General features: G+C 45.1%; 1 protein-coding gene across 1 annotated transcript; it reads left to right on the top strand.

Moving 5' to 3' along the window:
* The first annotated feature begins 12,606 nt into the window (after window positions 1-12,606).
* LOC142257553 (coiled-coil domain-containing protein 170-like) lies at window positions 12,607-51,385 on the top strand. Its single transcript, XM_075329701.1, has 10 exons — window positions 12,607-12,612; window positions 16,332-16,576; window positions 16,946-17,090; window positions 21,246-21,431; window positions 30,752-31,069; window positions 31,743-31,943; window positions 39,137-39,310; window positions 40,839-41,078; window positions 48,634-48,870; window positions 49,312-51,385. The coding sequence occupies exons 1-10, from the start codon at window positions 12,607-12,609 to the stop codon at window positions 49,525-49,527; spliced, it is 1,968 nt and encodes a 655-aa protein (XP_075185816.1). The 3' UTR covers window positions 49,528-51,385.
* Window positions 51,386-72,089: the final 20,704 nt, after the last annotated feature.

Here is a 72,089-nt window from a genome sequence, read left to right as displayed (position 1 = left end):
ACAGACAGAGACAGAGAGATAGAGACAGATGGAAAGAGACAGACAGAGACAGACGGTGAGAAAGACAGACAGACAGATGGGGAAAGAGACAGACAGACATGCAGAGAAGGACAGAGAATGGCAGACAGGGAAGGAGGAAACAGCCAGAGAGACAGACAAAGATAGATGGAGAAAGATACAGACCTTGCTAGAGACAGACAGGCAAATAGACAGAGAAATAGAGACTAACAAAGACCAGCAGACAGGGAAAGAGACAGACAGGAAAAGACACAGACAAAGAGACGGGGAAAGAGACATCTGGAAAGAGACAGATGGGGAAAGAAACAGAGAGATAGAGACAGACAAAGAAAAAGACAGACAGATATAGGCAGACGGGGAAAGAGACAGGCGGGGAAAGAAACAGATGGGGAAAGAGACAGACGGGGAAAGAGACAGTCGGGGAAAGAGACAGGCGGGGAAAGAGACAGGCGGGGAAAGAGACAGGCGGGGAAAGAGACAGGCGGGGAAAGAGACAGACGGAGCACATTACTTGGCCAATTTAGTTAAATCTGTGTGGAATATCTGTGGTGTTGAAATATATGTTGTGAAATGCTTCTATTAGCTTAGTTTTTGCCTTTTAATAATTACATTTCTATCTATTTGTTTTGTGGTTTTTGTGTGCAGAATACATTTTTGTTAATACATTCTATTTTGTTAACAGCAGTTATTAACCCGGGTGAAGCCGGGTAGTACAGCTAGTAAGTTATAAAAAATGAACATTTTTACAAGCACTATGTATCAATATTAGTGTTGAGCGGACCCGGATCTGAAAAATCCGGATCCGCACAGTTCGAGGTTCCGATCCGAGTCCGACCAGCACTTTTTTTTTTTTTCTCTCTCTCTCTCTCTCCCTCTCTCTCCCTCCCTCTCTCCCTCTTTCTCCCTCCCTCTATCCCTCCCTCTCTCCCTCCCTCCCTCCCGATCCGTCGGACCCGGATTATAGCCGATCCGCTCAACTCTAGTCAATATCCATCTTTGAAAGTGAGAATAACCCTTTGACAAAAAGGGACATGCATAAAAGTGTTGTGATACATTTATGCAACTTTTACTCACTTTCTAAAAAAAATAAAAATACATGTATGAGAAGAAAAAGGAATGATCACATATGTCAGCCATGATTCTTCTTTGTGCATATGCGACTTATTTCCCTGCATTTTCAGAATATGGTCACTAGAGGGAGACCTTGTCATACGTAAATGAGGAAAAGCAATCAGAAGTGAAATATGGAGTGTTCAGCAGTTCAAGGTTAAACTACGACCACTATGTCCAATAGTTAAGCACAGTGGATTAATACAGAATTAAAAAAGGAACATTTTCTACCCATTTAATCATACAGAGTACAAATTAAATTTAACATCATCATCATTTTTCTTTTTATATTCTTTAGCTCATCTGGGGAAAACACCAGACAGACCGTTTCCAGTTTTTTGTCGTTTCATTAGGTGGTAAAAGACTGCATAAAATGATTACTCCCATCATCATAGATGGATATTGTCAGCGCTCGTACAAACAAGCACTATTGCAATTTACTGCTTGCAAAAAAATTGCAGCTGTTTGCTCTTTCCTTATGTTTGCAGCTCATTGCCAAGGAGACTGACCACCGCTGCTGTCTTGCTTGTAAGGACAGTGCTAGCAGGTGACATTGTACTCTAGCTTTAAAAAAAAAAGTGCTGGAAAAGAGCTTGTAAGCGCTGCACATCTTCAGTCAAGCAACGGTGGTCGGTCTCTTTGGAAACAAACTGTAAACAAAAGAAAAGTTAAAATATCTTAAGAACGGCTGAAAATTTTAATAAGCAGTAAATTGCAAAATTGCTTCTATTTACAAGCATTATCCAACCATACCCATTTATCAAGATGGGAATAACCATTTTAAAAACAGATATATTTATTAAAACCTATTATATGATATTATGTAATTTCCCTCGTTGTAGTCTGTAAAAAAACGGTAGTCCACCTACCCATATAATACTCAAGTTACCAAAATCACCCCATCTTATATCCTAATACAGGCTCCATTATAATCTGATCTCTGAAACGCAGCTTCAAAGGTAAATGATATTTCCATTATTCTCATTTCTTATATGTTCGCCATTGTCAGGCTCTTTACAGTAATTCCGGGCTAAGAGACCAGCTACTTACCTACAAGACTGCGGCTGAGTCTGCGCAGAGTGAACATGCGGCTGTGTTGGTGAAGAATACCGCTTTACAAGCCGAGGGGAGCTCCATTTATTAATTAGTAAAGGCACGGTTTGACTGCTTGAACCTCCACTGATCACCGGCACAAGAAAAATATATCAACAAAACTGCGGCCAGGACAAGAGACTTTCAGTGCAGTGGCAGAGAACATGCGCAACCTGCTACTCCACTTATCTCTTCTCAAGACTGTGGCCAAAAGATACACAAGTCGGTGGGACAAACCAGTTTATTGGGGTTCACCTTAAGGCTATGTGCACACACTGCAGATTTGTTTCACCAGCAAAAAACGCACCTTCTCGCAGAAAAACACACCTCCGGCCGGAAAAACGCACCCAAAAAACGCATGCGTTTTTACCGCGTTTTTGGTGCATTTTTGGTGCGTTTTTGCCCCTGCATTTTTTAAACATATCAATGGCAAAGCACAGGGAAAAACGCAGGAACCTACAGAAAAGAAGTGACATGCTGCTTCTTTTTGCTGCTGAAAAACTATAGCAAAACCTGTAAGGAAAAAAGAAGCAACGTGCGCACAGCATTTCGGATTTCTCATAGACTTTGCTAGTGATGGACTACATGACTTTATGAACACAAACTGCACCAATTCTCTACCAAAAACGCAGCACAAATGCAGCAAAAAAACGCAGTGTGCGCACAGGGCCTTAAAGGGGTTATTTTTTAAAGTTGATTTTGGAATAATAAAAATTAATAATAGGTTCCACAATTGGATGTGTTAAAAAAAAAAAGTGTCATGTGGTGTTTGGCTCCACACTCACGGGGTGTCAGAACAGCATCAGACTCTGTAGATTGTAGAGTCTAAAGGCCGCTTTACACACTGCGATATCGGTACCCACCCCCATCTGTTGTGCGACACGGGCAAATCGCTGCCCGTGTCGCACAACATCGCCCGGACCCGTCACACTACTTACCTTCCCTGCGACGTCGCTGTGACCGGCGAACCGCCTCCTTTCTAAGGGGGCAGTTCGTTCAGCGTCACAGCAACGTCACAGCAGCGTCACTGAACCGCCGCCCAATAGCAGCGGAGGGGCGGAGATGAGCGGGACGAACATCCCGCCCACCTCCTTCCTTCCGTATTGTGGCCGGGAGACAGGTAAGGAGAGCTTCTTCGTTCCTGCGGTGTCACACGGAGCGATGTGTGCTGCCGCAGGAACGAGGAACAACTTCGTTACTGATGCAGTAACGATATTTGAGAATGGATCCCCATGTCGTCGATGAGCGATTTTGCACGTTTTTGCGACGATGCAAAATCGCTCATAAGTGTCACACGCAACAGCATCGCTACAGCCGCCGGATGTGTGTCACAAAATCCGTGACCCCGACGAGATCGCTGTAGCGATGTCGTATTGTGTAAAGCCCGCTTAAAGCCTGCTTTACACGCTGCAATGTATCTTACAATGTGTCGGCGGGGTCACGTCGTAAGTGATGCACATCCGGCATTGTAAGTACATTGCAGTGTGTGACAGGTACGTGCGATTGAACGTTAAAACGTTCATCGCATACACATCGTACCTTTCTCTAGAATTGCACGTCAGATTGTTCATCGTACCCGGGGTAGCACACATCGCAGTGTGTGACACCCCAGGAACGATGAACAGATCTTACCTGCGTCCTGCGGCTCCCGGCCCACAATGCGGAAGGAAGGAGGTGGGCGGGATGTTTACGTCCCGCTCATCTCAGCCACTCCGCTTCTATTGGCCGGCTGCCGCGTGACGTCTATGTGACGCTGAACGTCCCTCCCACTCTAAGTGGACGTTCGCCGCCCACATCGAGGTCGTATGGAAGGTAAGTATGTGTGATGGGGGTTAATCATTTGTGCGGCACGTTCAACAAATTGAACGTGCCACACATACGATGGGGGCGTTGCAAATCGCATACGATATCGTATGCGAAATTGCAACGTGTAAAGCAGGCTTAACAGGTAACCGGATGTCACCTAGTTGCTCAGCTAGAAGCCGGGCTTCAGCTGATTCTTTTTCATCTTCTCCCTAGTCCTGCATGAGTTAATTCCTGTGGATTGGTGTGCGGCTCCTGGGAGCTCTGGTTGTTAATTACTACCTTCAGCCGTCTCCTTCCTATTTAAGGGATGGGAGTCTGCTTCTCAGAGCCCATTATAGCTTCAGCATAGCTCCAGCGATTCCGGTCTTTATGGTGATGCGGTTCTGGATGACTTGTAGTTTGCTATTTTGAGTGGTGTTGAAGTCCCCCTGTTTTGCGCTTACTTACTTCCTTCATTTTTTATTACCTCTGTACACATATAGTTTCTCTTTCCTGTTTTAGTGTGTTTGTATGAGTTTTGGTTCTCCCTTGTTTGTGTCGTTTTTGTTACTGTGTTTTCCAGGCTTCCCCAAGGGTGGGGGAGAAGGGGAGCAAGATCAGGGCTCGGACAGGAGTCAGGGTCATGCTGAGGGTGTAGACCTCGCTACCATCAAGTGTACCTCTGAGATAAGATACAACGCAGGGTCTCTAGTCTGAGGGTCAGTCTAGGAGCCCCTGTGTAGTCATTTCATACCCCGTGATAAAATGTTCCTGTGCTGAGATAATCTTATACATGTGCTCCTGCTATGTACTGTGTAACGGACGTGTCTCACCTTACAGGGACATACAAAAAGAAAAAAATCCGTAGCAACAGCCAAGTCATTTAAAAAATACAATTCTTTATTAAAAAATTGTTAAAAGTAACAAATACTGATGTTATAAACAGTGGTCAGCAGGTGGCGCCTGACCAAACAGACCAAAACACGAGAACTGCAACATAGGATAATGGTTGGTGTAGGGATTCTCATCAATCTAAAAGGACCTCTGACAGTGACAATGTAGAAATATGAAAACCAAAATGGTCTAACAGTCAGAGCAGTACAAAGCCTGCCGTCACTGTCAGAGCGGAGTAAGGAGGATCCCAACAAAAATTATAAATTTGAAATAAACACAAAATAAACAGCAGTGAATACCTCGTGTTAGTGAGAGCGCCGGCATGGTCCCTACATGCACGTTTCGGTATACGCCTTCTTCCGGTGATTTTATAACTGTTTATAACATTGTTTATAACATCTGTATCTGTTATTTTTAACAATTTTCTAATAAAGAATTGTATTTTTTAAATGACTTGGCTGTTGCTGTATGGAATTTTTTCTCTTTGAATCTTGATTTCTGTATTAGCCATTATCCATGAAACTAAGTATAGACACAAGGCACTCCCAAAATTCTTGATGCTGTGATTTTATTTATCAGTGGATGTGCATAAATAACGTTTTCGGTCACAGAAGACCTTCATCAGTTGCACATGGGGAAACTGGATGGTGCTCGTTGTACAGCGCGGAATCCACAGCTGCATGAGGGCAGCCCCCATGCAGCGGTGGATTCCGCGCTGTGACACGAGCACCATCCAGTTTCCCCATGTGCAACTGATGAAGGTCTTCTGTGACCGAAAACGTTATTTATGCACATCCACTGATAAATAAAATCACAGCATCAAGAATTTTGGGAGTGCCTTGTGTCTATACTTAGTTTCTTGGCTTTGGAACCTACTAAGTGCACCCCTTTCCATCTACACAATATTCTCCATTTCAAGGAAGTGCCATTTGTTATATTTTAGCCATTATCCATGACTTTGGGCACACATTTACATTCCTTTTATTTGAGATGTGCTTTTTGTTTGCTCTCTGCTCCGTACAGGGACATAGTCTGATCATACCACAGCTCCTGGGCCGGGGAAGACGGAAAAGAGTATACAGATAGCACAGCATGGGATCATGGCTGGTTCTTTTTGTGAGGTAAAACATTTCCCTGCCTGTTTTTAAAACATGTTTTACCACAAAAAAAGAATTCTTTCCAATCCCGTGCTATCATGTCTTTATACTCTTTATACACCCACTTACTTAAAGGACTTGACGCAATTGAATGGTTAATGGCTGAGTTGTATTGTGTCAGTAGACTTCTGACCAATAGTAGAGAACTATGCAATTAGTAAACAAATAATCACAGGCAGTAATGATGAAGAGGCAAACTACTTGCATGCAAAAAAGATTACATACTGTTGCAGCAGAGTAATAGTGTGAACGGCAACACTATTAGCAAAGAACAGTTCGTTATGCTTACAGCAGACAAATGATTAACTGCAGATCTCATCTAGGAGGTAAATAAATAATATATAAACACAAAAGAGTTTGCTGAAGAAATGACTACCCACCTGAGAGAAATGGAAAATTAAGAACTTTTGGTAAGTCTTATGAACCAGAATTAAAAGGCTTTGTGTGGTGAGGTCAAAGCAGCTCGCTTGGTTACTTTAGAAACCCGTGGTGGACTACAGCAAAGGGAGACAGGTATAGAAGAATGCATCAGAGCCCGGCACTGGAGCTCAAAAATGTAACAGTAGTGCAGTGTGCAATGACGTAACTTAAAACTCATGTGGTCAGTGGCGTAACTAGAATTTGATGAGCCCCAGTGCAGAGTTTGGACCTGGGCCACCCCCCAACCGTACCCAGACACTCGGGGTACAGGATAATGATGCTGACACTTGGGGTACGGGATAATTATGCTGATACTCGGGGTATGGGATAGTGTCCCTGATACTTGGCTTTTTCCCCCTCAGCATCTATGTTTCCTATGATCTCAAATCCCTCTTTCTACCAGCACCCAGCTTTCCTATGTTCTGATATCCATCTTGTCCTCAGCATGCACCTTAACCCATACTGTGTTATACATACTTCCCAGAGCACGCAGCTTTCCCATGCTCTGACATACATATTTCCCGCAGCACCCAGCTTTCCCTTGATATCAGGTCATAGGAAAGCTGGGTGCTGAGGAAAATATGTATAGCAGATCATTGGAAAGCTGGGTGCTGAGGGAAAGAGCCTCTTTCCCTCAGCACAAAACTTTCGCATCCAATGCTTGTATCTTTGTCCCCCTTTGTGTACAGCTCTCCAAATACTATAATGGCCCCTACATAGCCTTCCATACAGTATAATGGGCCCACATAACCCTTCATATACTAGAATGCACCTCCATAGTCCTCCATTTATTGTAATACACCTCCCATAGTCCTCCATGTATAAGGTAGCCTTCCAATTATTATAACGCACTCCCATAGTCCTCCATATATGTATTTTAATTTACCCCATAGTCCTCCATATATTATACTGCACTCATAGTCCTCCATATGTTATAATGCACGCCATAGTCCTCCATGTATAAGATAGCCCTCCAATGATTATAATGCACCTCCCATAGTCCTCCATGTATAATTCACCCCATAGTGCTCCATATATTATACTGCATCCCTCATAGTCCTCCATATATTATAATGCAACCACCATAGTCCTCCATATTTTATAATGCACACCATAGTCCATCATATTGTATTATGCGGTCCACATAATGTTTAATGCACAGCCATAAGCCTCCATATATTATAATGCAGCTGCATACTCCTGCATGTATTATAATGCACCCCCATAGTTCTCCATGTTTTATAATGCACCCCATAGTCCTTTATATTATATTATGCAGCCTCAATACCATTTAATGCACCCCATAGCCCCCCATGTATAAGCTAGCCCTCCAATTATTATAATGCACCTCCCATAGTCCTCCATATATTATACTGCAACCAATAGTCCTCCATATATTATAATGCAGTCCCCAAAGTCCTGCATGTATTATAATGCACCCCATAGTCCTATATGTATTATAATGCACCCCCATAGTCCTATATGTATTATAATGCCGCCCCCATAGTCCATGCATAAGGTGTCCTTCATATTGTATTTTGCAGCCCCCTTACCGTTTAATACATCCCCCATAGGCCTCTAGCCACTGTGTACTCACTTATTAAAAAAATAAACAAATAAACAAGTCTTCACCTCTTCTTGTTGCCCCCCTGCTACGGTCAGTGTCCCGCGCTCTGAAGTCTCAGCTCAGCAGCGCGCAGTAGTGACGTCACTGCGCTCTGCTACACTGAGACGTCGAGCGCAGGCACAGGGGGAGAATGATGAAGGATGGAGTGGAGCGCTCAGCTCCATCCTTCATCATTACTTTGTGCAATGATGGGCAGGCGAGGTGCCACTGCTGTCACCGGGCCCCCCCTGACTCACAGGCCCCATAGCGGCTGCATGGTCTATCACTGAACAGCGCAGTTATTCTCTCACAGTGAAGAGCCGGCTGCTTCTCTGTAGGGTGGGCGCTGGGCCCGGTTGCAGTCGTGATCTCTGCAACCGGCATAGTTACGCCCCTGCATTTGGCCCAATCCAAACTTTTCAAAAGAGCTCCCAACTATTTCAGATCTTTAATAGTATTGGTCTTCCCATATGGGCCAAAGCAAACTGTTGGGCCTCTCCTAGGATCCAGAACCCGGGTGAAATTCGAACCCCTGCAACTGCTATAGTTACGCCCCTGGCGGTGTATGCCGGAGATGAACAAGCGTTGCACCCACAGTGTGAGATCGTGTGAACTGCTGCTTGTAATAAGATGCAATTTCCAGCCATAAGAAAAATATGCCTGACCTTTTCTTAGTCACTAAGTAGTGATATTTCTACCATGTCAAGTGAAGTTACTGTCAGCCGTACATCCCTCACACAAACTGTCGCCCTTCTTGTAATATTCCCTAAAACAAAAAGCCACTGGATCAGTTTTTTATCCATATTGTTTACTTCTAGTGATTATTATTTACAGTGCAAATATGTTTTATTCTCATCCATGATATGTTTCCAAAGACTCACTACAACTTTCCTCTTGTAATGCATCACATTTGGAGATGCCAGTGGTATAGGACATGGAAAGAAACCCACCAGGGGCATAGCTAGAAATCACCAGATATGTCCCCGTCTGAATAAATAGCCTTTCTTAATGATGCTAGTGAACAAGCCATAACCCTAGCAGACTAAAGTCTGAAACCTTGGTCAAAATTATCTGAGCACCCAAATCTCCAAGGGTGCTCAGACTTTTGCATCTGCCCAGTTTACTTTTAAGGGATGCGTCATGCACCCCGCCTTCAGAAGAAGGATTAGAAAGATGGCCGAAAGAGGAGGCGCCGGCACCAGAGAACGGCAGAGAACGGAGACGCCCATATGACCCAACTCCACCGCACCACCCCTTAGGTGAGTATTATAAAGTGTTTTTTATGTTCTACACAGCGGCCTGGGCTCTTATATACAGCATGTTAGAATCTATATATATAATTGCCTTATTCTGTCTGTCTGTCTGTCTGTCTGTCTGTCTGTCTGTCATGCTTCAAAATTGTGTCCTTCCGGTGACATTGTGTCCTTACGGTGACACAAAGCTGATTGGCCGCTGGGCTCGCCATGGCCCCGCCCCCCCACACGGATTGGCCTCTCGCCCCGGCTCTCTGCAGGCCCCGCCCCCCTCACGCAATGCACGCTCGCTCTGGCCCAACTGACACGGAGCTCCGATTCCCAGGTGAGTACACACACACATCACACTCACTCTCACACACACCTCACACACACCTCACACATCACAACATCCTGGGATATCGCTTGCTTCTACACCGGCTCCGTCAGGATCCCAGCAGCGCCAGACATAACCTTGCGATGCTGGGATCTTGACGGAGGCCGTGAAAGCTGGTAACCATTATACACATCGGGTAACTAAGGTCCCTTAGTTACCCGATGTGTATCATAGTTACCAGTGTACACCGGCTCCCACTCACTCTCACACACACCTCACACACACATCACATCGCATCCACACATCAAGGTCCTGCAGCGGCGGAAAATACAGACACATAACAGCACACACACACACATACACACATCAGATCACACTCACCCTCACACACACCTCACACACACCTCACACACACATCACATCGCATCCACATACTCACAACATCCTGGGATATCGCTTGCTTCTCGGCGGCGATACTGTGCTGTGAGCTTCCAGGACCTGACGGAGGATCACATGGCCAGAAGCATGTGATATCTCCGGATGTTGTGAGTATCAGCGCGTATGTGCGATTTCGTCAGTGTCTGTGTGTGTGAGTGTATGCGATCGGGTGTGTGTGAGTGTATGCGATCGGGTGTGTGTGAGTGTATGCGATCGGGTGTCTGTGAGTGTATGCGATCGGTTGTGTGTGTGAGTGTATGCGATCGGGTGTGTGTGAGTGTATGCGATCGGGTGTGTGTGAGTGTATGCGATCGGGTGTGTGTGAGTGTATGCGATCGGGTGTGGCTGAGTGTATGCGATCGGTTGTGTGTGTGAGTGTATGCGATCGGGTGTGGGTGAGTGTCGGCAGAGGAGCACGGCGTGCTGGAGGAGGCTGGGAGCAGAGAGGCTGATCTTAGGGAAGGCTGGGAGGGGGAGGCTGATGCTGGGGGAGACTGGGAGGGGAAGGCTAATGCTGAAGGAGGCTGGGAGGAGAGAGGCTGAACCTGGGGAAGGCTGGGAAGGGGAGGCTGATGCTGAGGGAGGCTGGAAGGAGAGAGGCTGAGGCTGGGAGGAGAGAGGCTGATGCTGGGGAAGGCTGGAAGGAGAGAGGCTGAGGCTGGGAGGAGAGAGGCTGATGCTGGGGAAGGCTGATGCTGAGGGAGGCTGGGAGGGGAAAGCTGATGCTGGGGAAGGCTGGGAGGACGGAGGCTGGGAGGAGAGAGGCTGATCCTGGGGAAGGCTGGGAGAGGGAGGCTGATGCTGAGGGAGGCTGGAAGGAGAGAGGGTGATGCTGGGAGAGGCTGGAAGGAGAGAGGCTGATGCTGGTGAAGGCTGGGAGGACGGAGGCTGGGAGGAGAGAGGCTGATCCTGGGGAAGGCTGGGAGAGGGAGGCTGATGCTGGAGGAGGCTGGAAGGAGAGAGGCTGATGCTGGGGGAGGCTAGAAGGAGAGAGGCTGATGCTGGGGGAGGCTAGAAGGAGAGAGGCTGATGCTGGGGGAGGCTAGAAGGAGAGAGGCTGATGCTGCGGGCAGAGAGGCTGATGCTGCGGGCAGAGAGGCTGATGCTGGTGCAGCATGGGGAATGGAGCACGATGGGGGGTGCGCAGCATGGGGGATGGAGCACGATGGGGAGTGCGCAGCATGGGGGATGGAGCACGTTTGGGAGTGCGCAGCATGGCGGATGGACCACGTTTGGGAGTGCGCAGCATGGAGGATGGAGCACGTTTGGCAGTGCGCAGCATGGCGGATGGACCACGTTTGGGAGTGAGCAGCATGGCGGATGGAGCACGTTTGGGAGTGCGCAGCATGGCGGATGGAGCACGTTTGGGAGTGCGCAGCATGGCGGATGGAGCACGTTTGGGAGTGCGCAGCATGGCGGATGGACCACGTTTGGGAGTGCGCAGCATGGCGGATGGAGCACGTTTGGGAGTGCGCAGCATGGGGGATGCAGCACGATGGGGAGTGCGCTGCATGGGGGATGGAGCACGATGGGGGGTGCGCAGCATGGGGGATGGAGCACGATGGAAGGTGCACACCTCCCCCCAACACACACACACACACGCGCACTGCACAACACACACACACTGGGAACCACAAACAACGCCCTACACAGACACCCACACACACAGACAACGCTGCACACACACAACACCCAACACACAAACACCGCAGCACACACAAATATACGCACATACCGCACAACACACACATTGCTCAAAACATACCTCCCCCCAAAACACACCACACACACACAAACCGCACAACACACACACACACAACGCTACAGACACACAGCGCTCCACAAACAACGCAACACACATACAACACCGCTCTCACCCCCCGCCACACCCAGAACATGTACAGCGCCCTACACAAACACTTGGTAACTACACACAACAACATCTGTATATATATATAACAAAAATCATACATGAACTACACAATACGTAAATTCTAGAATACCCGATGCGTAGAATCGGGCCACCTTCTAGTGCTGTATATAAGAGCCCACAGGTGGTGGCCGCAGCTTGTAGGCCCCAAATCTAGTGACAGGTTCTCTTTAAATATGTAAAAGATGTAAATATATATACATATATGTATATTTATTTTTCTCACTTATATATAGCGCTTTTAACTCTTTACAGATGTGATCATTACTGTCCCCATTGGGGCTCATAATCCACATATCCTATTCTATCAGTATGTCTTTGGAGTGTGTGGGAAAACCCAAGTACCCGGAGTAAACCCATGACTCTGGTATATGGATATATATTGTTGCCTAAAATTCAAAGGAAATGTGTCATCTTTAACTTTATGCCTTTTCGAGATCATTTCATCTTCAACTTGCTTAACTGTTCACACAAACAGTCATTTTGACCAAGGGTGTCCAAACTTTTACATGCCTCCGTATATGTACATCACCCACCTGGAAGGGTTAAAGGAAATTAGTGGGTTTGGGTGCGTTTTTTTAACTTAAATGCAGGTATGTTTTGTTAAAAATCATTTTTGCGATTGGGTACCATTAAACTTTTTTGCACCATATGCCTTCTGTACCCTCTGTGTTACCCTGTCTGACTTCCAACTAGATCAGACGTCACCGCAATTTTAATGTGGTAATGTCAGAAATAAGCTAAGAGCTCAGAAAAGGACATATAAAACTTCTAAATATCTTCCACTGACAGATTCCAATTGACTCATTTTACTGCCTTCAATGTGCAAAAATCCCAAATTATAGAAATAAATGCCCCCAAAAGGTGTCCATATCCTTTAATACTCCATTTCCCCTGTTGTATTATTCAAAACTCACAGACAATCACAACTAACTATGGTAGACCTCTAGAAATTCTGAAAAACCTCTTATATTTGTGCAGTTATTGTTAATTGATTGTTTTTAGTTACTGGTATACAATCTGTATCCTTGGGGAGTAAGTTTATTAAGTGCTAGAGTGTCATGCTCGAGCAAGGGAATGCACAGCAAACAACACAACACGGGGTTACAACGGGGATGGAAAGGCCCTAATGGTGGGGAGAGGGAAGTGGGATCCCCTCCTAACTCTAACCTGTGTCTAAACCCTGAGCTCCCCAACGTCCCTATACGAGTCCTTCCCACTGTCAAAGTCACATACCTAGTCCCTAGCTGTCCCCCCACTCACCCTGAATAGTGCAAAAGTCGGTGAGTGCACCACTTCACCACTGCAATAGTCAAACATAGGGGAAGGAAGACAGACAGGGGAACATAGACAAAAGGATATACACCAATATCAAAGTTGCAACCAAACACTAGGGCTGTAAACGACCGAACTCCAGCAGCTTCTGGAGTCTTCCTCCCTCCGTTCAGAAATTACTTCTATAATCGGCATCAGGTGGTGGAACATGTGACTATTTAAAGGGAAGGGGAGAAGGTGATAAATCGGCTGCACCTGAGATTGGGGTAAGAAGGAACTACAAGCAAGGAAAGAGTCCTTAACCCTTGCTGCAACATAAGAAAGCAAATACATTTAAAACCCAGAGTTTCAAAAGGCAATGTGAAAGTCAGATCCAAGTCCTGTCAAAGGTCTCCCAAGGACTGGTGACACTCGTGACATAGGAGTATTTAATATTCAGCAATCATCCTGGATATGGAGATGGATCGTCCTTAATCTTCTGAGAGTCTTCTGTTCTCGGACTAGGCAAAAATATTAATAAATAAATTGCCAAGGAAATTTTTTGTGGATATTGGCAAGCTGTACACAATAGTGAATGGAAAGTGTAATAATGATGATGATCAATGATCTTTTTTTATTTCAATACATATTTGCTTTATAAGAGAAACAATTTTGGCCTAAGGCTAGTTTCTTTTTTAATAACAAAATGTATAATCATTATGGTTTGGCTGCAGCAGACAAAAAATTTAGGGTTGCTGAATCATTGCATATAATTATATAATACAATTTATTCTGAAAGAGCCTGAGTCGACACTAGTTTCCATAATCAGAAATTTAACTATTGTTTAAATCAGGATTTTGTGTTACTTGTGTTTTTATAGAAAGTTTTGAACATTTTTTTTCTCACGATCATTACGAAACCAAATTAATATTCTTGCAATTTTTGTACCGGTGACTGGGGCTTTAATAGACTTATACTTACTGTCCTTTTAGGAAGAGTTTTCAGTAGGCTCCTTATCAGCAGAGGCTGGATAACAAAGACTGATAACACATCTGTATACAGTAGATAACACAGGATACTTCAATCATAATAAGTAATGTTACAGCTCACCTCCTCCTGTACAATGAATGATAACACCTCTATATACAGTAGGTAACACAGAATCCACCAATCACAATAGGTAATGTTACAGCTCACCTCCTTCTCCTGTACAATGACTGTTAACTCCTCTATATACACTAGATAACACAGGTCCTCCATTCACAATAGTGTCACAGCTCACATCCTCCTCCTCCTGTACAATGACTGATAACAAATCTATATATAGTTTTAATTGTTTTAGTTGTAATACAGCTTGTGATATGAAAAGAAAAAACATTGCCCGAAGTAAAAAATAAATAAATTAACACAAAAAGCTTGTTATAACTACAGATAATTTTCTAATAATAGCTTTCCTTTAATATGTCTCATGATTAGAGAAATTTGTACTTTAATAGGTTTGCTAAAGGAATTATTTTTACGATTTACTATTATTTTTGGAACATGAAATACCATTTGTCTCCATAGGTAACAGCAGCATAAGTACACATCGAACTACTGATGCTAGCGCATAGAAGCTTTTGAAAGGGCCGGCACTAGCGTCCATGCAAATCACCCTCCTCCAGGCCTCATGGAATCTACTAAGTAGATTTTTTTTAATAGGAACTATTGAAAGGAATATTGTCACACTGAGTTTTCCACAAACTTTGCCGACTGTCATGGCGGCAGCGGGCTCTGTTGCAGATTCTGACACTCCGCCCAATGGTTTCTCTGGTGTTTGGGATCAACACAGGCAGACTCGGGCTTCGACCTGCTGTGTGCTGATTCATAGGCAGGCTAGCAGGAGTTAATCTTTGCTGGTCTGCTTGCTCCTTTGATCACATGTAGGGAAATCTATCACATCTACTCCCCTCCTATTTATGCTGTTTGAATCCTTCAACCCATGCCAACTATAGTTTGTCTACGTTGGTCTGTGAGATGTGGTGTCCCAGACTTTCTCTTGTGCTTTTTGCTTGGTGCGGTTGTAGGGTTTACCCTTTTCCTGTACATCCTTCCTGCTCTTGTTTTTCCTCCTGAATTTCTTATTGTCTTTACCTTTTTGTGTGCTGTGTAACAGAGTTTTGGTTTTCCCTTCTTGTCTTTATCTGTGGGTTTCATCACACTCCTTTCTCGTCCTTCCCTGGGGGGAGGGGGAATTATATCAGGACTAGTCAGGAGCAGGGCCAAGAAGGAGACTCGGGCATCTCCACTATCAGGAGTATCCCTGAGATTAGGGTAGCATAGAGCCCACTAGCTTTGCTGTTTTTATTTGTGGGTTTCACCACATTCCTGTCCTGTCCTTCCCGGGGGGGGGGAATCAAATCAGGACTGGTCAGCAGCAGGGCCAGAGAGGAGACTCAGGCCTCTCCACCATCAGGAGTATCCCTGAGATTAGGGATAGCATAGGGCCCCCTAGCTTTGCTGTTTTTATATGTGGGTTTCACCACACTTCTGTCCTGTCCTTCCCTGGGGGGGACAGGGAATCTGATCAGGACTGGTCAGGAGCAGGGCCAGTGAGGAGACTCAGGCCTCTCCACCATCAGGAGTATCCCTGAGATTAGGGATAGCATAGGGCCTTCTAGCTTCTTAGGAAACCAGGCTCCCAACTATCCTATAGTCGACATGACACATATATTGAATGTATTCCATGGGACCCGGAGATGTACACTGATGTATAGCCACATAATGTATGAAGGCTAGGGCAGTACATTTGAGGGTCACCCAAATGTTATTTTGCAGACTCCTTAGGATCTTCTTGGTAGTTGGCATTGGCACCCAAGACCATTTGAAGTATCAGCAGCAGATCTTCCTCTCTCGGGGGTTGACTAGCCCATCCTTGAAGAGTAAAAAGTAGATCAAAAAAATCATCGTAATTGATGGAATGCCAAAATATCCAAAAATCAACACAACAACTTTTTCTAATCCTTTGGATTTTTAGAGTTTATATGTTCTATTTCTATAAATTGGCATCTTTTACAGGTATCTGACCTGAAGAAACTCCTTGCAGCTAAAGATACCCACCTGCGAGAAATAAAAGAGGAATTAGAAAAATACAAAGAGCGATGTGCCCGCCAGCTGTCCCAGATACAGACCCTCAAAGAGCATATCAAGGACTATGGTCATTCTACTGGTGAAAAAGCTGAACTAAATGCAGAGATACACTCTCACCGGAGAGAAAATAAAGAGTTAATTGACAGAATTAAAGAACTGGAGAATCGACTAAGGTTTGTGGCAGTGAACAGACTATTTATTTATTAGAACTCTATGGATGGCTCAATTAGGTCACATAATGGGGCTTTTGTAAATGCAATATTTATTGTGTTAGGAGACATTAAGGGACCGTAACATAAATTACCGTATTTAAAAAAGAAAAAAAATTAAATGATTCAATTTATTGATTTATTTTTTTTAAAATATTATTTATTCATGATAACATTTTCATGGAGACAACTATGTTGGTTGCAAACCTGTAATGTCATTATAAAGATTGCACCAGGGTGTGTGTGCTCTATGGTAGGGTCAACAAATAAGAGCTAATGGTCAGAGATGTGTCCATAGACTAATACAGACATGTACATTAATACTGTATACAGATTGCATCTGATCGAAAGAGAAAAAGCTGAACAGAAAAGCAGTGGTCTAGGAAAAAGACTTCATGAGACTGTTGAGAGGTTGTCCTCCTGTCTGAATTTAAAGATTGAGGAACATGAGGATCCCCTGGATACTTTGGTGTTGAAGGTAAAACCTTTTTGCCTGTGAAACAATTAAGTACCGTAATTACCATATTTTTCGGACCATAAGACGCACCTAAGATTTAAAGGAGGAAAAGTGTTGCAGCAGCAAAATGTGGTCATCATGCACTGTAATGGTGGGGATTTAGTGCTGACACTGTTATGGGGTAATGTCCCACAATTTTGTACTAATGTACCCCATCCTGGGCCTTTCCCAGGTATATACTGTGTGTACTATATCCTGGTATATGATCCCCATCCTGGTATATATGTCTTCCATCTTGGTATATATGTCCTTCATCCTGGTATATATGTCTCCCATCCTGGTATATACTGTATGTGCCTCATCCTGGAATATATGTCTCTTTCCTGATATATATGTCCCCCATTCTGGTATATATGATCCCCATCTGGTACATATGTCCCCCATCCTGTTATATATGTCAACCATTATGGGCCCATCCTGGTATATATGTCCTCCATCATGGGCCCATCCTGCTAAATATGCCCTCCATCATGGGCTCGTGATGGTATATATGTCCTTCATCATGTTTCCATTCTGGTATATATGTCGTCCATCATGAGCGGATTCTGGTATATACGCCTCCCGTTATGCCGCACACGTAAAAAAAATAAACGATTATACTCCCCTTCCTTCCTTTCCCCTCCTCGAGCGGTGTCCCCTTCTGATGCTGACAACTGACTTCAGTATGTAAGTGATGGGCAGTGCATGACGTCTCTGCCATGTGACCCCAATCACACGCCGACATCAGCTGCTGGCTAATCCAAAATTAGTATTCACTGCTCCCCACGCCATGGACTATGGGTGTAGGGAGCAGTGAATATTAATTTTCTTTAATAGCGGACACACATGATCGCCCCAGGCGTTGCAGGTGGCTTGTAGTTGGGTGATCACATGTGCCTGCTATTAAAGGAAATTAATATTCACTGCTCCCCACACTCATAATCTTGACCACCTCTCGACGCTGGCTTCAGTACAGACAGCTTGGCTGGATTATGGGTGTGGGGAGAAGTGAATGTTCATTCTCTTTAATAGCAGGGACATGTGTTCGCTTCCTGCAGCAGCAACCAGTCTACTGTGACCCTGCTCCACTGCCACTGCCAACCACCCACCAGTAAGCAAGTAAAAAGGTGGTGTCACACACAGCGACGGCGACAACGACGTTGCTGCTAAGTCACCATTTTCTGTGACGTAGCAGCGACGTCCCGTCGCTGTCGCTGTGTGTGACATCCAGCAACGAGCTGGCCCCTGCTGTGAGGTCGCCGCTCGTTGCTGAATGTCCTGCTTCATTTTTTGCTCGTCGCTCTCCCGCTGTGAAGCACACATCGCTGTGTGTGACAGCGAGAGAGCGACGAACTGAAGGGAGCAGGGAGCAGGCGTCTGGCAGCTGCGGAAAGCTGTAACCAAGGTAAATATCGGGTAACCAAGCGAAGCCCTTTCCTTGGTTACCCGATATTTACATTAGTTAGTAGCAGCGCCGCTCTCACGCTGCCAGTGCCAGCTCCCTGTTCCCTGCACACGTAGCTGGAGTACACATCGGGTAATTAATAAGGTCAGGTCGCCGGTCGTGATCGCTGCTGCGCCGCTATGTGTGACCCCAGCTTAAGACACACACCCTACATTCCCTCCAAATGTTCTTATTTTTTTTATGTAAATTTTAATTATGGAATGTTGTAAACATCATTGAAAAACAGGGTTTTTTTTCAGGACTAGACTATTTTTGCATGTTATTGACCCAGCAAAATGCTGGGGTTTTTTTGTTGCTTTTTTTACCACATTATGGTTTCAAAGCGAAAGCATTTTTGTATGGTTATTTAATAATTTTGCTTCTTTTTCTCATGCATACATGGGGCTTTAGTTTTGTGCCATTTTTATATTAGTGTTTCTCTTTGCAAGGTGATCAACAAAAATGTGTCTGTGTTTGGTTTTTATATTTTTCTTTCTTGTTTTGTTTTTTTTTCTTTTTTTTTTTTAATAGTAAAAAGTGTTATATTTCAATTTTATCCCCCTTTTTTCATTACAGACATTTTATATCTGTATACTTTGATTTGGGTGGTCCAGGGCTGGGTAGAAGCTGTGAATTAAGCAAGTGGTTTTATTCTTTTTTGTTCTGTTTACCATTTTATAATTTTCTGAACTATAGACATAGCACCCATTATTTACAGCGAAAAGGGGTGTGGGGGCGATAATAAGCTGTCTTTGCCTTCTCTATGGAGTCTGGCTGTGTCTCGCTCAGTTCTCCTGCAGCTGCAAGATTTAGCGGGTTATATGTGGACCAGTTAGGTGCTTTAATTCATTTTGCGATCTACAAGTGGTTAAATAATGATCACTAGTGAGTGATTGGATCAGTTGAAGTAAGTCACTATACACACTAGCCCTAGAAGGTCAGTAACATTAATGTTTATTTTTTTTAAAGGGGATTTTCGGTGATACAAATTAAAGAGGAACCATCATTTGCCATGAATATGTAATGTTTTTCTCTGGAGGAAGTGTCGCTCTTCTCCTGATCTCCTGAATCTGGTATTGTTTTCTTTTGTTTCTGCGCCTCTCCTTTCCTGAGCTATGTCCCTATATTTCCTGTATATAATTCTAGTGTCACAGGTATATAAAGACAGGAGAGGGGCCCCTAGGCTGGCCGTCAGACTTGAGACCCTGCACTGCCCCTTATCTTGGAGGTAGGCTTGAGGTAGCCAGGTCCGAGCCCCCAGCGTGACCCTAACTCCTGTCTGAGCCCTGACCTTACTCCCTCTCTCTCACACCCTCGGGGCAGGCAGAAAAAAAATTACAAAACCCCACAAAATGACATGGACAAGGGAGAACGGAAACTCGTCCACAGCACTGAAAACACACATGAGAGACAATAGGTGTACTGGGGAAAAACAAAAAAGGGGAGGAAGTAACGCACAACAGGGGAATGTTCACACCACTCAGAAGCACAACACGAATCACCATTAACAGAATAGCCACCAAGACCGGGATCACTGGAGCTTATGCTGAAGCTATCATCAGCGCATACTGGAAGGAGGCCGTGCTTTACATAGGGAGGAGACAGCTGCCCTTGGCAATTAGCAACCTGAATACTTAGGTTCTGCTCACCAGTCTGCAAGAATTAACTCCTGCAGAACTGAAGACCAGTGAACCTAAACCAGCTGACGCCCGGCTCTGGCTGAACAATCCAGAAGCCTAAAGGGGGCTTTACACGCAACAACATCACTAATGAGATGACGTTGGAGTCACGGAATTCATGACCCACATCCGGCCTCGTTAGCGACGTCTTTGCATGTGACACATACGAGCGACCGCTAACGATGTAAAATACTCACCAAATCGTTGATTGTTGACACGTCGTCCATTTCCCAAATATCGTTCCTTGTTCTGGACGCAGGTTGTTCATCGTTCCTGAGGCAGCACACATCGCTACGTGTGACACCACAGGAACGACGAACAACACCGTACCTGCGTCCTCAGGCAACGAGGTGGGCGTGACTTTCCTGCGGCTGCTCTCCGCCCCTCCGCTTCTATTGAACGCCTGCCTTGTGACATCGCTGTGACGCCGCATGAACCGCCCCCTTAGAAATGAGGCTGTTCGCCGGCCACAGCGACGTCGTGAGGAAGCTAAGTATGTGTGACGGGTACCAGCGAGTTTGTCCGCCACGGGCAACGATTTGCCCGTGACGCACAAATGACGGGGGCGGGTGCAAACACTAGCGACATTGCTAGCGATGTCGCAGCGTGTAAAGCCCCCTTTAGGTTACTTGTCAGACTCTGTAGTGTGAAGAATGTCTGACGACGCCGTGCCACCAGATGTGTGCAGAGCCGAACATCGCACGACATCTAGTCTTTTTAGCCAAGTGGGTGTAGTCCATACCTCTTTGTGGGTGTGTTTTTGAAGGCCATGCCCAGTTGTCTAAAAAGACTAGATTTATATACAAAAACGGTGTGGCCATATCTCAGGAACAGAGAGGCGCAGGAACAAAAGAAAAACAGTGCCAGATTCAGGAGAACAGCAACATTTACACCAGGTAAAATTACATTACAAAATTATGGTGAGTGACAGGTCCTGATGACCTTGTCTAATGATAGGCCATCAACATGTAGAAACTTACTTTTTTTCATGATAATGAATTTACTTAATTCTAGGTTGAAAAATTTATGAAAGAACATAAACTGCACAAATCCAGAATCACAAATCTTGAAGATGCCTTGGCAAGCCAACAAGTTGAATCCAAAGCCAGTCGGGATACTATTGTAAAACTGGTGTCGGAGACGGAAAAACATAAAAAGGCCATCACTGGTTTTCCTGCAGAAATGCAGTCTCTTAAAAGGGTGAGCTAGGACACAACTGTTTTGTCCCCTTGAAGACCTAAGAGAACGATAGTCACAACAACTACTGAACCAAGAGGACTTGTAGCTCTGTCTTTGTTTTTGTCACGAGTGACACTGAGGGTCTGTATAACCCAAGACTGTGCCTTAGAAAGTCCGCTGCGGCTGTCAGGAGTAATTCATCAATTTGATTGTTTCTTCTACATTTTATCAGGTCACTTTTCATGTCATGTCTTTTGCTTTGTAGCTAGAATGACACTTAGTGACCTGTATTGTCAGGAGTTAGGTCACACATTCAGTCTTGCTTTATATCTGTTACTTGATATCTAGTAAAAAAATAATTGATGTTAGATAAACTTTTTAAGGTTTGTTTTTTTTAGAAAAAAATAGTCAGAAGAATCTTGAAGATTAACAATTATAATAGTTTATATGGTGCTAATATATTCTGGGGCGATGTCATCACTCACATAGGTCACTGCAAATTGGGCTCACAAATTTACTCTATAGGGAAGAGACTGGAGTACGTAGACAGAAGGAAAACATGCAAACTGAATTAAGCTTTGGTTCCAAAGCTCGTTCCCAATCATTAGGACCCCTAGCGATCAGTAATTTGCCTGTGAATTAGGGGTAATTTACTCTCGAGAATAGCCTTTTAAATACCTTCTAAATTCCCATTAGTCTACTATTCTTTTTTTTTCTTTTTTTGAGTTGTGTTGCTCCATTACAGAATGATTCACATTTGTTGCTTTTGTAGCACGGCATGTGAAATCTCTGCTTGCAAACCAACTTGGAGTTTCTTTCGAGTCTTCTATGGGATGTAAGATCTCACCCCTCCCTCCCAGATGCTGTGTAACAATTATGTAGATACTCTGGAATCTGATAGCATGGAATATAATGAAACTGAGACAAAGGATGGGTGAATACTCTGTATTAACAAATAATAAACACAGTGTAAATAACAGAGAATAACAGAGGCAACTACAAATTAAATGCAAGAGCAACCGCACTAATATGTGAATGTCCAAACGTAATATGCAGGATTGCGCAGAGCAAACAAATATGTGAAAGTCCAGGATAATATGCAGAAATAAGCACAGCAAACAAGTGGTGAAATGTCCAGAATAATATGCAGAAGTAAGCACAGCAAATAAGTGGTGAAATGTCCAGAATAATATGCAGGTGTGTGCACAGCACTAATACATGAAAGTCCAGAAGTTATATGCAGGTGCACACAGCAAACAGTTCTCAGTGTACTTCCTAGGGCTGAACAAAGTTCCACTCAAGTCCAGCACACAGCCCATATAGATAGAGTCCTGGATGAAGTACACAGATAACTAACAAACTAGTTCTGACAGAACAAGGAAGTCCAGCAGTATTAGCTATTCTCTTGGGAGTCTTGAAGGCAGGGAACCACAGTCAGGATCATGGAAATGCACCGTGTACTGCAGGCAGCTGAACTGTAATGAGGCAGAGCACAGAACTAACATGCAGCAGCAGAAACAAGCCAGATGTGACTCAGTAGCCAGCAGCACAAAATACTCAGGCAAGGACTAAATCCCGGAGCAGGATTTATAAGCAGGGCAGACAGGAAGTTCAACAGCCAGGCAAGGCAACAGATTCTATCTTGGACGAGGGCAAGAAAACACAACAAGTTCCATGGAAACCCTGGACCTTATATGCTGCCAATCACAGGTCAGTAGATAAGCAAGGGCTGGAGAAGAGAAAGAGCAATAGGGCCTTACCTGGTAAACCCAGGGGGATCACAATAGAATAAGGCTCACCTTATTGGTTTGTAAGAAATCACAACCACTGTGTCTCGTGTAGAAGAGAACGGCTGCCGGAGCCCCACAGAGATATATAATTACATAGGTTGAAAAAAGACCTGGGGCCATCTAGTTCAACCTTCCTCCACCAATGTTCTGGAAGACAAGGGGTTAATGCCACGCTGCCACAAGAAATCCAGGTAGTTGATTTAAAAATGCATTGTTTATTCAGGCAACGCGTTTCAGAGACCAAGTCTCCTTCATCAGGACTGAAAAATCAACAATCTACAATGTTGATTTTTTCATCCTGATGAAGGAGACCTGATTTCTTTGTCGCTCTATTGGGAGACCCAGACAATTGGGTGTATAGGCTATGCCTCCGGAGGCCGCACAAAGTATTACACTCAAAAGTGTTAAGCCCCTCCCCTTCTGCCTATACACCCCCCGTGCTCCCACGGGCTCCTCAGTTTTTTGCTTTGTGCGAAGGAGGTCAGACACGCACGCACAGCTCCACAGATTGGTCAGCAGCAGCTGCTGACCATGTCGGATGGAAGAAAAGTGGGCCCATATAGGGCCCCCAGCATGCTCCCTTCTCACCCCACTCTTGTCGGCGGTGTTGTAAGGTTGAGGTATCCATTGCGGGTACGGAGGCTGGAGCCCACATGCTGTTTTCCTTCCCCATCCCCCTCAGGGCTCTGGTGGAAGTGGGATCCTATCGGTCTCCAGGCACTGAGACCGTGCTTCATCCACAACTCCTGTGGAGCCTGCTGGATAGGAGCCGGGTATCGTTCAGGGACATGGCCCTGCTACTTGGAGGTACTCTGTGTCCCCGTGGGGACCGCGCACAGCAACACTCCAGCTTTGCTGGGTGTGCTAGTGCACCGGGGACCGCGGCGCTGACCGGGTTAATATGTGCCATTACACACTCAGCGTTGCTGAGTGTGTTTATGTATAGGGACTGCCGCACTGACCGCCGCTGCCATTGAAACACTGCGGCGCGGCTGGGACTTGTAGTGCGCCGGGGACTTCCACGCCGGCCGCGCTTTTACGGCGGCCGCGTTTATTACTAGAGTCCCCGGCTTTTTGCGGCCTAGTTTCCTTTCCTCCCGCCCATAGCCCTGACAGGCAGGGGAAGGGCGGGACGCTGCACAGAACGAGCAGCACTGAGGGCTGGAGCATGCTTTGCATACTCCACTCCCCTCACTGTGCACAGTGCAGGCACCAGTTCCCGCTCTTTCTGGGTCACGCCCACGGCTCCCTCCTCTCCTCAGGACGCATTCCTGTCAGCTCCTCGGATGCTGCAGAGGGGGACAAAATCTGGGAGACCCAGGCAGGGACTCTGGTGGCCTCACAACCGCTTTAAGCGGGTGGTAAGCAGCACCTGTGGTGCTAGCCCCATTGTGCAGTAGTGTAACATTATATGTTTATTTTACACTGTATAGTGCACAGTTGATTTCTGGCTATATACCCTATTGTGTTGCTCAGGGAAGATAATAGCATGGCGCCCACGAAAGGCAGGGGTGCCAAAACACAGGCTTATTATGTTGCCTGCGCCGCATGTACGACCCCGCTACCGGCAGGTTCCACTGACCCTCATTGTGTGCACTGTTCGGCCCCTGTAGCACTTACTCAGCCAGAGCCTCTGCTAGGGGGGGCCCAGGGGGAGCCACCTGCTAACACTGTTCAGGTGACAGGGACGGAGTTTGCAAAACTCTCTGAGACTATGGCTAAGATACTGGAAGCCTTGCAGTCCAGACCGGTATCTCAGCACAGGTACTCTGTTGATTCTTTGTTCCCTGGCCCACCTCAGCTGGACCAACAATGTCCTCCCGGGGTATCTCATGGATCCCAAGCTGAGGGTTCTGACACAGACCCCAGCCCCAGACCGACTAAGCGAGCTCGCTTAGATTTTCCCTCGACATCATCATATTGTTCAGGGTCTCAGCGAGGGGAATCTCTAGTTGATGACGCGGAAGTAGCTGATCAGGATTCTGATCCTGAGGCCGCTCTCAATCTTGATACTCCGGACGGGGACGCCATAGTGAACGACCTTATTGCGTCCATCAATCGTATGTTGGATATTTCTCCCTCAGCTCCTCCGGCGGAGGAGTCGGCTTCCCAGCAGGAGAAATTCCGTTTCAGGTTTCCCAAGCGTACACCGAGTATGTTTCTGGACCACTCTGATTTCAGAGAGGCAGTCCAGAATCACCATGCTTGTCCAGATAAGCGTTTTTCTAAGCGCCTTAAGGATACACGTTATCCTTTTCCCCCTGACGTGGTCAAGGGTTGGACTCAGTGTCCCAAAGTGGATCCTCCAATCTCCAGACTGGCAGCTAGATCCATACTTGCAGTGGAAGCTGGGGCTTCACTCAAAGATGCCACTGACAGGCAGATGGAGCTCTGGTTGAAATCCATCTATGAAGCTATCGGCGCTTCTTTTGCCCCAGCATTCGCAGCCGTATGGGCGCTACAAGCTATCTCAGCAGGTCAAGCGCAAATTGACGCAGCCACACGCACGTCCGCGCCACAGGTGGCGTCCATAACCACTCAGACGTCGGCATTTGCGTCTTACGCTATTAAGGCTGTCCTGGACTCTGCGAGCCATACGGCGGTTGCAGCCGCCAATTCGGTGGTACTCCGCAGGGCCTTGTGGCTACGGGAATGGAAGGCAGATTCTGTTTCCAAAAAGCGCTTAACCAGTTTGCCAATTTCTGGCGAACGATTGTTTGGCGAGCGTTTGGATGAAATCATCAAACAATCCAAGGGAAAGGATACATCCTTACCTCAGCCCAAACCGAACATACCCCAACAGAGGAAGGGGCAGTCGAGGTTTCGGTCCTTTCGGGGCGCGGGCAGGTCCCAATTCTCCTCGTCCAAAAGGCCTCAGAAAGATCAAAGGAACTCTGATGCATGGTGGTCTAAGTCACGTCCTAAACAGACCACCGGAGGTGCCGCTACCAAAGCGGCTTCCTCGTGACTGTCGGCATCCTCACTCCGCATCCTCGGTTGGTGGCAGGCTCTCCCGCTTTTGCTTCACCTGGCTGCCACGGGTAAAAGACCGTTGGGTGAGAGACATTCTGTCTCACGGTTACAAGATAGAGTTCACCTCTCGTCCCCCGACTCGATTCTTCAGGTCATCCCCGCCTCCCGAGCGAGCCGAGGCTCTTCTGCAGGCGCTGGGCATTCTGAAGGCAGAAGGGGTGGTGGTCCCTGTTCCTCTTCAGCAACAGGGCCACGGTTTTTACTCCAACTTGTTTGTGGTCCCAAAGAAGGACGGGTCTTTCCGACCTGTCCTGGACCTGAAACTTCTCAACAAACACGTAAAGACCAGGCGGTTCATGATGGAATCCCTCCGCTCCGTCATCGCCTCAATGTCCCGGGGAGATTTCCTTGCATCGATCGATATCAAAGATGCTTATCTCCACGTACCGATTGCTCCAGAGCACCAGCGCTTCTTGCGCTTCGCCATAGGGAACGAACACCTGCAGTTCGTGGCACTGCCGTTCGGCCTGGCAACAGCCCCACGGGTTTTCACCAAGGTTATGGCTACTGTCGTAGCGGTCCTCCACTCTCAGGGTCACTCGGTGATCCCGTACTTGGACGATCTGTTGATCAAGGCACCCTCTCTAGAGGCATGCCAACACAGCCTCGACGCTACCCTGGAGACTCTCCAGAGTTTCGGGTGGATCATCAATTTTCCAAAGTCAAATCTGACACCGGCCCAATCGCTGACATACCTTGGCATGGAGTTTCATACCCTCTCAGCGATAGTGAAGCTTCCGCTGATCAAGCAGCGGTCACTACAGACAGGGGTACAATCTCTCCTTCAAGGTCGGTCACACACCTTGAGGCGCCTCATGCACTTCCTGGGGAAGATGGTGGCAGCAATGGAGGCAGTTCCTTTCGCGCAGTTTCACCTGCGTCCTCTTCAATGGGACATCCTACGCAAATGGGACAGGAAGCCGACGTCCCTCGACAGGAACGTCTCCCTCTCGCAGGCGACCAAAGCTTCCCTTCGGTGGTGGCTTCTTCCCACTTCATTATCGAAAGGGAAATCCTTCCTACCCCCATCCTGGGAGGTGGTCACGACGGACGCGAGTCTGTCAGGGTGGGGAGCGGTTTTTCTCCACCACAGGGCTCAGGGTACGTGGACCCAGCAAGAGTCCTCGCTTCAGATCAATGTTCTGGAAATACGGGCAGTGTATCTTGCCCTGAAAGCGTTCCAGCAGTGGCTGGAAGGCAAGCAGATCAGAATTCAGTCAGACAATTCAACAGCGGTGGCATACATCAACCACCAAGGCGGCACACGCAGTCGGCAAGCCTTCCAGGAAGTCCGGCGGATTCTGCTGTGGGTGGAAGCCACGGCCTCCACCATCTCCGCAGTTCACATTCCAGGCGTGGAAAACTGGGAAGCAGATTATCTCAGTCTCCAGGGCATGGACGCAGGGGAATGGTCCCTTCACCCGGACGTGTTTCAGGAGATCTGTTGCCGCTGGGGGGTGCCAGACGTCGACCTCATGGCGTCCCGGCACAACAACAAAGTACCGGCGTTCATGGCACGGTCTCAAGATCCCAGAGCTCTGGCGGCAGACGCCTTAGTTCAGGATTGGTCGCAGTTTCAGCTCCCTTATGTGTTTCCTCCGCTGGCACTGTTGCCCAGAGTGTTACGCAAGATCAGGGCCGACTGCCGCCGCGTCATCCTCGTCGCTCCAGACTGGCCGAGGCGGTCGTGGTACCCGGATCTGTGGCATCTCACGGTCGGCCAACCGTGGGCACTACCAGACCGACCAGACTTGCTATCTCAAGGGCCGTTTTTCCATCTGAATTCTGCGGCTCTCAACCTGACTGTGTGGCCATTGAGTCCTGGATCCTAGCGTCTTCAGGGCTATCTCAAGACGTCATTGCCACTATGAGACAAGCTAGGAAACCAACGTCCGCCAAGATCTACCACAGGACGTGGAAAATTTTCCTGTCGCGGTGCTCTGCTCAGGGTATTTCTCCCTGGCCTTTTGCCTTGCCCACTTTTCTGTCCTTCCTTCAATCTGGACTGGAAAAGGGTTTGTCGCTCGGCTCCCTTAAGGGACAAGTCTCAGCGCTCTCTGTGTTTTTCCAGAAGCGCCTAGCCAGACTTCCACAGGTACGCACGTTCCTGCAGGGGGTTTGTCACATCGTCCCTCCTTACAAGCGGCCGTTAGAACCCTGGGATCTGAACAGGGTGCTGACGGTTCTTCAGAAACCACCATTCGAGCCAATGAGGGATATTTCTCTCTCTTGCCTTTCGCAGAAAGTGGTTTTTCTAGTAGCAGTCACTTCACTTCGGAGAGTGTCTGAGCTAGCAGCGCTGTCATGCAAATCCCCTTTCCTGGTGTTTCACCAGGACAAGGTGGTTCTGCGTCCGGTTCCGGAATTTCTCCCTAAGGTGGTATCCCCCTTTCATCTCAATCAGGATATCTCCTTACCTTCTTTTTGTCCTCATCCAGTTCACCAATGTGAAAAGGATTTGCACTTGTTAGATCTGGTGAGAGCACTCAGACTCTACATTTCTCGTACGGCGCCCCTGCGCCGCTCGGATGCACTCTTTGTCCTTGTCGCTGGCCAGCGTAAAGGGTCACAGGCTTCCAAATCAACCCTGGCTCGGTGGATCAAGGAGCCAATTATCGAAGCTTACCGTTCGGCTGGGCTTCCGGTTCCCTCAGGGCTGAAGGCCCATTCTACCAGAGCCGTGGGCGCGTCCTGGGCTTTGAGGCACCAGGCTACGGCTCAGCAGGTGTGTCAGGCGGCTACCTGGTCGAGCCTACACACTTTCACGAAGCACTATCAGGTGCATACCTATGCTTCGGCGGATGCCAGCCTAGGTAGACGAGTCCTTCAGGCGGCGGTTGCCCACCTGTAGGAAGAGGCCGTTTTACGGCTCTCTTACGAGGTATTATTTTACCCACCCAGGGACTGCTTTTGGACGTCCCAATTGTCTGGGTCTCCCAATAGAGCGACAAAGAAGAAGGGAATTTTGTTTACTTACCGTAAATTCCTTTTCTTCTAGCTCTAATTGGGAGACCCAGCACCCGCCCCTGTTTTTTTGTGTACACATGTTGTTCATGTTGAATGGTTTCAGTTCTCCGATATTCCTTCGGATTGAAGTTACTTTAAACCAGTTTATAATTCTTTTTCCTCCTTCTTGCTTTTGCACCAAAACTGAGGAGCCCGTGGGAGCACGGGGGGTGTATAGGCAGAAGGGGAGGGGCTTAACACTTTTGAGTGTAATACTTTGTGCGGCCTCCGGAGGCATAGCCTATACACCCAATTGTCTGGGTCTCCCAATTAGAGCTAGAAGAAAAGGAATTTACGGTAAGTAAACAAAATTCCCTTCTTCCGAAATATGTTGTTGCCTGAATAAAGAGTGCATTTTTAAATCAACTAACTGGACTCCCTGCATCAGTGCGCTCAGCAATCTCTGCTCAGTCTTAAACACTGCTGAACTGCGATTGGCAGCGTCTGTGCTGTAGGAAGGTCAGCACACGCCCCCCCAGAGAAAAGAAGAGAAATGCCCAGTTGAACTCCAAGCAGAGATTTCACATACTGCTCTCCCGAAAAAACAAATGTAAATATCTCTGCAATGGAGTGACACAATGCAAAACTGGAAAAAGTGCCAGAATCAGGAGAGCATAGGGATTTTTACAAGGTATTCAACTTACATTTTTGGAGAAAGTGACAGGTCATCTTTAAGAGAGGGAAGGAAAATAGACAGCACATGCCACAAGAGAAAACTGAAGAAACGCTCAGTTGAACTCCAAGAGGAGATTTCACATACTGTTCTCCCAAATAAACAAATGTAATGCAATGGAGCAATACAATGCGAAATGGTAAAAAGCGCCAGAATCAGAGGAGCTTAGGGATTTTTACAAGGTATTCAACTCACATTTCTGGAGAAAGTGACAGGTCACCTTTCAGAGAGGGCAGGAAAGTAGACAACACACGCCCCCAGAGAAAACTGAAGAAATGCCCAGTTGAACTCCAAGCAGAGATTTCACATACTGCGCTTCTGAAAAAACAAACTTAAATATCTTTGCAATGGAGCGACACAATGCAAAATGGTAAATAGCACCAGAATCAGGGGAGCTTAGGGATTTTTACAAGGTATTGAACTCACATTTTTGGAGAAAGTGACAGGTCATCTATAATGGAGGGCAGGAAAGTAGACAGCACATGCCCCAAGAGAAAACTGAAAAAACGCCCAGTTGAATTCCAAGCAGAAATTTCACATACTGCGCTCCCAAAGAAACAAATGTAAATATCTCTGCAATGGAGTGACACAATGCAAAATGGTAAAAAGCGCCAGAGTCAGGGGAGCTTAGGGATTTTTACAAGGTATTGAACTCACATTTTTGGAGAAAGTGACAGGTCATCTTTAAGGGAGGGCAGGCAAATAGAAACATCTCTATCTCCTATTCCATCTGTAGTAAAGCATTTGTACCGAGTCTCTTATTATACATGGAGTATCTATTATATGTTATTATGGATTATTTCCATATAATAGTGTTCACTTTTCCCCTTTTGTTATAGGAGAGAGATGAGGCTGTCTTGTCCAGGAAGAGCATCGAACGAGAAAAAGAAATTCTACAAGAGAAGCTGAAGGAAAACCATAAAGAATGGGGCGGCTTTCGTCAGGAGCTGATGGAAAAGGAGAAGAAAATAAATGATCTGGAGAGGACTCTGCGTACCTCGGATTACGAGGCGAAAGCGTCGCACAGCCTGCACCAAAGCTTCATAAGTCAGCTGGCTACAATCCTGAGTAATGGATTTACAACTGTACCGAGGACAGAGGAGGCTGTAAAGGAGAGGATCCAAGAACTCTGCAGCGGGGAACAAACTTGGAAATCTGTGAGTGATATTCACTGGTCTGTCGTATATAAATATATCACATACTAATATCCTAATGAGCAGTGACTGGAGGAGCACAGGCTTTGGCATAAAGGGTCTGTCCACCTCCATTATCAGTCTGGCTTTTGCACAACACTGGAAAAGTTGCCAAACGTTTTGTTATTTCTTCTTTTTCCACATGTTTCACAGAATATACCAATTTTGTTTTTCAGTGAATCTTAAAAGGGATTGTCTGTTTTGGAAAACACATTTTCACATTCCCTAGAGCTAAAGGTGTTCTTTACAAATGGAGAGGATCAATTAGGGCAGTTTATGAAAGGCAACATTTTAGAGGCCACAAAAGTTTTTTGGAACTGGAATGAGGAAAGGGAATACAGATTTATTTGTTTCTAAACACTTAAAACAAAAAATGAAGTGATTTTGCAAAAAGTCTTGACAAAAGAATCAAGATTGTTTCGTTTATACAGACATTATCGCCATGGTGACAGACTACAAACAAACCCTGTGTAGTCAGGTCATAGATTGTGTGTTGCTTTTCTTCGTAATAACCTACAGACAGAAGAGGACGGGGCAGATAAAAGAGAAGGAATAAATTACGGCACCAAAACTCATTTTGTGTCATGATTTGTGTAATGTATAGCAATATCTGAACGGTGATCTTTTATACACTTAGACATGTGATGATCTACAGCAGAAGATTGTCAAGCTCAATAAACAAGTAGAGAAGCAACTTGATCTGTATCAGGAGGCTGCGGCCAAGTCATATAAAGCTGAAGAATTATTGCAGGAACAGCAGGATTCCATGAAACATTTAAAGGGAAAGCTTGCGTCTGAGGAGATGATCAAAGATGGCTTCAACATGGAGAGAAAAAGAGTAAGGATAGTAAATAAGATATCATGTTTAACATTGACTTTTTTCCTTTTCCGTTTGTTGCAAATTTGAGAATGTTCTGTTAGGCAAAGGCTCTAAGAAAATGATGATGGCTGTAGTTGCACAAACGCTGCAGAGCCTCAAGCTACAGGGGTACTCCATTTGTGTGTTATCACTAGTGATGAGCGAGTGTGCTCACCACTGCTCAATATTCAATCGGGTTGCTCGGGTACTCAATTGTCACGCTTGGTACGGGGAAGCACCAAGTGAGAGGCGAAAGGTAAGGAAAGGGGGAGATGGTAACCCCAGATAAAACCTATTGCTAGTCCCTAGATAGGTTCCGCACCTATGTGCCGAGCCAGATACCTGACCCTAAGTATCCCTAGTGCTGCACTCTAAATAGGGAACGGGTGGGGAGAGCTCTTCGTCAACCCCACTAAACAGTAAAGTAAGAAACAAGGAGGACACACAGGGGCAAAATACATGAACTACTTATCCACAGATAACTCAGGCAGAAGTTCAGCAATGCTCCAGCAACGATACCACAGAGGAGTACAAGCCACCTGCCTGCAACCAGAGCTTGAATGAACTGGATAATATCACCAATACAAGTCCAGGGAAGATGGCAGTATTTAAACTCAAGGGGAATACTAATAATCAGCAGCTGGATGAAAGGAGAGCCCCCTGGATCCTAAAGGGAAACAGATGAAAATCCAGCAGTAAAGCTACCTAGTACAATTAATACTAACAGCAGGAACAACAGAAAGTCAGTGAGCATTTTGCACAGCCAAACACTGTGATCTTCTTTTGCCAGAAACCACATGACTGTCTGTCACCTGTGATACACCTGTAACACCACTGTGCTTGGCCGAGTATTGCGGGTGCTCAGATGTATCGTCCGTGTAACAAGAACACAAAGAGCCGGCTTAGTTCCCTGAATGATGGTAGCCAGAACCCAAGTGCGAGCCATTTGCAGTGTCTAAATGGCTCTCCCAGAGGGGTAAAAATAAAGTTTTCACATGTTATGTGTCAAGAAAAAAACCCAAAAAAACACAAACCCAGTCCTCCCTCCTTCTGGAAATGCTGTGTTTATGGCTGGCTGTATGTGGGTAGAGAGCCAAACTTCCCAATCTCTCAACTTGGGTAACGAGCAGCTGAGCATTTTAGTGCTCGCCCTTCTCTTGTTATCTCCTATCCACAGGAAAAGTGATAACTATTAGACCAGTGGGGTTCGGCTGATGAGAATTGGGGTCTCCTGTTTGAATGGAGCTCATGCTTGACGACTGTATTCAAATAAAGGACACAAGTCTGCCATTTTGGCAATCGGTTAGGGTTGCAACTTAAGGGGGCTTTACACGCAGCGACATCGCTAGTAATGTCACTCGTGAAAGCACCCACCCCCGTCGTTTGTGCGTCACAGGCAAATCGCTGCCCGTGGTGCACAATATTGCTAGGAGCCGTCACACGTACTTACCTGTCTAGCGACGTCGCTGTGACACCGCACGAACCGCCCCCTTAGAAAACAGGCTGTTCGCCGGCCGGTGAACAGCCTCTTTTCTTATAGGACAGTTCGTGCAGTGTCATAGCGACGTCACACGGCAGGCGTCCAATAGAAGTGAAGGGGCAGAGAGCAGCCGCATGGAAGTCACTTCCACCTCATTGCCGGAGGACGCAGGTAAGCTGTTGTTCATCGTTCCCGGGGTGTCACAAGTAGCGATGTGTGCTGCCTCAGGAACGATGAACAACCTGCATCCTGCACGAGCAACGACATTTGGGAAATGGACAACGTGTCAACAATCAACGATTTGGTGAGTATTTTATATCGTTAGCGGTCGCTCGTACGTGTCACACGCAACGCTGTCGCTAACGAGGCCGGATGTGCGTCACAAATTCCGTGACCCCAACGACATCTCGTTAGTGATGTCGTTGCATGTAACGGGACCTTTAGACCACTATCAATTTAGGAGTGTTCCGAGTATAGCTAGTCATCATGTGGATAGGTGATAATTTTTTATAACCAGAATAGGGCTAAATCTGTGGGGGTGTAAGCTGCAATCTCCAGCAATTTCCATATAGGTGATAACTAGTTATAACCTGCATACCCTTTTAAGCTACACTTCTGGTGAATTTGGGAGGCTCCTTTAGGCTTCTTTCACACATCAGTTTTTTGCCATCAGTCACAATCCGCTTTGTGACTGATGGAACAGATCCGTCGCAGATTGTGGTAAAACTGATACAACGGATCCTGTAAAAAAACGGATCGTCGTACCACTTTTTTTGTAATGTGAAAGGTCATTTGCTATTAAAAATCTATATAGTAAACCCATCCCAGGGGAAGAAAGAGAGAGGAGAGTTTTTCCTGACCAGAAATGTTTTTACATCTCATCTGAGCATGCTCGGTTGAAAAAACGGATCCGTTGCCACAATCCATCATTTGTCGGATTGCGATGGATCCTGCGCCCATAGGCTTCCACTATAACAAACGACAGACACCGACAAAACTTTTTACGACGGATCTGTCCCACGATGGAAGAAACGTGAGGCCATCTGTCGCTATCCATCACTAATAAAAGTCAATGATAAAAGAACAGATCCAGCGCTGGATCCGTTTTTTTCACAAAACGACAGATTGCGACTGATGGCAAAAAACTGATGTGTGAAAGGGGCCTTAGACATTTAAGGCTACATTCACACTGAGTATACATTTGATTGTGTGGAAGGTCACTGGCGGACACAGAAGACTATATGGGCCCTTTGCAGCCGAAGAGCTCATAATAATGCAAAATTGCACCTGCTTTGGGGGTAGAAATGGGCCCCCTGACTTTAAGGGCGCCTGTACGGCCACACAGATTGTACCAATGGTATGTCCGCCCCTGTTGAAGGTACTCATCTGATGGAGGGCAAAATGGTGTGTTTTTAGCCTCAGGTGGGTAAAGTTTTCGTATTACTTTATGGATCGTCCAGCCTGCTGCGCTATTCCATACAGAGACATTGTGCAAGGACTGTATACCATAGGGTGCTAGTGTTTTCTTTTTAATACGTGAGTCTATAGCTGTTGTACAAAAAATAAGCGTAACTGATTGGGTGATTGGTGTGAACTATAAGCTGCTCCTATATGTTATATATCATAAGGTTAAGAGTACCAGGTAGAGAGACCCGAAAAGGAACACCTCTTTATTCATTCATAATCCCACTAAAAGGATATTTAATAGTAGGCATTCCTCCTGGGATTCACCAGCATTTAGCCATAGAGGTGTGCACGGATAATCGCTCACAGCTGTCAATCAAAGTTCCAGGTTGCACTTACAGACACCACTCATTGTAACTGTAGCCGTTCTGCAGGTATTTAGGCTATATGCGCACTGAGCTTTTTTCACTGCGTTTTTCAGGTGCGTTTTTGTGCGTTTTTGGCCTCAAAACTGCATGACTTTGCTTCCCTTTGCGTTTTTGAGCTAAAAAAAAAATGGACATGTCAATTCTTTCCTGCGTTTTACTGCATTTTTCCCCCATGCAATGCATTGGAAAAACGCAGCAAAACGCAGGAAAAAATGCAACGAAACGTGTTAAAAACGAATGTGTTTTTTACCGGTTTTCTTTTGCCACGAGTGTGTGTTTTTTTTTGCATTTTTGTGCATTTTTTGCGGCCAAAAATGCAGAAATATGCAGCATCAAAAAAACGCTGTGTGGCACATAGCCTTAGTGTTTGGGGATATGACAGTTTCCCTTTACGTGGGTAAAATTGCAAAGTGCTTGTAAGAACAAGCGACAGTGCTATTTTCCTCTTATGCATAATCTCCTTGCATCTCAAGAACAGTGCAATTTTTAATTTTCATAGTTTGCTCCTCATTGCCAAGATTATTGGTCAGCTCTAAGGTCTATCAGACAAGGAGCGTGCACTTACAAGCAGTTTGCTAGACAGCTTGAAAGCGCTGCACTCAATTCGGCCAGCTTTAGTGCCCCTATGCTCTTCCAATCCTGCAGAGCAATGCCGCGTCTACTTGCACCATGGGAGAGCGCCTAGTTCAGAGCAGTGGTGAACTGTCAATCTTCAGGAGCGCACCCCCTCCGGCAATCAGGTGGGAGAGGAGCAGAACACTCTCCAAGAAAGGAGATTAAACAACCCCTTTAAATATGTAAAAAAGTTTTTAATCACTTTTAGGAAATGACACAAACTACTTCTCATTTCTTACGGTTGACGTTTTTGCCCTTTTTGTAGAAATTGTTTTAAGAACTATTTTCCCAGTCATAGACTGTATCATTTTTCAGGATTAGTTGTCTGGTTGACACCAGCATTTTGAGATGGCATAACACTTAAGAAAATAGGTTTTTAGAAACACATAATATGAGAAAGGTTAGATAATAATTATCCTAGCTCTCCATGCTGCTAATACACATGAAATGTGCTCGCGGCTGTATCCCGGGATGTGCTGCTCTACAATAAATCACTATAGTTGTAATATTTAAATTAACTAAATGTAGCCTGTTTTATTGTATAGTATACTGCTAATATTGTACTATATAGTCTCTATACTTACTACACCATACTGTCATCATGATTGAGGAGAGCAGGAGACCGGGGCTCCTAGACTGGCCCTCAGACTAGGGGGACCCTAGCTATTCATTATCTCAGAGTTACCTCTAAAGGTGAGGATGTCTGAGCCGCTTTCTGGGCCCTGCTTCTGACCAACCCTGATCGTATACCCCCTCCCTTCCAACCACAGGGGACGGGCGGGACATGAGTGTCATAACACCAAGAGAGATAGACAAACCGGGGAAACCAAAACTCTATCACACAAAGGTATAACACAATAAGAGGTAAGGCAGACAATAGGAGCAGGGAGGAAACAACAAGATGATGACAGAATTCCACAACAACGCCAAGCACCACATAATATTATCACCAGCAGGACTGGGACCCAATAGCACACAGAAAAACACAGCAACAGACTATAGTAGGCATGGGAAGACAGATTCCACCACCTTAAAATGGTGAGGAGTAAATGTGATAGGTTTTCAACTACATGTGATCTAAACCAGCTGGTTAGCAGAGATTAACTCTTGCTTGCCCGACCATTAATGAGCACATAGCTGGTCGACACCCGAGCCTGCCTATGCAACTCAAACATCAGAGACACCATAGTATGGAGTGCCAGAATCTGTTGTGTGAACAACATCTGATGCTGCCATGACTCTCGGCGAGTTTTGAGCAAAACTCTGTGTGACACATAAAAGCAGGTTATGCCACTGCTATAGGGTTGGCCATAAGGGCAGCTTGATGCAGAACCACCACTCAGGTATGGAAAATATTAAAACTCACACATATTGTAGCAGGTTACACAGCCACATAAGGTGGTGGATATTGGATGTGGATATTGATGTCAGATGCTATGACTGTAGGTCCTTTCACATGTCCAATTTTCTCCTACATATTCTATATGTGTTTTTCACAGATAGCATACATGTACATTATAGTCTATAGAGATGTTCACATGTCATTTTTATGACGCCTGAGTTTCTGCAAGAAAAAATGAGATGTGTCTCTTTTGACCCAAATCATGTATAAAACTCATCCCTATAAGTCTATGGGTCAGTGAAAAGACTGAATAATGATTGCATCCGCTTTTCACTGACTTTCTAGAAGATAGAAAATGACCATCAGCTTTTAAGATTTTTTTTTTTGCATATGAGAAAAACTGACACTCTGACCAAACACTGATGGAAATCGTTGGGTTTAGGTTTAGGTTTTTGTTTTTTTGGGGGCTTGTAAATAAAATGATATGTGAAACCAGCTTAATAAAGTCTTCTGGAAACCATAGTAAAGACCCCCATTCACATTAAACTACAGTTAGCAGAACCCACAGATATTGGTTGAATTATCAGTCTAATGTGTTTGGGGGCTGTCACGGTTGTGTATCACTCCTATCTGGGACACAACATTTAAATGTTGTTTAATTTATCTTGGTGCTTAAACAGTTAATGTTAGTTTTGCTGCCATCAATTTCTCTGCCACGCCCCTTTGTGTTTAAGTATCTAGGTTTCCCAGCAATCTTTGCTGATTATACAAAAATATTTGTATTCTGGCCCCCTTGGTGGAAGGAGCTGCTGTGGATTCATCCTGAAGTCATATCTTCTCCATTTTAGTTGTTATTCCCCTGTTTTTTTGACCTACCCTCATGTTGTATTAGTGCAGCGGTGGGTCTAGTGAGCCTTACTTTCCCACTCACTAGCCTCTCAGGCCTTCAGGTTCCTGCTTGGTGACTGGTGAGGAACCTGTATAGGGTCTGGCTAGGAGCGCAGGGTACATTGTTAGGTAAGCTCAGGAGATGTCCCATCAACCCTCTCACTATTGCCAGGGTCCACCATTGTTATTGTATTCCCTGTGTCCCCCTTGTTTGTGGGGAGTTTTTGTTGTGCACCAGACATATGTTGACCTGAACATGTGTGCAACACTGGTAGCATGATAGGGGTCTTCTGACTCTCCCCCCATAGATCTCGAGGTAGATAAGGATCTGGTCTGCTGAATTTCAGTGGTTGTTCTTTTTTTTCTCCCTGGAGATTAGCCGCTGCCAGAAGAGTATGGCAGTGGCTTTCTGATAGAAAACACAGAAGTGTACTGCCAAGCATTCATGTGTATGGGGGAGTCAGTAGACATAGATGTCAGATGAACAAGGGTCCTTTAAGTTCATCTGTCCAAGAATTCAAGGAGTGACCCAGAATCATACCTAAATTTTGTTGTTATAATACCTTAATGGACCTTTAGCAATACAATAGAGCTGTTTTCTGTCTAATAATAATAATAATAATAATAATAATAATAATAATAATGAGATGACTCTGCTGAATCCACCCTATTCTATACAGCAAAGCTAAAAACAGTAATTGGTCTATTATTTCTATTTTTTTTATTTGAATGTTCCTATTAGTCCTAAATCATAGTCTGAGAACCAGAATGGACATACAAGCAGATAAGAGCTGGGATGGAAAATCAGCAAAAAGTTTGCACAAGTTAAAAAAAATATTGTGAAATGATTAAACAATGTATTTGTAAAGTTTACCATAGTGTGATATAAACTGCGAAATGGTATCCGAAAACCCGAGATTTTCCCTTTTTCTTACATTCTGAGTGATTTCTCTAGGGCTCATCTCAGAAGGACTATTATGTTAACATTTGTATGTTTTCCTCTGGTTTTTCATAGCTCAAGAAGTTCTTGCTGCAGCTGGCCGAGAAGATGAAAATAAGCCAAGACATTTCATCTGAGAGCCTTGTATCTCAGTACGACATGTTACTGAACAGAGCTGATGAAATCTGTAAGAAGGATAAAGAATTTCTGAGTGAAAATAAAACTCTTATCTACAATCTCCAGAAGAAGGTAATGATGAGATTTACGATGCCGGCCAGTTATACAGAGATAATTCCCTTTCCTAATAATCCAGTATTCTGCAATGATTGTTATGCCATCAGAATAAACTTTTTGTCAATATTTAGATACATTATTTAGATACGTTTTCCCCTATTTTTGATAATATATATAGTATTATGGGCTTTTACGCATACCGCCATATGGTGCCACTGCTTCTAAAAGAGAATACTGCTATTAATGTGAAATGTGCATAGTTGTGTCCTGTGCCTTGTAAAAAAAATGAAGGCACTACATGTATTAGTTTATGCATGGACCAACATTTATCTAAGGTTTTGTTGCACCGTGATCAAAAAGACCTTACCCCTTTACTAAGCGGATGGGGCTTATGGCTCTTTTGTCCTTCTTCATGCAGGACAGGGGAGAGGATCCTGCTGCAACCGATTGTCTTGCAGACAAACACAGGATAGTAGAAAGGGGACATGGCTTAACTCCTTCAACAGACAGAAGATTTCCTTATATATTTCTCAGTTTAAATAGTAATGAGACTAAATAGAATTAAGGAAAATGAGCAGATTAAGTATTAGGGCCTCAGAGGCTAAGGTCGAGTCTCTAATCCTTAGGTGAGTACCATGGACATCGAGGTGAGCATCGAGGACAGGAGAATGAGTCTAGTTGGATAGCATATTAATCAGCAAGTACCAAGATAGCTGGATACGCAGGACGGCAAACAGCCAAAAGTAGCAGGAGGGATTGGATGGAACAGAGGCAGATGTACGGAAAAACTTGGGACAGTAGATGTATAGACAGTTTGGTAACTTGCTTGCAGAAATGCTGACACACACAGGAATGTTTGGTGTATATCAAATAAGGAACGTGCAGCAAAGATATGGTTAACCTCAAAGTTCCAGAGAGGAAATGGCAAACTATTAACTTGCTTGTAGAGATGTGTTACCTTGCTAGCAGAGACTAAGGTGTGTACAACACAGAGAATACTTGAGGGAAGTTGGTAATCTGAAATCTTGATTGCAAATGCTAGGTGTGGACTTCACCTAGATAAGATAGATTGAATTTAGCTTTAACACTGGCATGAGAATGGAGGTCAGGATTAGCAGAGGATATTATTAGAAACTTAACTGAAGCTGAGCCAAGGGGAAGAAAAAGTAAACCCTTGATATACACTGGAAGTGAGAACAATGCTTTCTAAATACTCAAGCAAACATGGGTGCTTGAGACGGCCTTAAAGGAATTTGGGTAATGATATCATTGGTGCTCAATGGTGCACCTAATTTTCGCTTCCTAAATTTACAGAAGAGTATGTAATGTAAAGGCAACAATTGCCATATTTTTTAGCCATGTTGCTTGTTGCCATCTTGTTACCCTCTCCACACAGCTATATTATTTAGTGCATTTATCTTGGTCTGTAGCAGTTCCTGTTCTAGCCCCAGCTGATTATTTTATGAGGATTGTAGACTTATTCCTTTGCTTTACTGACCCACTGACTCCTTCCCTAACTTACCTAAGGAATCCATCTTTGCAGGTGAATTCCCAAAGGGAAAAACTAGAGTTAAAATCTTCACAAATCGAACAACTAGAGAAGAAAATCAAACAACACGAAAGAGAAAAAGAGCATCAAACCTTCCTGAGTGCCGAAAATTCAGCAACTATGACAGCCCAAAAATTGCACAAGAAGGTCGAGAGACTCCAGGGACAGCTCAGTGACATGAAAATTGCTAATCAAAACCTGACAGCTCAGCTTGTCGATATGAACGATCTAAAGGTGAACGCGCCACTTTAGAAAGTTTAGTAAGAAATTATGCATTGCTTCTTCCTTGTATCTTTACAGTATCAGTTAGGTAAAAAGAAAAAGATCGGTAAATTGAAGTTTTCAGCTTTACTTGCTTTTGCAACTAGATGGTTTACTCATGTGGGACTTCATTTAGGACCATAAGTCCTATTCATAGGTTCTCCTCAAATCCAATATTAGGTAAGTGATCTAGTACTAAAACATTAGGGCACAAAGGTTCTTGCCAGTTGTCTGCACTATGGCCTCCTGAATTTACAAGCTCGTTGCTCAGTACGAGGACAAATCTTCAGGTGGCCAAGTCAATCTTCTGTGGCTGTCACATGGGAGCTTCAAGAGCCACCTCCTACCGCCTAGCATAGGTTATCATTGTTCTTGGCAGCACAGGATAATGTGCTGCCGAGAATGATGATTTTTAAGCAAGCTTAAGAATTATTTCACCTGTCAAACAAAGGTTTTGCTCGTTCTTCAAGTGTCCCAGCGTTGGTACACCCTTTGACCAGCAAGACATGTCCTATCCTGTGGATCCATGATAACTTGTTTTATCCTTTAACCCCTTAGTGACGGAGCTAATTTTCACCTTAATGACCAGACCAAATTTTGCAATTCTGACCAGTGTCACTTTATGAGGTTATAACTCTAGAACGCTTCAACGGATCCCGGTGATTCTGAGATTGTTTTTTCGTCACATATTGGACTTCGTGTTAGTACCAAATTTAGGACAATATTTTTTGCGTTTATTTATGAAAAAAATTGAATATTGGCAAAAATTTTGAAAATTTTGCAATTTTCAACTTTTGAATTTTTATACCATTAAACCAGAGATTTCTGTGACACAAAATAGTTAATAAATAACATTTCCCACTTATCTACTTTACATCAGACCAATTTTGGAAACAAAATTTTTTTTTGTTAGGAAGTTAGAGGGGTTCAAAGTTTATCAGCGATTTCTCATTTTTACATCAAAATTTACAAAACCATTTTTTTAGGGACCACATCACATTTGAAGTGACTTTGAGAGGCCTAGATGATAGAAAATACCCAAAAGTGACACCATTCTAAAAACTGCACCCCCCAAAGTACTCAAAACCACGTTCAAGAAGTTTATTAACCCTTCAGGTGCTTCACATGAACAAAAGCAATGTGGAATGAAAAAAAAGCAAAAATTAAATTTTACCTAAAAATGTTGCTCTAACCCAAATTTATTCACTTTTAGAAGAAATAACACAACAAAATGGACCCCAAAACTTGTTCCCCACTTTCTTATGAACGCGCCAATACCCCACATGTGATCAGAAACCTCTGTTTGGACAAATGGGAGGGCTCGGAACAGAAGGAGCAATATTTGAATTTTGGAAAGCAAATTTGGCTGAAATAGATTGCGGGCACCATGTTGCATTTACAGGTCCGCTAAGGTACCTAAACAGAAGAAATCCCTCACAAGTGACACCATTTTGGAAACTAGACCCCTCAAGGATTCTATCTAGGGGTATAGTGAGCATTTTAGATCCACAGGTACTTCACAGATTTTGTTAACGTTACGTTGTCATATTGAAAATTTTAATAATTTTCTCAAAAATGTTGCTTTAGCATCAATTTTCTCACTTTTTCAAGAGGTAATTCCAAAAATTTGACCTCAAGGTTTGTTAACCACTTTTTTATGAGCGCGGTGATACCTCACATGTGGTCTGAAACCTTTGTTTGGACAAATGGGAGGGCTTGGAACGAAAGGGGCAATATTTGAATTTTGGAAAGGAAATTTGGCTGAAAAAGATTGCGGGCACCATGTCACATTTGGAGGACCCCTAAGGTACCTAAACAGCAGAAACCCCGCACAAGTGACCCCATTTTGGAAACTAGGCCCCTCAAGGAATTTATCTAGATGTTTGGTGAGTACCCTGAACCCCCAGGTGCTTCACAGAATTTTATAACGTTGAGCCATGAAAAAAAAAAAAAAAAATTTTACCACAAAATTGTTATTTCAACCAGGTAGCTTTTTTTTTTACAAGAGTAAAAGGAAAATATTCAGCATAACATTTATTGTGCAATTTCTCCTGAGTTTGGCGATACCTTATATGTGGTGGAAATCAACTGTTTGGGTGCACAGCAGGGCTCGGAAGGGAAGGAGTGCCATTTGACTGCAAAATTGGCTGGAATCAATAGCGGACGCCAGGTTGCATTTGGAGAGCCCCTGAGGTGCCTAAACAGTGGCTGTCCCCCACAAGTGACTCCATTCTGGAAACAAGACACCTCAAGGCTTTTATCTAGGTGTATAGTGAGCAGTTTGAATCCACGAATACTTCACAGATTTTGATAAGCTTAGGTTGCCATATTGAAAATTTTCATTTTTTTCACAAAAATGTTGCTTCAGCATCAAATTTCTCACTTTTTCAAGAGACAACAACAAACCGTGGACCCAACAGGTTGTTATCCAATGTCTTATGAGCACAGGGATACCCCACATGTGGCCAAAAACCTCTGTTTGGATAAATGGGAGGGCTTGGAATGGAAGGAGTACCATTTGAATTCTGGAAAAGTTGAGATAAATTGCGGGCACCATGTCACATTTGCAGGGCCCCTTGGGTACCTATACATTCGAAACCCCCCACAAGTGACTCCATTTTGGAAACTGGATTTTATTCAGGAGTATAGTAGCATTTTGAATCCACAGGTACTTCACAAAAATGTTGCTGTAGCAACAAATGTCTCACTTTTAGGCTATGTGGCCATGATCCAGCGACACGGCGTCTAGTACACAGTGTCAGCCTCCTGCAGAGATGTGAGTGTTGTCCACGGGAGAACGCAGCTGCCCATGCCCACGATTTGGGTTCAGGCCGCTGTGGAGCTCTATGCTACCTGCAGAGAACACTCATCTCCGCAGCATAAATTGACATGCTGAGGCTCGGGAAGCTGCGCCACAGGTCGGTTTATGCTGCGGAGAAGAGAAGTACATTGGGCAAGCACATTGGGCATGGGATTTCTAAAAATCCTTCCACTGTGCTTCTACTGCACAATGCAGCGTTATGTACGCAGGGAAAACACTCTGCGCCCAAAACGCTGCAAATCCCGATTGTGGGCGCACAGCCTAAAATGCTACAATGGATGAATGGATAGATGTCAAACAAATATAACGTCCCACCCCCTGCATATTCTAAGCTGGCGCCCTTTAGTGCCTTTCATGTGGCACTAAAGGGTGCCTAGCCTTGTATTTAGCCCCCCAAAAAATTAATTAAAATAAACGACGTGGGGTCCCCCCTATTTTTGATAGCCAGCTAGGGTAAAGCAGACAGCTGTAGCCTGCAAACCACAGCTGACAGCTTCACCTTGGCTGGTGATCAATTTGGAGGGCTCCCCAGGCGTTTTTTAAAAAAAAAAAAAAACGTGGGGTCCCCCCAAATTAGATCACCAGCCAAGGTGAAGCAGACAGCTGGGGTCTGGTATTCTCAGGGTGGGAAGAGCCATGGTTATTGGACTCTTCCCAGCCTAAAAATAGCAGGCCGCAGCCGCCCCAGAAGTGGCGCATCCATTAGATGCGCCAATCCTGGCGCTTCGCTCCAGCTCATCCCGCGCCCTGGTGCGGTGGCAGACGGGGTAATATATGGGGTTGATACCAGCTGTAATGTCACCTGGCATCAAGCCCTGGGGTTAGTGATGTCACGGCATCTGAACAGATACCCGACATCACTAACCCAGTCAAGAAATAGAAAAAAATAAAGACAAAAAAAAAATTTATTTGAAAAAAAACTCCCCGAAACATTCCTCTTTTACCAATTTATTGTAAATAAATAAATTTCGGTCGCTGTAATCCATTTTTGAGGTCCCACGCCGTCTCTGGATCTTCTAGAATATGGGGGGCACGTTCAGGGAACGTATCCCCCATTTTCTGGAAGAGCAAGCTCTCCATGAGCAGTGTGGGTGCAGTAATCTGAGAATACTGCACTCACACTGCCCCGGTCCAACCTAGGGCAGAGTGACCTGCAGTAACCTCATTCCAGAATATGAGGGGCACGCTCACAGAACGTACCCCCCATTTTCTGGAACAGCAGCCTCTCCATGTGAGGAGTGTGGCTGCAGATCACTGCACTCACCCTCCCCCGGTCCACAGTGGAGCCTGTGCATCAGCGACGTCAGCAGGATCCCTGCTTGCAGGGATCCAGCTGACAGCCGCTGTCTGCGCATGCGCCGCCAGCATTCAAGAGAAGGAGGCGGCGTGATCGCGGGGCCGGAGCACCAGCAGACAGGTAACGTATGACCGGGGGCTGGGGGGGGTGACGGAGGGTGACGGGGGGACCTGGGGACAACTTTCTGCCGCATGTGACGTGTCACATGCGGCAGAAAGAGTAGGATGAATGCGGCCGCCATTTTCCACGCTCCGGAGGGGGGAGGGGGGAGGGGGGAGGCGGCTCTGGAGAACCGGAGGGGGCTCCGGTGACCAGAGGGCTCCGGTGGACCGGAGGAGGGGTCAGGGGGAGGACATTTCCCTCCGATCTGAAATGTTTGATCATTTCAGATCGGAGGGAAATGAATGCAGATCCGGCGGCGGCTGCAGTTTTCAGCGCGCGTCGGCGCCATCTTGGATTTTCCGGAGGGGGGGTAGGGGTGGTGGGGGGACTCTCCGGTACCGGGGGCTTTGGGGGCACTAGAGGATTATATTTATTTCTCATCTGACATGTTTGATCACGTCAGATGAGAAATAAATCAATTTTACCGGCCATTTTTTTTTTTTTAATGTTGTCGCCGGTATACGGTGTATACCGGCGATCGCATTAACGGGGTCCAAAAAAAACACCCCGATTCATAATCTTGGGGGTCTCAGCTACCTCCGGTAGCTGAAACCCCCGAGATTTTTCGTCACTGGGGGGCGCTACAAGCTTTTTCCGGCCTGACGTCTCAAGACGTCGGAACAGAATAAGTACCCTGTTTTTCCGACGTCTTGAGACGTTAGGCCGTCGCTATGGGGTTAAGTAATACAATATGGAATATCAAATATTAAGAAGACTTTGTTGATTTTTTTTATCCTTTACCATCCAATCTGGTTTTATTGACTAGGAATTATAATTAAAAGCTCTGACATACCTACTTTAGCGAAGTGCACGCAAATCTTGTCTTGTCTTCCCCAAGAAGCCTTTTTTTCTAGATTCGGATTGGTAGTGGTCTCAGCGGTCTTACCTTCACTGATCAGCAATCACCAAGTTCATCCTTTAAGAAACACTCTCTCCAAACTGTACGCAAAGTCAACTCTAAAGAAAAGATTTAGAATTACTTAATAAAGAATTCTGGCGTAAAACTGGTTCAAACGTCACAAAATATTTGTGTAATGTTCAGTGACACAAAAGGTTTGCAACTTTCAGTTGCCCAAAACTTTTGCAACTATTACGATAAACTTGGCTAGGTCAGCTAACTTTTAGAAAAGTTGGCAAACCTTAGGCACATGTCTGTAATGCCTGCCTGGAACCACAGACTCAGACTGGCTGTCACGGACAGGCTAGAGGAAAGCCACTCACAAAGCAGGACACCGAGAACCCCCAAACCGTTTAACCCCTATACAGGGATTTGGAATTACTTTAGGGCCCCGGAGATCGCTCCCAGTGTAGGGCTGCAGTCCAGAGGAGAGTAGTAGTCAGGCAGCGTCAAACAAGGAGATGCAGAACAGGGACAAAATTAGCAGACAATGATGTAGTCAAGAAACCAGGCAGAGGTCAAATCTGGATCTGGCATCTAGGTACAAAAATGGCAGGCAGAAGGGTAGTCAGAGAACGGGCAGAGGTTAAAACACAGGGATCACTATTCAGAACAGAGCGGGAACTAGAAAGCAGCAATACAAAACTCTCTCTGGCAGTGACCAGCAGACAGGAGGGGGAATTAGAAGGGTGTGGTGTCTTCCCATTGGTTGTAGCTGAATGGTGATAACTTCAGCTGGAAGACACATGCCAAATACTGTATTTTCTAGCATATAAGAGGAATTTTTAACCCCTGAACTTCCTTCTACCTACCGGCATGCCCAAAGCCTACCTATATTCTTTCTACCTACTGGCATGCCCAAAGTCTACTAAACCTCTTTCTACCTACCGGCATGCCCAGAGCCAACTGAACCTCCTTCTAACTACCAGAATTCCCAAGCCTACAGAACGTTCTTCTTCCTATCAGCATGCCCAAACCTTACCAAATCTCTGTCTACCTACAGGCATGCGCAGAGCCTACCAAACTTCATTCTACCTAATGACATGTCTATAGCCTACCGAACCTCCTTCTACCTGCTGGTATGCCCAACCCTACCAAACCCCCTTCTACCTACCAGTATGCCCAGAGCTTCTGATTAGTAGGTCTGATATAATGTGTGCATCAGCCACAACCAGCAGGAAGGAGGTGGTTCAAAGGGCACTAGTCCGGTGACCATCAATTGCTGGCCCAGCTGCTGGACCAGGGTTCATCTTATACGGTGGTGCACGGTGCTGCATGAGCTCATTGTTTAGAAATGTCCTCCTACTGGTCCCCGTCTTGTCCCCCATTATGCCAAAGTTTACACAATAAAAAATATTCTCACCTCTCCTCCGTTCTCGCGATGTCCTCTTATCTGCTTCTTCTGGCAGACCGCAGGTCCATAGACCCTTCTATGATAGTGTCTGGTGCCCGAATATTTTTTATTTTGTGTAAACAACGGCATAATAGGGGACAAGATGGGGACCAGTAGAAGAACATTAATAAACATTGGGCTCATTACTATAAGGGGGGGGGTGACAAGGATGGGCACATTACTGCAGAGCATATTACTAAACAATGGCCTCATTACTGCAGGGCACACTACTAAACAATAGGCTCATTACTTGGGTCGGCTTATACTCGAGTATATACAGTATATCCCAAACTCTATATTTTAACTGGAAAAGTTGGGGGTCGTCTTATACGCCCAGTCGTCTTATACACCGGAAAATACGGTATAGTCAGCCAGTAGTACTGCAGGTCCAGGGGAAACCCAGCTTAGTGGATGAGCGGAGCCTGCGCCCACCAGAACTACTGGCATCGACTCCTCTCCTATCACCAGCACAGTCCACGGCGGGAACACGGCATCGCCCTGTGATCGAAGCAGAAGTCGCAGAAGCGGACCCTGATGGGGACATGACAGTGTCTCTTAATAAATTTTGGAGCATCTTACGCCAGCAGATCTTTCATCAAGACTTGTGGGCAAGACACCATATTTGAGGTATCGGACCACAAGTTTATCAGATCACTATCTTCTTGTATCTATAAATCTACAGGAAATACAGAGGGCTGGGTTCAAAGATGCTAGATTTTATAGATCTAGGATGCAACCTTTGGATGGTGGTTGGGTAAGGATGTTTGGTGGTCAACAGACGTGTATGGATCTTTTGAGCCCTTGAAAATCTTTGAGATACTTCTTAAGGCTTAAATATTAAAGGTACCCTAAAGAAATAAAATTAATAAAATCTTTGCATAAGATATAGGTAAATAAAATGTACCGTGAAGCGCTTTGCTTATTCCAGCCAACATCTCGCTCTCTTCTCTTTCTAAGGAGAAAGTCGACCACCAGAAGAAAACCATTGAACTTCTCAGCAAGTCTTTAGAAAAGCTTGAGAAAATTAAGGATAAAGCTGCTAAAAAGGTAGTGAGCTTGAAAACAGAGCTGGACTACACCGAGCACGAGTCTGTAGGGGAGAAAGTGAGGTGTCAGCAGATGGTGGAAGCAGTCACTAATGAGCTGCACACAGCCAAGAGAGCCCTCGAGGAGGTAGCAAGGAGAGAAAAACAGGTACACTTCGTATATTAAAGTGAATCATTAGTATCTTTTTAGCAACTCTTAAAAACGCTCATTAAATAGTTTTTTGGGGGGGAGTTGTAACTTGCAGACACTTGAGAACTTTAAGAGACTTTATAACAATACCTTGGAATAAAGACGTTTTTTGTCCCGTAGATCTTGTGAAATGTCTTTTTGGAAAAAGGGGCCTTCAAGAAGGATAACAAGATTTTTTTCTTTCTATCCTACCCCCAAAATGCAATTAGGAGGTGTTTTTGGGAGGTAGATTGAGTACCTGTGAAGAGTTTTTAGAAAAGGTTTAATTATCAAGGTGGTAAATGTAAGGGAGATGATTTCCCCTCCCTCGAAAATGATTTGCTAAGAATCTATACTAAGGACTGCAGATCCCGTAAAAGTACAATGTTAAGATGCATTGATCTCTATTTTATTCTGCAGCTTGTCGACTTCAGAGAGACCATCACCAGAATGATGGGATTCAGTATTAACACCCTGGCCGTTCCGGATTATGAAATCTTCGACCAACTTAAGCGGGTTTTACGGACACATGGTCCTATTGATAACACCAAAACGGATAGGTCTAAGTTGCCATATGGGTTTCGGACAGGAAATGGTGAACCAGAATACACTGTACAACACATGAACCCCAGATAATAACTCAATAGGTTAAGAAAAGTGTCTATATTGATCACTAGACCAGATTTCACACACTATATTTCAAAGGTCCGAATGTAGATCATGATGTATGGACTAGTTGTGGGTCTTCTGACATGAACACAACAGCCTCATTGGCAAGTATGAGGCTCTTGAGTTTGAGTCGAGAAATGCGACCAGTTCAGGTTTCATGGTCCGTACTCTGCACTTAAAACACGGATGTGTAAAACCTGACTAAAAGTAATATTGGACCTCTAAAAAAAAAAAAAAAAAAGCAATAGTTCATATTACCTTATAGTAGTAGTGGCTATTACGCTATTGAAATTTATTAATATGGGTAAGGGCTGTGCAATAATCAAAGAATTTAATTCAATAGTTGAGGAAAAAGATTAGTAGAAAACCGGTTTAGTGGCCCTGCTGGTGGTCCATATTCACTGGACCAAAACCTACCAAATCTCCTTCTACTTACCGGCGTGCCTAGAGCCTACCAAAGCTCCTTCTACCTACCAGCATACCCAGAGCCTATCTAACCTCCTTTTACCTACCGGCATGCCCAGAGCCTACTGAACCTTCTTTTACCTACCAGCATGCCCGGAGCCTACAGAACCTCTTTCTATCTACCAGGATGACAGAGCCTACAAAACCTCCTTCTAAATACCAGCAGGTTCAGAGCCTACCTAATCTCCCTCTACTTACTGGCATGCCCATAGCCTACCAAACCTCCTTCTACCTACCGGCATACCCAGAGCCTTCCTATGCTCTTTCTACCTACTGGCATGCCCACAGCCTACTAAACCTCTTTCTACCTACCGGCATGCCCAGAGCCTACTGAACCTCTTTCTACCTACCAGAATTCCCAAGCCTACAGAACGTTCCTCTGCCTATCAGCATGCCAAAACCTTACCAAATCTCTGTCTACCTACAGGCATGCCCAGAGCCTACCGAACCTCATTCTACCTACTGACATGTCTATAGCCTACCGAACCTCCTTCTACCTGCTGGCATGCCCAACCCTACCGAACCCCCTTCTACCTACCGGCATCCCCAAAGCTTCTGCTGATTAGTAGGTCTGATATAATGTGTGCATCAGCCACAACCAGCAGTAAGGAGGAGGTTCAAAGGGCACTAGTCCGGTGACCATCAATTGCTGGCCCAGCTGCTGGACCAGGGTTCTGCAAATCTTTCTTGCCCAGCTCCAGTTAATTCTCTATAAATCAGGACCATTAGGTCACATTCACACATTAAGCTTTTGGTCAATTTTTTTTACCTCAGTATTTGAAAGCCAAAACCAGGAGTGGAACAATCAGAGGAGAAGTATAATAGAAACACGAGCACCACTTCTGTATTTTTTTTACCTATGTCTGGTTTTGGCTACAAAATACTGCAGTAAAAAACTCATCAAATACTCAAGGTGTGCACAAGGCCTTACACGAGAGTCTTCAGAAACCCCAAACCTATATGAAATTTGCAGTTACTTTGTTTCTTATTTTTTATTATTATTATTTTGCTGAAGATAGTTTATATTGTTTTATATATTAAAATAGCTAAAGTTGATTCTGGATAGATGATTGTGTTATTGAAAAAAACCTCAAATCTGTAACATGGTTTTATTATGCATTTTTACTGTACGTGACCATATTTAATATTCTGATGATGTTAAATGAGTTGATTCTTGTGGATTAAAGTAAAAAAACCATGGTGCTATCGTCCAGGAAGAGCGCTCCTCCTGGTTGTGTGTGGTATTGCAGCTCAGACTTATTGTTAAAAACCTAAATTAAACATTGTGTAATATTTTTATTTTTTAACTCATATTACTAAAAATAAAATCTTTTTTTTACTTTATACCTTATTTATTATATGTAGTACATTAAAGGACATTTCCACTTTCACAGCTATTTTTATTTTGTCTTAAAAGGAATTTTTTTATTATGCATTTATTTTGTTTCTCTAGCTCTTATCCATACCTATATCTTCAGGCATCAATCAGTACTAACATATAGCAATGTGTTTGGCTATGTTCACATCACATTTTGGTATACGTTCATTGGCTCCGTCAGGACTTACTTTCAAACCCCCGCAAAAGAGGATTCGAACCAATGCGCAGTGTGGTCAATTTTACACCTTTATCAGCAGTCCCACTTAGATGCCATGCTCTCTATTGACCATAACATTCAAGGGGTTAAAGGAGTTCTCCAGGCTTTCAAATCTGCAGTCACTCTTTGAAATTGCAGACTTCTGACTCTTCACAGAATGCACAGTTAACACTTTCAGAATTCTCTGGTGCCGGGAACAGGCAGTAATGTGACCACAAGTATGCAATTTTCATACTTTCGGCTACATTTCGACTAGACATGTCTGGCCTCACTCAATTCATTGTATTGGTGGACGCCGTGCACGTCAAGTTGGAATGTGACAGCATGTATGCAAATTACATACTTGTGGATATCCACTCTGTGCGCAGTGGAGAATCATGACAGTGCGTAGTGTGCCGGGAGCAGGCGTCATGTGACCACAAGTATGCAATTTTCATACTTTCGGTTACATTTTGATTGGACGTGTATAGCCTCTCTCAATTCACTTGTATTGATGGAGGCCAGGCACGTTTAGTTGGCATGTGACAGAATGTATGCAAATTATATACTTGTGGTTACCCACTCTTGGTGCAGCGGAGCAGGCAGTCATATGACCACAAGCATGCAATTTTCATACTTCCAACTACATTTTGACTAGACGTGTCTGGCTTCACTCAATTTGTTGTATTGATGGACGCCGTGTACGTCTAGTTGGCATGTGACGGCATGTATGCAAATTACATGCTTGTGGTTACCTACTCTCTGTGCAGTATAGAATCCTGACAGTTTGCAGTGTGCCAGGAGCAGACAGTCATGTGACCACAAGTATGCAATTTTCATACTTTCGGTTACATTTTGACTAGACGTATCTAACCTCTCTCAATTCACTTGTATTGATGGAGGTCATGCATATCTAGTTGGCATGTGACAGCATGTATGCAAATGACATACTTGTGGTTATTCACTCCTGGCACCGATAGTGGAGAATCTTGACAGTGCGCAGTGTGTGCTGTTAAGATACACAAGTCTACAGTCTACATACAGTTACTGCATATTTTAACCCCAACCCTTTTAAATAGCTTGGCCAGGAGCAATGTGAAGGGCTTCAGAAGTATATTACAGTTTCCTCCTGGAGTTATGTGGGAAGGCAATATATTTAGGAAGTAAAATTTACAAATGCAAAAAAAAAGTAATTGTGCTTTATTCTTAATTTCAATTTTTTTTTAAAGTTACTTTTGTTTTGTAGGGTTCCTTAACGTTTATTGACCCAGATTCATCAAAATGGCACACACAGTTCAGGAATTTTGCACAAAATAAAAAAGCTCTTTATTTATGTGACAAATAGTCACACATTTCCCTAAAAAAAAATCACCAAAGTCTCAAGCAAAGCATAAAATCAGTCATCCAATGAGGAGAGAGGACTGGAGTACATTTGTGCCAAAGTTTGTGCAAAGGATGAATCCGGTAAAAACATCTAAAACTCCTAAACTCCACTGACAATAATAAACTAAGAAAACAAACAAAAAAAAAAGCAGTTATTTTCGAAAAGGCGCAAAGGGAAAGATGAATATAACGCAAAGCAAAAGGAAGTGCGCAAGACACTAAAAACTCAACAAAAAAAAATTGTAAGACTAAAACAAGTTACTGATCTGTATAGCTTTAATTCATTCTTTAAAAAATGTAAAAATAAAAAAATTAACCTTGAAATTGAGCAGTTTTATGTGACCTGTAGGTCTCTTGTTGGACCCATGGTTTCACGATCGTGACTCATTCCGATCTGGGACTCTACATTTAAATGTTGTTTCATTTCTCTTGGTGCTTAAATAGTTAATGTCAGTTTTGCTGCCAGCAGCTTCCCAGGAGTGCTTGTCAGCTGCAGCTGATTTGTAGCCATGCACCTTTGTGTTAAGTAGTAGGGTTTACCAGCATTCCTTGCTGATTATACAAAAACATTTGTATTCTGGCAACCTTGGTGGAAGGAGCTGCTGTGGCTTCATCATGAAGTCGTATCTTCTCCATTTTGGTTGTTATTCTTTTTCTTGTCTCACCTACCCTCATGTTGTATTAGTGCAGCAGTAGGTCTAGTAAGCCTTACCTTCCCACTCACTAGCCTGGACTATTGTAGGGCTTTTTCAGAGCTTCAGGCGCCTGCTCAGTGACAGGTGCGGAACCTGTATAGGGTCTGGCTAGGATTGCAGGGTACAGCGGCAGGTAAGGCCAGGAGGTGTCCCATCTACCCTCTCACTAGTGCCAGGGCTCTCCGTTGTTATCATATTCCTGATGGCCCCCATGTTTGTGGTGTGTTTTTGTTGTGCGTCAGACATCTGTTGGTCTGAACGCGCATGCCATGTCTAAAAGCGTGACACATGTTTTGCTATAGACCTATACTTTTTATATTGTCGTACATTTTTCAGAATCTTTAATAATTAATAGTAAAAAAAAAGCAAAAGTAAATAATTGAAATAAGTAAAGATAATGGCTCTGTGGCCACAAAGTAAAAAAAATGATATAATATTTTCTTCACCTTTTGAGCTTGCAGAGCATTTTAAATGTGAGACTCTAGTAACACACAATATAAAGCCTGATGTAGTACTATGGTCATAGTAAAGTTCTGGGAGAAAAAAAAAAAACTTTCTAGAAATACGTATTTTTTTTTTTCCAAAAAGTGGTTAGCAATCATTTGTCGCTGCTGTAATTTACTATCTCATTTGCTAAATTGATCACATCTGACAAGAAAATGTTCTAACTGTAATAGTGATATTTTATTCTGACCAAAAAAATAAAAAAATAAAAAAAAATTATTAGGCAAAGATATCGCACAAAATGGCACAGGCTACACAAAAATATGAAAAAAAAGATGGCAGAGCACAAAAGATCTTCAATTACTCGGGATGATATTCAATTTTAGAGGAAATGTGTGATCCTGTAAGTTGGAGGGTTCCTTTCTCCATTGCATAAGTAACCAGCCAAGGTCATTTTCTTGTAAAATGAGCAAATTCATATGAGCGAGCTAACAATGGCGTTATGCATTTGGCCTCTTGAATTCACATTGTGAAAGCCATTTGCAGACATTTCATTGATTTGCAAAAGGACAACCTTTTTTTGGGGCCTTCATGCTTAGTTTACAAACTCCCGTATGTGTATATAAAGTTGGTTCTTTTTAAGTAGCGTTTTCCCATATATGCACCTAATATACAGCCCAAGAAAAAAAAAATATATATATACACACTCGTGTTAGGCACAGACACAGAAAAGCACACTTTTAAATTGAAAACTATGTCCACATTCCCAATTAAGTATTTTTTTCGTATGTCGCCTACAGCTCCTATGCAGACCTATGTGTCTCCATTGTAAAAGACAACAAATAAACCTTGTGTAGTCTGATCCCGTAGCCAAGTCCTCGTCTATCAGTCGTGGTTTTTTTTTAGTTGACCTGCAAAATCGTTATTACATAGAATTTGATGGATGGAAAAAAGTGTGTGATCTCAGGAACTGACTACAGAAAGTTTGTTTATAGTTTGTTACCATGGAAACACATACCTGTATAGAAAAAAAGGTCGTTGGATCAAGCCCATTTGTAAAAAAAAAAAATAGGAACACACTGGGAAAAAATGTCTTAAGGTACCGTCACACTAAGCAACGCTCCAGCGATCCCACCAGCAACCTGACCTGGCAGGGATCGCTGGAGCGTCGCTACACGGGTTGCTGGTGAGCTGTCACACAGGCAGATCTCACCAGCAACCAGTGACCAGCCAGCAGTGCCGCGTGGAAGCGATGCTGCGCTTGGTAACTAAGGTAAATATCGGGTAACCAAGGAAAGGGCTTCTTGGTTACCCGATATTTACCTTGGTTACCAGCGTCCGCAGAAGCTGGCTCCCTGCACATTCAGTTGTTGCTGTCTCGCTGTCACACACAGCGATGTGCGCTTCACAGCGGGAGAGCTACAACTAAAAAATGGTCCAAGACATTCAGCAACAACCAACGACCTCACAGCAGGGGCCAGGTTGTTGCTGGATGTCACACACAGCAACATCGCTAGCAACATCGCTGCTACGTCACAAAAGTTGTCCCTCAGCAGCGATGTTGCTAGCGATGTTGCTTAGTGAGACGTGGCCTTTAGAAGCATTTGCCTTTTGTTTTATAGATGGCAATGATATCATTATCTAGCTAAGCCCAGGGCTGTATTTTGCCTTCGTGCTGCCCTAGGCACTTTAAGTGGTCGCGCCCCTTAGTGACAACGTAACACTGAGTTTTCGCACACGACATCTGTTTAAGGCAGATCTACTCTGTAAAACACTTGAAAAAGTATCAATGAGAAACGAAGGGCACTAACCCCCCCCCAATGGGGATCACCACGGGCACAGCAAAACATAGCATGAGTATAAAATATTCCCACCACACCGTCCCCACTTATATACTGTGACTGTCACACTGCCCCTAATAAACTACACACTGCCCTCCCTTATAAATTATACCCACCACACCTTCCTCAATTATGAAATATGATCTGCACATTGTCCTCACATCATGCTGCCCCCTCCTCACAGTGTCCCATGCATGCTGCCCCCTCCTCACAATGTCCCATGCATGCTGCCCCCTCCTCACAATGTCTCATGCATGCTGCCCCCTCCTCACAATGTCCCATGCATGCTGCCCCCTCCTCACAATGTCCCATGCATGCTGCCCCCTCCTCACAATGTCCCATGCATGCTGCCCCTCTCCATGAGCTCCTAATGCTGCCTTCCTATTTTCCATAATGACACCTCCACGCTGCCCCATTCATCATACTAAGACCACCACACTAACGCTTATGCTGAGACACCCCCCCCACACACACACTACCCCACTCTTGATATTGACTCCCCTATATTGCTCCACTCCATACTGAGCCCACACATGCTGCCCCTTCTCCATAATGAGCTCCCAATGCTGCCCCCCTCTCATTCTGAGTCCTTACACTCCCCCCATCGATTTTGTCATTGCACTATCCCTCAACCCTTGTCCTCTGTCTCTAGGATTGGCCCCTCTCTCCCATTCCCCCAGCAGCAGCCGCTCTCCCCCGCATTCACCAGTAGCCTCTCCCCCAGCATCAGCCTTTCTCCCCCCAGCCCCCCCAGCATCAACCTCTCTCCCCCCAGCGTCCCCCAGCTTCAGCCTCTCTCCCCCCAGCCTCCCCCAGCTTCAGCCTCTCTCCCCCAGCTTCCCCCAGCATCAGCCTCTCTCCCCCAGCTTCCCCAGCATCAGCCTCTCTCCCCCAGCTTCCCCCAGCATCAGCCTCTCTCCCCCAGCTTCCATCAGCATCACAGCATCAGCCTCTCTCCCCCAGCATCAGCCTCTCTGCCCCCAGCATCAGCCTCTCTGCCCCCAGCATCAGCCTCTCTTCTCCCAGCCTCCCCCAGCATCAGCCTCACTCCTCCCAGCCTCCCCCAGCATCAGCCTCCCCCAGCATCAGCCTCCCCCAGCATCAGCCTCCCCCCTCACAGCCTCTCCCAGTATCAGCCTCCCCCAGCATCAGCCTCTCTCCTCCCAGCCTCCCCCAGCATCAGCCTCACTACTCCCAGCCTCCCCCAGCATCAGCCCCCCCAGCATCAGCCTCCCCCAGCATCAGCCTCTCCCAGCATCAGCCTCTCTCCTCCCAAACTCTCCCAGCATCAGCCTCCCCCAGCATCAGCCTCTCTCCTCCCAGCCTCCTCCTCTCTCCTCCCAGCCTCCCCCAGCATCAGCCTCCCTCAGCATCAGCCTCTCTCCTCCCAACCTCCCCCAGCATCAGCCTCCCTCAGCATCAGCCTCCCTCCTTCCAGCCTCCCCCAGCATCAGCCTCCCCCAGCATCAGCCTCTCTCCTCCCAGCCTCCCCCAGCATCAGCCTCTCTCCTCCCAGCCTCCCCCAGCATCAGCCTCTCTCCTCCCAGCCTCCCCCAGCATCAGCCTCCCTCAGCATCAGCCTCCCTCCTCCCAGCCTCCCCAGCGTCAGCCTCCCCCATCCCAGCCTTCCGCAACATCAGCCTCCCCCAGCATCAGACTCTCTCCTCCCAGCCTCCCCCAGTATCAGCTTCTCTCCTCCCACCCCATACGCAGATCTCCAGTCTGCATTAGAGACACCCCCACGCTCCTTATGAATCTTCAGCTCTGCGAGCACTTACCTGCTCCAGGGCCCGCTGTCATCTTCCTGGCTCAAGTGAGTATCCTCTTCTGACACCGGCTTCCATTGCGGCGTCCTGCTGTGAGCTCTGCATGTGAAATCCACACAGCATTGGACGCAGCACAGAGGAAGGAGCTGATTGGCGCGCCTGTGACCCCGGAAGCGCAGGCGCCGGCAGTTCCGGGGTCAATCAGCTCTCTGTGCCCGGCCGCCGCAGTTTGTCTGCATTCGCGTCTTAATTGACGCGGATACAAATAAATAAAGGTGCGCCTCTCCCCCTCCCCCCTCCGAAAATACAGCGGATTTAATGAATGTGTAAAAAAAAAAAAAATTTTTTTTTTTACTGCTAGAAGGTGCCGCCCCCTGCATCCTGCCGCCCTAGGCACAGGACCACGGGTGCCTAATGGTAAATACGGCCCTGGCTAAGCCCCTACCACTTCAGCACCAGTACTCCCCTTTGAGCTTTTTAATGTATCATTTTTTGTCTACAGAACTGCAGCTATAGTATCTGTTACACTCACCGAAGGGCGGTGAGCGTCCAGGGGTGGACCAACTGGATCGTGCACTGGACTCCTCTGAAGAAGTGACCAGTAGCAAACCCCTATACAGGGACTTCCTACCAAAGGCCTAAATGCACGGCGGCCAGGGACCAGAGGGGGCAGTCTCTTACGGATAGATATAGTAACAAAGTCCAGGACTGGAGTCGGAGATATAGCAGCACCAAGGTGGAGGCAGAGATGACACGGCACCGAAGAGTAGCTCTGGACGAGACGGCACTGTGGTGGAGGCTCAGGTGACGTGACAATCAGGAGGTGGCTCAGACGGCCGGTACTGCGGTCAAAGCACTGACGTGGCGGCACACAGGCGCTGAAGGTGATGACACTATAGGACGAGACAGAGGTTAGTAACTTGGTACAGGGACTAGACTCAATAACAACTGGGGACCTGAGAACTAGCAACGCGCTACTGGGACTGTAGCTCAGGCGCCTCCTGTTAGGGGAGGGGAACTAAAATACCCGTTAGGTAACAGGTGACCTCTGAGGTCACTTCCAGGTAATTGGACGCTACCACTTTAAGAAAGGGGGCATGACCGCGCCTACCCTATAAGCACTTACTGAAGACCTGCTTGTGGCCTGGAAGCAGGAAGAAACTGCAGAAGACTTTGTAGCAGAGCGCATAACCCGGGAGTGTGAGAAGACCACGGCAAGACCTAAATCAGGAGAGGAGGCTGCAGAGCCGCGGGGCAGGTGAGAGGATGGACGCCGATACCGGAGGCTGGGAGCGGGATCACGCATGGGGGCCACGTTGGAACCAGGCAGGTGAGAGGAGAAGCACCCCCTGGGACCTGGTGGAGGTGGGCGCTACAGTATCGTGTATATAGCCACGGCCAAAAGTGTTGAAACCCTTGAACCTGTTCCAGAAAATGAAGTATTTCTCCCACAAAATTATTGCAGTTACACATGTTTAGGTTATATACATGTTTATTTCCTTTGTATGTATTGGAACAACACAAAAAACCTGAGCAATAATTTCACACAAAAACACAAAATGTCTGGACAAAATTTTTTGCACATTTTAGCAAAATTGTGGGTAAACAACTTTGTTTCAAGCATGTGATACTAGTTCAAGCTCACCTATTGCAAGGAATAGATGTGGACAATATGAAAATCACACCTAAAACCAGGTAAAAAGGGGAGAAGTTGACTCAATCTTTACATTGTGTTTCTGTGTGTTCCACGCTAAGCATAAAGACTAGAAAGAATAGAAGAAAACTGTCTGAGTCTTCCTTCACATGTCCGTGATAAAAACACACGTTTTTCACGCTGCTGTCGCTGGCGCTGCTGCTGCTTTTGGGTTTGCTGTGCAGTGAATATGCATTAGCATAATAAGTGAGCCTGGAAGCAAGTGACAGCAGCGCTGAAAACAGTAGGGCTGGAGACAGGTGAGTATAGAAAATCATTATTTCAAAGACACGTATTTTCTCCGGTATGTGTCACACTGATGTCACATGGATCACATCAGTGTGGTCCTTGTGACAGCCGAGCTGCCATACAGAGAAAAACGGACATGTCTCTGTGTGGAACACACGGACACACGTGTGCACCACACGGACACATGTCCATGAGAAAACATGGATGTGTGCACAGACACATAGATTTGAATGGGTCTGCGTAGTTCCGTGTTTACAGTATATATGAACGCAGACATCATATGTACCGGAATCATTGACGTGTGAAGGGGGCCTGAGGACTTGCGAACCAAAATTGTTAAAAAATATCGACAATCTCAAGGTTACAAGTCCATCACCAGAGATTTTTATGCTCCTTTCTCCACGGTGCACAACAAAATCAAGAAGGTTACAACCCATGGCACTGTAGCTAATCTCTCTGGATGTGTACGGCAGAGAAAATTGATGAAAGTTTGCAATGCATGATAGTCAGGATGATGGATAAGCAGCCCCAATCAAGTTCCAAAGAAATTCAAGCTGTCCTGCAGGCTCAGGTTGCGTCAGTGTCAGAGCAAACTATCTACCCACATTTGAATGAGAGAAAATGCTATAAAAGAGACCCAGGAGGACCCCACTGCTGACACAGGCATAAAAAAGCTAGACTGCAATTTACCAAAATGTACGTGAATAACCAAAATCCTTCTGGGAAAGTGTCTTGCGGACAGATGAGACCAAGATGGAACTCTTTGGTAAGACACAAAATTCTACTGTTTACCGAAATCGGAATTAGGTCTACAAAAAAAAGAGAACAGGATCCACAGTCAAAAATGGTGGAGGTTGAAAGATGTTTTGAGGTTGTTTTGCTGCCTCAGGCATCATGAAGTCTGATGATTGGGTGGCAATGTATTTCCCAGTCTCAGAAACCTGGGTTTGTGTCCCAGGTCATGGGTCTTCCAGCAAGACAATGACACCAAACATACTTCAAGAAGCCCCCAGAAATGAATAGAAACAAAGTGCTGGAGAGTTTGAAGTGGCAGCAATGAGTCCGGATCTAAATCCCATTGACGCGCCTGTGGAGAGATCTTAATATTGCTGTTGGGAGAAGGTGCCTTCCAATATGAAAGACCTGGAGCAGTTTGCAAAAGAAGAGTCAAAAAATTCAAGTGAAATGCGCAAGAAGCTTGTTGATGGTTACAGAAAGTGATGTATTGCAGTTATTTACTCCATAAGGTGTGCAACCAAATATGTTGAGGGTGCCAACAATTTTGTTATGCCCATTTACAGAGTTTTGCATCAAAATATGTCCAATTTGCCCGTTTGATCTCAATTTTTTTTGTGTTGTTCCAATACAGGGAGAAATACTTCATTTTCCGGAAAACTTTTAAGGGTGCCAACCCTTTCGGTCATGACTGTGTAATAGCTGACCACTACAGCTAATCACTGGCTCATGATATGTACCATCTTCAGAAAAACCCCCATTGAAGCATGTGATTGGCCGTAGCGGTCATATAATGTTGATGTGACGGCATAGATGCAGCCTTGTAGACAAAGACCAGCGGGAAACAGTGGAAGAGCAGTGTTGGAATAGCGGGAGCTTCAGTAGCAGCAAAGTATCTAAATACCACTCCACTCAACCCAGCGCAAGACAGAGCTCTTGAGACAGACGTGGATTCCACCTCGGGGACCCAGATCTATCTGACATTTATAACGTTTCTGTAACGCCTGCCTGGATCCACAGACTCAGAGTGACTGTAATGGACAGGCTAGAGGGAAGCCACTCACCAAGCAGGACCCCGAGAACCCTGAAACCCTTTAACCCCTATACAGGGATTTGGAATTACAAAGGGCCCCGGTAATCACTACCTGTGGAAGGCTGCAGTCCGATGAGAGTAGTAGTCAGGCAGGGTCAAACCAGGAATTGCAGAACAGGGACAGAATCAGGCAGGCAAGGACGTAATCAGGAAACCAAGCAGAGGTCAAATCCGGAACTGGTGGCGAGGTATAGAAACGGCAGGCAGAAGGGTAGTCAGAAAACAAGCAGAAGTCCATAGGGGTCACTAAGCAAAACAGGGAGGGAGCCAGGTAACATGAAAACAGAACTCTCTGGCAGTGGTCAGCAGACAGGAGGGGAATAAAGAAGGGTGTGGTGTCTTTCCATTGGTTGTAGCTGAATGATGGTAACTTTAGCTGGAAGACACATGCCACCTACAGTCAGCCAGTGGTACTGCAGATCCCAAGATAACCCAGCCCAGTGGATGAGCAGAGCCTGCACCCACCAGCGCCACTGGCATCGACTCCTCTCCCATCACCAGCGCTATCCACGGCAGGAACACGGCATCGCCTGGTGATTGAAGTAGAAGTCGCTGGAGCGGACTCCGGTGGTGACGTAACAGTTTCCTTTTGATATACAATCATTGTCCAAAAATAGGAATATCCCTTAAAGAGGACCTGTCCGAATAACTAAAATGTATGGATTTTTTTTAGTGTTTCCCATTACTAAAAAAAGAATTCTGGAATGAGTAAAACCTACGGAGAAGCACAAGTCATGGGGCTCAATAGATTATTGCATTTGTGCCTTTTCTAGTTTTTGGTGTTTTTTTTCCCTTTTTTTCATTTGCCCCTTCTTTTAATTTGTGCCTTTTGTTAAAGTCTATTTTATATGTGTTTTGCCATTTTTTTTTTTTTTTTTTTTAATGGGGCAAGGTTTGGGTTTTTCATATGTTTTTGGCTGATTCATCAACTGCGACTTTTTAACGAGTTGCAAATGTTTTGAGCAAATGCACCCCAGTCCCTTGCCCTCTCCTCAGAGTGATTATATGAACGTCTGAAATTTTTGTGCAAAATTTACGACATTTAAGGCTACTTTCACACATCCGGTTTGAGCCGTGCGGCTCAATCCGGCTGTGAAACCTATGCAACGGATGCGGTGAAAACACCGCATCCTTTGCATAAGTTTTTACATGCGGCCGGTCCGTTTTTTTCCGGTTGCGTCACGCTACTGAGCATGCGCAGTGGAAGAAACCGCATGCGGCGGCCGGATGCGTTTTGTCCGCATCGCGCCGCATCCGGCGTCCATAGGCATGCATTGAAAATGCGCCGCAGCGGCCGGATGCGGCACAATGCAGTTTTTTTTGCCGGAGCAAAAAACGTTGCCGGCAACGTTCCATCCGGCCGCGGCATCGGCTAAATCTGCCGCATGCGGCAAAAACCGGACCGAACGCAAGCCTATGCGGCACAATACGGCACTAATGTAAGTCTATGCAAAAAAACCCGCAACCGGCGGCAAAAAAAACGGTTGCGGTTTTTCTGCAGAGCGCCGTATTGTGCCGCAGAGCAAAAACCGGATGTGTGAAAGTAGCCTTAGTGGAATGGAACTTTTTGTCAAAAACAAAAAACATTTATTATTTATTATTTTGCACAAAATCCAGGAACTGCTTGAGCAATTTTGAAGAAACCAAAAGATCAAAAAGAAAAGGGACTTAACCCCCCCCACACATGATGAATGGGGCTCATAATGTTGTTTTGCTTTTTATATATTAGTATGAAAACAGGTAAGGGTTAATATGTTAAAAAGATGTGCTGTCATTGTTTTATATCTTTCTCCTATCTCCTAATATATTGTCATTTGCCCAAGGAATATACAGTACCAGTAGACTCCAATCTTTGGCTCACCTGTAGTTCCATAACTACAACTGCCAGCATGCCCAGAAAATGGTAGTTTTGCAGTTCTCGAGCCACAGGATGGAGAGAAATCTTCATAGACCAGGTTTAATATGTTTTGCAAGCAAGAGGGACACAGTTACAAAGCTAACCTACGTGGATGATTAGAGGTAAGAGTTTCCAACAGAAACCAGTTCACTTGCGAGAGATCAATTTATCTTGAGCACTTTGCTTCCTCCCACATGCTTCCATCCCGGGATGAGCAAAATATATAACTGCACAACTCAGCAGAGAATGAATATATATATCCAGTCGTGCGTCATGTAGGTTCATGGAGGTTGAAGGTTGTTAAGCAAAAGATGGAGAATCCATAGAGTGGTCAGTCATTCAGTTACACAACACAGACCTAATCAGTGCTGCTGAGTTAGAACTTGAAGCTACTTGATCTTGCAAAGTTCCTGAGCCACTTGTCGGCAGTGACTACCGGGGTTCCGCGAGGTATAAGGGAACCCCCATCGAATGCCGCAACACACATCAGGATCACAATACCATGGTGGGTCCTGGTGCAAGGGAGAGGGGAGCAGGGTCACCTTTTACACTTTTTACACCTGAGTTGATCTCTGCACTCCATATGTCCCTATATGGGTCCTTCCCCCCCGTCGCCGTAACGTGCCTAGGCCCTCACTTGCGCTGAATTCACTCTGGCTAGTGAGAAAGCCAGCGAGAGCACTAGTCTCACCACTACAATACTTAAAGAGAACCAAACATCAGGATCTTGGTATATAAGGTAAAGCCAGTGCAGTACTGGCACTATCAGGCACAGGCTGTACATACCATTAGTGGGCAGCTCGGATGTTTAGGCTTTGAAATCCAAGTTTGTGAAGTTTAAAAATTCATCCTCTTTTTGACTGACAGTTGCACCTCTGTTGATAATATCCGGGCCGGTTATGCACATGGATTCACCCCCCCCCCCACCTCCCTTGCCCCGCCGCCTGTTCCTTCCTTTCTCTGGCTGTATGCAAATTTTTCTATTCAGTAACACAGTGTCGTAGTTGGCACCTGTGCATAGCACTTATCTCCGGCGCCATGTTTTTGAAGCCCGCATTACCTAGTCTTGTGCCTGAGGGCGGCGCATGCACCCTCGCTTCTTCATATCTCGTTTTCACTGCGGGAGCGCGTGCGGTCACAACAGGACTGGAGAACAGCTACAACTAATCTTATTGATCGCTGGCAGCCTGCTGTGCTGGCCCAGTGTCCTGGGGTGGCACAATATCTCTGCTGCAGCTAATCGGTAAGATCAGCTGTTCTCCAGTCCTCCACAGGGAAAATAGACTCAAAAAGGAATATATTCCAAGCTCCTCCAATGCAGCCAACAACACAGCTGCAATTATCACAGCAACCCAGCTTCTTCCAGAGACTAGCTACTTCCAAAGTGGTCAGCATAAGAATGAAGATTTTATAACCGGCGTCAGATGGTAAGACACGTGATTTTTATAGCAAAGGGGAGTGGTCACAAAAGAGCTGCACCTGCTTCAAAGGAGAGACAAGACCTTTTTTTTTTCCACCAGGCATTTTTCAAAATAGCTTCTCAAAAAACTTCTCATGAACAGAAAATTGGACTTTAATCTTTCAATCATCATGTATGCTGCAACTTGAGATGAGGAAAAGATAGTGCTAAATGCATATGTCAATGTGTCACAGTGCACGTATGGGCTGCATTATCGGAAATTGTCATCAGGTTTTTGCTATGTAATCTGAGAGCAGCATGATGTAGGGGCAGAAATCCTGATTCCACTGATCTATGACTTATAGGGCTGTTTAGTATAGTTTTTATAAAATTTCAATTTTATCAGCAGGAGAACACTGATTGGCAGCTTTCCTCCTATGCACAGTATGTACAGGAAGATGCCAATCACAGGTGTAGGTGGTATTATACATTGCTCAGTATTCAGAGAAGTACTTGATCTGCAAAGATAAAACTGAGATTTTATCAGATTTGCAGCACCTACTAATGTAAGTGATACATCACTGGAATAAGAGTTTCTGCCCCTACATCATGCTGCTCTCAGATGGGGTAGCAAAAACCTGGTGAAAGATTCCTTTTAAGTGGACCAAGGTCTTGCAAACTTGCATTAAGGCCGGGTTCACATGACCGTATTTCAAGGTCTGTATACGGACTATAATGTCCAATCTGGCTGTGCAATTCCTGAGCTGACCTTATGGCCTTATAGACATATATGAGGCTGTAATTTTAAGTATAGTCTACAGATCCCAAATGGGATGAAAAAGGTGTACAATAATAAAACATACTGTAAATGGCAAGGTTTCCACTGGTCGATAACAACTACACCAAGTATCCAAATTAGTGTCAAAAGACAATCAATGGTTTGTTTTGACTAAGTAGGAGAAGTAAAAAATACATGTCTCGTCTACATAAACATTAACAAAGAAACGCATTTCACCCTGCTTCCTCAGGGGGGAAATGTGCGTCGGGGCGCAGGGACACAGCACTCAGGTTTGTTCCTTCTAAATTTACCTATTAATCAATACTCTTCATTTAATTTGTGTTTAACTGTTTAACCATGTAGACAACATCTGGTCAGTCTCTGAATACTCCATATTGGACTATTAACATGATATTCTGGCCAGCAATAACTGTATGATCCTTTTCTTACATAGTATGCTAATAATTTTTGTTCACCTTTTTCATCCCATTTGGATATCCTGTCTTATGTTCTACTGGGGGTGCATTCCCAGGATGAAAGTAACAGTCAACATTAAAGGGAACCAACCAGCAGAATTTTGATATATAAAGTAAAGCCAGCGCTATACTGTCTCTAGGATGCTGAATGTAAGCATATCTTTTGTTCAGAGATTGGATGTTTTATTTCAGAAATACAGTATGTGCCAGTAAAGTTCCAGCAATGCACTGCTATTTGATTGACAGGTGCAAGAGGAAGGGAATATGTGGGTCGCGTCTTGCTATCTATTTCTGCTCCTTTTTTACTGCCTGGCCATACTCCCCCCTAGACATTAATTCCGGCGCAGGCAAACAGACAGGGGCGGGAACAGATAGCAAATCCCAACCCACATATTCCCTTCCTGTTGCACCTGTCAATCAAATAGCGGTACATTTCTGGAACTTTACTTGTACATATTTCTGAAATAAAACATCCAATCTCAGAACAAAAGGTATGGTTACATTCAGCATCCTAGAACCAGTATAGCACTGGTTTTACTTTATATATGAAAATCCTGCTGGTTGGTTCCCTTTAAAGGGAACCTGTCAGGTACAATATGCACCCAGAACCACGAGCAATTCTGGGTGCATATGGCTAATCCCTGCCTAATTATCCAACATGCTAATGAATGCGCAGCATCAGAAGATGGTCGCGCTTACCTCTTTGCTGTCATTGCGTCTAAGTCCCGATTTCAGCTCAGTGCGCATGATCCTGGAAATTCGGTTATGCGCATTACATGGGTTTGAAGCCAGTAGTTTGATGCGTTTTTTATGCAAATCTTGCTTTTTAATCCACATTTTAAAAAAAATGCGTCAAATTTTTGTGCATCAATTTTCCTATTTATTTGTATGGGACAACCCTTCTTAAAAGTGCACTTCACAGGTTTTTTTTACACAAATGATAAAAAACTAGGCTTTGGTGTGGTGGTACGATCATTATCAAGATTTTTGTTCATTTTTTTAGAGGTTTTTTTTATGCCCATGTTGTAATTTAGGATTCATTCAGACCGACTCCGTTCCCGACACTGCAAGCGAGCTTGCCCTGATAAGCGTCCTGTCCACCGTAGAGCGTAGGGGTCACCGGGCCGTGTCCTCTAATCCAGTTATGCTATCCAGTTACTCACTAAAATGGCCATTACGCCCACTCACTCCGCACACAGCAAGGAAAGTACAACCACCGACCGAGACGACAAACCCAACAAGCGGAGCACTGCAAGCAGGCAACAACAACCAACGATACAATGATACAACAACCAATGATAAGTGGCCCGGTACGCGAACGTCCACCAACTAAACCGATCACGCCCACTCACTCCGCACACTGCAAGGAAAGTACGCCCACCGACCGAGACAACAAACCCAACAAGCGGAGCACTGCAAGCAGGCAACAACAACCAACGATACAATGATACAACAACCAATGATAAGTGGCCCGGTTCGCGAACGCCCACCAACTAAACCGATCACGCCCACTAACTTCCAGTCCTTGATACGGCAAGTATGCCAGACTGGAATACTTTGATGGAAAAACATTATGACTTTTTAAAAAGTCGCCACTGTTGAATCAACCAAAGCATATCTGGAAACCCCAAACTTTGTCTACAAAGGCGAGGATTAAAAAAAAAAAAAAAAAAAAAAGCAAAAAACAGAAGAACACATAAAATATTTGTAAAATAAAATTAAAAAAAAAATACATAAAGTAAAAGAATTAGGCACACTTAAAAAATTGCAAAAAAACCCACGAAGAATTAAACAAAAAAGGGCACAAATGTAATAATGAATTGGAGCCTAATAATACTAATGCTTAATTTTGACAGAAAGGGTTACTTCTTCCCCTGACTGGAGGCTCACAGCTGCTGCACAGGCACAATGAGGCAGCCCAGCTCTGAGGTTACTGCCATGCTGCTGGCCTGTAGAACTGTAAATGTCACAATGCTATGGTGCTATTCAGGACTAAAACAACTCTTGTGGGACTACAAGTACCAGCATGCTGAATGTGGAAAGTCAAAAGATCATGGAAAACCAAATGATCCACCAATTCTGTGAGTACAATGGTGCTTTATAATCGTGCAGGTGGTGCACATATACTATGATATTACAGGTGTTAATAAGCAATGTATTACTATTAATAAGACCCCCAAAGGCTTCAGTATGTTGTAAGTGAAACGTTTTATGCCGGACTGATGTTTGTGCGGACAGCGCGTTCTCCCGCACAGGACACTAGTGTCGCCGGAAGAGAAAACACACTGCGTCCAGAACACTGGCACTCCGGACTGTGGGCATGTACCCTAAAGAGACTTCAATTTACAGGTCTTGGAAAATGTTTTAAAGTCTATGGGAAAATGCGTCTTTTTTTCTGCACCAAAACAGGCAATAGAAATCTGCTCTGTTTATTGCGTTGTGGTTTTTTTTTAATGCTTTATTTTTTGGTGTGTTTTTAGTGCAGTTTTTCATGCATTTTTTAGTGTAGAAATGCTGTTCGGGCTCATGCGCACGTTGTGTACTGACATGCATTTACGCAGCGTATTGCACTGCAGCTTAAATGCATGCGTCCTGAGTTCCCTGCATAATCTATGTAGATTGTGGATGAGACGTGCGGATGTTGCTTTTTTAAACGCAGCGATTTAGGTGTTAAAATTTTGACCCAAATCCGTGCGTTCAAAAAGGAACATGTCAATTATTCCGTGCGCTATGGATGCAGCTCCCACTCTGTCTATGGCGTGGGCAGCAGCCATAGCGCATGAAAACTGCTTTTTTTTAACAAAAATACTGCATCCATTATGCAGTGTTTCTGCAGTGATTTGAAGTGCACATGTGCTGTCAAATCGCTGCAGAATATTATGCAGTTACGTGCGCATGAGCCCTCCTTATTCTGCGCAGAAAAATCCAATAACATTTTTCATGCCTTTTTTTTTTCAAATTCTGCAAAGAAACTTGTAGGGAAACACTTAGTTCAACCTCTTTCACACCTCCGCGTAAAACACACACGTTTCACGGTCTGTGGTGAAGGTGCGTATGTATGTGTGCTATTTGTGTGACATCTGGATAGTACACGGACAGCATGAGCCAGTATACTTACCTGTCCCCACTGCTGCTGTTACTTCCGGGTTCGCGGTGAATGCAGTGAATATGTGCCGCCCCTGCAGCGGTCGAACCGCTCAGATGGGGTGATGATTACTCGTGGCTCTAGGGTCTCTGGACCCGGGGGCTAGGGGTTACACTCAAATGAAGAGGGGGGTATTTACAGGGGATTAGATATAGTTTTTGACGCCACCCGTGGTGTACGGTAATTGGGAGTACCGCCGCTGCCGTTGGGAGTACCCAGGGTGATGGAGTGGGGCAGCTAGGTGACGTGACCTTCCACGGGTAGGGGTTTACCCCGGTACTCTGGATGGTGGTGTGGGGCGCAGAGGGAGCGCAGGCTTGCTGGTTGCAGGGATTAATCTGGTACTCACTCAGCAAATAAGCAGACGCTGACAACAGGGTAAACCAAGTCTCTGACTGCTGCTGTCTCCTGAGGGGAGCTCATCCGGGTCCCGTCCCCTGCAGTACTGCCGGTGGTCTGTGACCTGCCTCCTGCCACAGAATTTAGAGTGTCCTTTGTGGCCCGTCAGCTTGGAGCTTTCCGGGCCCGCTCGCCACTATGGCTAAGTGAAGGAGCCTGCTCTCAGGGGCTCACGCTTGGGATTTCAGTGGGCCGCTTGCTTGGAAAGCCCTATGTCCCTCGTTGCGCTAGTGCCCCCCGATCTCTGAGCTTCGTGGGAACAGTCCATAGAGTTCCTGTCCTCCGGAGGTTAATTGCCGGGTCGTCTGAAGCTTCTCCCCAACTTAGGGTCCGTGTACCCCGCCGTGCCTTCGGTCCTGGACTGGTGATTAGACCCAGGCTGCTGACCGTAATCCAATACAGGTCCCAGGCACCTAGCCTCAATCCCCTGCGACCAGGGGTCCGACTCCTCTAGGTCCAGGCCACCGTCTGTGACCAAGTCTGCTTCTCCCCTGGGAGCTACAACTCCCAGCTTCCTCAGAGCTCCTCACAGATCGAGGGTTACTACTCAACTTGACACCTCCCACCTCCCTGCCTGACCCCCAGGTGGGGGGCCCTATTCCTGCTTAAGCTGCCCACTGGTGTGCCTGACAGGTGTGGTGCAAAGTGTATCTAGGATTTGTGAATGCTGGTGGAGGCAGCACTGCAGGATGGAGACCCAGAACCATGGGGGGTTGAATCCTGCACTGAAAAGAGAGAGCGTGCAGTACCATGTGACGGCCTGAATAGTCCAGGGGCGTCACAAATATGCATGAGGCATAATGAGCGGGCCCAGAAGTAACAGCAGTGCTGGAGACAGGTAAGTATAAAAATTCTTTATTTTTATGTCACCTGTGTTTTCTCCAGTACATGTTACACGGAAAACGGACATTTCGTGTTGTGGAGCACATGGACACGCATATGCTCAACACGGTCCGTGTGAAAACATGGACGTGTGCGCAAAAAACCCTTTGAATGAGTTGAGCAGATGTCAAAATTGAGCTTATTGTGGGAATATAGTGAAAATATGGTTTGTTTTGCGGATATAAAAAGGATGATCACTTAGTCTAAAATGTCTATCATGTGTCCGAGTTTCACGTATCAGTCCTTATGATGGGTGGATGACATGGCAGCTATCCAGATTGTGGTCACTGTAGTCATAACTCTAGTGGTCAATCACTTGGCTCAGTGGCTAAGTGCACTTAATCTTAGGCCTCCTTCATACCCCCCCCCCCAAAGTTTTTTGACTACTTGTTAAATCAAAGCCAAGACCGAAAAGCATTTTGCACAGGGTTTTTTTGTGGTGTTTCCTTAATTTGCTAAATTTATAATGCACCAATGACCCTATAAATGCAAACAACCAAAACACGTTCCATATACAAAATAGCACGTTGTACCAAAGACATTAAAGTATGATTAAAAAAATAGGCAAAAATGCTCGTAAGATTCAACCATCCATGTTCCACCTATGTCTTCACAGCTAGAACACGTACTCCTGTAGTCTACGTGGCTTTTCACGTTTCCATGTGTTTTTGCAAAAAAAGTAAAAACCTAGATGTTTCCGATTGTGAATCGAGTCACAGATCAAAATTGGACATTCAACTCTATTGATCCATGAAAGATTTGCACAGCACACTGATGCCATCCGTGTGTAATCCATTTGTTGTCCGTTTTTGACTTCTAAAGCCCGCTTTACACGCTACAATTTATCTAACGATGTGTCGGCGGGGTCACGTCGTAAGTGACGCACATCTGGCATCGTTAGTTACATTGTAGCGTGTGCAACCTCCGTGCGATTGCGATTGAACATTAAAACGTTCATCGCATGCACGTCGTTCAATTACGAAAAATTGAACGTCAGGTTGTTCATCGTACCCGGGGTAGCGCACATCGCAGTGTGTGACACCCTGGGAACGATGAACAGCAGCTTACCTGCGTCCCGTGGCTCCCGCCGGCTATGCGGAAGGATGGAGGTGGGTGGGATGTTTACGTCCCGCTCATCTCCGCCCCTCCGCTTCTATTGGGCGGCTGCCGCGTGACGTCGCTGTGACGCCGAACGTCCCTCCCCCTTCAGGATGAGGATGTTCGCCGCCCACATCGAGGTCGTATGGGAGGTAAGTACGTGTGACGGGAAATAATCGTTTGTGCAACGTGGTCAACAAATTGAACGTGCCGCACATACGATGGGGGCGGGTCACATCGCATACGATATCGTATGCGAAATTGTAAAGTGTAAAGCAGCCTTAAGGCCAAATTCAGTTAAGCGTATGAATAATCATCCATTTACTACCCAGAAAATGAAAAAACAAGATTTTTCAGTTGTACAGTGTTCCATATGTCAGTCTGATTTTGGCACCTGTATAGTATCCATTTTATACTTCAAAGATAAAAAATCTTATACTAGACCAAATACAGTTTCTTAGATAATTAATTACAATGGATCTGGAAAAAAACAAACCCTCTTTGTTTTTGCAGACAG

The sequence above is a fragment of the Anomaloglossus baeobatrachus genome, chromosome 12, assembly GCF_048569485.1.
Source record: "Anomaloglossus baeobatrachus isolate aAnoBae1 chromosome 12, aAnoBae1.hap1, whole genome shotgun sequence".
In the NCBI taxonomy this organism is placed as follows: Eukaryota; Metazoa; Chordata; class Amphibia; order Anura; family Aromobatidae; genus Anomaloglossus; species Anomaloglossus baeobatrachus.
Note: the sequence above shows the minus strand (reverse complement) of the source record. Positions and strands in the feature narration are given on the sequence as shown.

What these genes read in the sequence shown, in the direction of transcription:
- LOC142257553 (XM_075329701.1), top strand. An exon ending in GAACTGGAGAATCGACTAAG is followed by an intron (nt 16,577 to 16,945) that starts GTTTGTGGCAGT and finishes TACTGTATACAG; the next exon opens with ATTGCATCTGATCGAAAGAG. An exon ending in GGGAACAAACTTGGAAATCT is followed by an intron (nt 31,070 to 31,742) that starts GTGAGTGATATT and finishes TTATACACTTAG; the next exon opens with ACATGTGATGATCTACAGCA.